The sequence below is a fragment of the Calypte anna genome, chromosome 2 (genome assembly GCF_003957555.1).
Source record: "Calypte anna isolate BGI_N300 chromosome 2, bCalAnn1_v1.p, whole genome shotgun sequence".
In the NCBI taxonomy this organism is placed as follows: domain Eukaryota; kingdom Metazoa; phylum Chordata; class Aves; order Apodiformes; family Trochilidae; genus Calypte; species Calypte anna.
Genome location: NC_044245.1, coordinates 121,842,044 through 121,905,430, shown reverse-complemented (window position 1 = coordinate 121,905,430; position 63,387 = coordinate 121,842,044). Strand labels below are relative to the sequence as shown.

At 38.4% G+C, this 63,387-nt stretch overlaps 1 protein-coding gene across 1 annotated transcript; it reads right to left on the bottom strand.

Moving 5' to 3' along the window:
* Window positions 1–3,896: 3,896 nt before the first annotated feature.
* On the bottom strand, window positions 3,897–47,578 carry PKIA (cAMP-dependent protein kinase inhibitor alpha). The gene is made up of 3 exons (XM_030445536.1): window positions 47,501–47,578; window positions 9,908–10,085; window positions 3,897–6,419 (listed from the first exon to the last, which is right to left on the bottom strand). Exons 2-3 carry the CDS (start codon window positions 10,056–10,058, stop codon window positions 6,340–6,342), a joined length of 231 nt encoding a protein of 76 aa, XP_030301396.1. The 5' UTR covers window positions 10,059–10,085; window positions 47,501–47,578; the 3' UTR covers window positions 3,897–6,339.
* Window positions 47,579–63,387: the final 15,809 nt, after the last annotated feature.

Sequence of the window (63,387 nt, the reverse complement as noted above, 5' to 3'; positions counted from 1 at the left end):
AACTGCAAGCTTAACCTCCTCACTTCCAGTTCCTCCCTCCCTGAATTTAACCGAAGTTTTGCTGAAACTCATCTGAAACTATGACATCTTTCCACAAAAAAGCTAGCATGGCCTCTGCAAAGAGTACTTACTGGATTCCCACCAGTGGAGGCAGACCCAGAATGTTTCTGAGTAGTTCTTGACCCCAGTGACTCACTGGGGGTCCCATTCTATTGATAAATATTAAAGCAGCAGATAGATATCATCAGTGTACATGAGTTTTTAACTTTCACCTTTGTGTGTTCTTACGTCAATAGCCAGCTATGTCACTGAACTGAAAAAAACATGAACAGAAGAAATCCTTTTACCAGTGAGTGAGTTGACTGAACTGGTAGGAAACTGGTAGTGAAATTCCACTGAAAATTAATGATAAAACCTTCCCACATCAGAGATGGCTAATGCATTGGTGAGATACTTGACATTCAGGGTCCCACAAATAAGAGAACTCAATGCAATGAGACAAATGTGTGGTTTTGTTGATGTGCACACTGCAATACTGAATTTCAGTATTTGCACAATCACACCTAATGTTTTTCTTTCTTTTTCGTGAAAAAGAGACACTCAAATGGAAGTATACTAGTAAAGAAACATACATCAGCATGCTACATGGTTAAAAAATCTTGGGTCCACCTTTGAAGGCTTGGAAGCCACCATTTATGTGCCTGTAACTAAAAACTGCTCCTGTGTATCTGTTTGTAAAATCCATGTTTGATGAACTCAGTGAGACTTAATTTACATGCTACTGAAAAAAAACCCATGCAGAATAGGATGACTCACCTGCTAACATATGCATTATTTAGGGCACAATAGTACTGACTGAATGACAGGTAGCTTTAATCCTAATAGTTCTTTCCAGAGCTGCTCAAGATTTGATCTCCCTAAAAGTATCTATCCATCTCTCATATGATGTCAGTATTTCCAATTAATTACAGCTGAGTTGCTTTTTAAAATTTCTTCTCTCATCTGTATGTATTTTAAACACTGATTCATTTTTTTAGGATCAGGTGGCTTTTTAATGAAAGCTGATTTTAGCATTACCTGATTAGCCATGGATGCAAAAGGTTTATTATTTAACAAAGACAAACCAGTTACCATCTCTCTCTCCAAGTGCAAGAAGATAGTGTAAATTTCTTGCAAACATTTTTATCTCAAGGCATTTTGGGAGCACTCAAGAGCATCTGCCTTGATCAAGCCTGTATCAGGTAATCACTTATTACACTACAGAGATGGATCAACACCAGAAAATATCTTAATAGCAAATAATATCACAAATGCATAATGCTGGCTGATTTGCTACAACACTAGTTAATAACTCATAAGCAATTCATCACTAGAATTGGTCAGTTTATGAACACTTGGTTTCAGGGTACTGCAGCACAATGTGTTGCCTGAAAATACCAAGATATAATTTGTACATACACATCATGAGTTGCTAAGTCTGTTCTACCCTCCATCCTAAAACATCAGCAGCTCCAAGCCACAATGTAGGAATTGATGCAAAAAATGTGAAATCCCACTGCTTTCAAAAAAATGGGGATGCTTCTGGTAGACTGTATTTGTGTTTAGCTTTACTCTCTCCTTTGAAGATTTGTTCATGTTTTGCCAACTCACAATTAGATTTATTAGTCACATACAATAATAGAAACTCAGTCAGTACCCTGATATCCTATTTGTCCAGACCATTGTGTTTGTCCATTATTTTCTCTGAGAGATATTGGCAGTCTATTATATAAATAAAATATTAGTGGAAATGTACCACGCATCCATACTGACCACCTCTGTCCTCCTCTTGCATTCAGTATACTATCCCAAATCATGACAACAAAAAGGATAGAAGGGAGTTCAGTCTGAGCCTGCAGAGAACAGTGAGAAGATTCCTGATACTGATTTCTTAGCTGTTTCTTTTTTTAATTATTATTATTTTCAGAAAAATTCCTGTAAGTTATCCAAGAAATTTCTTTTTCATTGGATCTTGGTCATTCTCATTTGCCTCAAGGGTAAGAGCAACAGATTTATGCATGCAGTTGCTCTAGAGCACTGTTTAAAACCTGCAGTTTATCCTGAAATCAAAAGATCACCTAGGCTGAACAATTTATCTTTTTTAACTATGACAAACACATCCCAATATACAACATGGAACAGAGGAAACTATTTTCTTCATTGGGCTCCACCTTTCTTAATAGTAAGAAAAAATACCTTCCTTATATTGCTACCTTATCTTCTTGAACTCACATTTCCTGGCTCTATTGCTTCTCTTGTACTGAGAATTCTGAAGCAGATTCCCCTTTGTGCAATGATCAAAAAGATGACAAGAAGCAACCTTTCCACTACATGGCTTCAGTCAGTTAACTATACAGAAAATCCAATAAAGCACAAAATACCTATGTATTTCTAGAGTATTATTTTACACAAGGGAAGCACAGAACAGAAAATAAATCAGCCAGGTAGAAAGACAGAGCAAAGCTAAGAAATTTCAGGGCAAAAACCCAGCAGTTTAACACAGGAATACTGCTGAGGTAAGGCAAACTTGATCAAATTTGTGGTTATATTACTGTGTTCAGTTTCAAGACCAGCTCTCTGTTCTTTCCTCTCAAAAAAATCATTGTCCATGTATAAACATTAAGCACACCAGGAATTCTTCAGCATTTAGCTAAGGTTACAGTTTAACCACTTGAGTGGTTCTTCCCTCCTGGACATCAGAGAGATTTCATGCAAATGGATAATGAAGTTAACTCCTCAGGACTTGTCACTTATACTGGAACTTAGTTTTTCCCATTTTAAAATTATGGGAAAAAACCCACTGCAAGAAATAGCAGGGATGAGTGGCACATATATTGACTTTTTTCATATTTATTTAATAACTGTTGCATGGAAGGTTGTGGTGAACTTTTTGTTTTAAAATGATAGTTTGATGTAACCTGTCCATCCTTGCTGCTATCTTTTAATAGAAGTTTTCTGAAGCACATGGGCAACATTAATGATAAGCAGAATAAAAAGCCAATAGCTGTCTAATTCTAATTCTATAGTCTCCATTTTCCAAGTAAATGGGAAAATGTAAATCCTGAAAATACAATGCCTACAAATACAGTCAGAGACTGTATTGTAGGAAATGAGAATGTGAGTAGAGACTATATTTTGAAGTTATGGGGCTAGCAAGGTGAAGGAATCACTGAAAACCTACAGCTAGACAGTAAAGCAAACAAAAATCCACACCACAAAACCCAACCAACACCAAATGATTAAGCAGTATTTTATCAAGATGATAGTCCAGGTCTAAATTTCTTGAGTCTACATAGCTTTTGGAGAGATTTTCTGACATAATCCCAGATTAAATATATGTGTAAACACTTTACCTAACATAAAGATATGTTAAAAGATAAGAAAAAAATAAAGATACTGGAACATATGCCAGAGTTGCTGGCTTACTGAAAAAGGTAACTAGAAAGGGGAAAAATAACTCGGTTAAAGTCCGATTCTGGCATCATTGTCCCTGTTATATGATGCAATTAAACAGAAATAAAGGTGTGACTCTACTTAACATAGCTCTTTAGTAATTGCTTGGGTAATAATAGTACCCAAGATAATAGGGATGTCATTTGGCACAGAGTGACCACATGTTTACATATTGAGGCCTGCTTATAGATGTTACAGAAAGAGACTCATCACAGTTCAAGTGAGAGAGCAAGTACTCACAGACTTCTAGGGGGATAAGGAACATAAACAGCCCTTTACTAAAATTAACAGTGCTATTTTTCATCACAAAAATATTTTTCATCAAAAACAAGCATAGGCCTCCATAAGTGTTTTAAAACCAAAGGAAAACAAGAGGATAAAGAAATAGGTACAAAATAAAGAAGAAAGGCTGAAATTATTTTTATTTCACAACACAGAAGAATTAAAAAGGAAGAGGTACTGAAATAAAGAAAAGCACTGATGCAAAATAAGGAAAGCCAAACACTTTAATGTACTGTAGTTACTTATTCCACTATTGCCTTTTTCCATGACATTCTATTGATGATTTTTCATTGATCATCAATAAAGTAACACTATAACACTATAAAAACCTTATTTCTTTCCAATGTTTGTGCTAGATTGACAGTAACTAGTACATGTCAAAGGGGCAACCAGTTCAACTTGAAGACTTGATGCAAGGGAAAAATAATTTAAAAAGATCAATAATTATGTATTAACTTTGAAAGGAACACCAAGTGAAACAAATGAATAAATAACTAGTTAAAGGTTATTTGTATTTTCAAATAGTATTTAAAAGCAAATGGACTACTGTTACCAAGAAGATTGGGCATCTGACAGCAAATAAGACAGCGAGGCATTCAGCTTCCAAACAGAAAGAGGTGAGAATTAATATTACACTAATGAGCCACAAGCATACTGCTGGCTTGTTTTTTATTAACACTAATAAATGAGCTCATAATACTGATCAGAAGTGTGTTTTTTTTCCTTCACACATCTCACAAAAGAGTTTCAGGTGACAAGTACTATGATACACATGGTAGAAACAAACAACTGTGGCCACAAAGATGTTTTCTTAACTGATGATTAATATATTCAGGAAGCAATCACACTATTCATTAGTAAAAGTTTACAAACATTAAAAAGTGCATAACATTTGAAACCAACAACAACACAAAAATATATATAATATATATACTATATATAAAGTGATATCACCTCCTGTTAATAAAAGAAAACAAATCTTCTGATTGTGATTGGTGCTTATGTGATTGCCACGGTTTACTACTCAGTCACTCTACTCACCTTATTCACACAGAGGTTGTGGCTGCCCCATTTTTCAGTATTAAGCCTCATGTGCAGCCTTCTCTATTGTGGTGGGATGGGGAAGGAATTCAGTCAGCATAGCTACTACAGAATAGGCCATTAATTTGATGATATTTTAAGTAATCCCTTGGATGGCCAACGTATCCTGGTATTTCAATGAATGTCTGGTTTGGGCTGTCATTATGGAATAGTTGAAATGGTAAAAATCTAGTCTTTTGAGTGCTAGGTGCCAAGTCTCTCACTTCACTCTCCACATCCCAGCCAACAGGCTGCTGTACTAGCTTCTAGCACTTGGCTGTACCTGGCACATCAGTAACAAGCTACTGCCTCTGCAAACACAACAGCCCAATCAACCTAGGCAAAGGAAAAGAAGTAATAGTCTCCCTAGATGGATCCAGCCCACAATCCACTAGTTGGACTACCCTGCAATCTAAAACTCATTCCAGAATACATAATTGGCAATAACCTATGCCAGTTATTATCCCGTGTGTAAACAAGGCCCATCTTTAACAATGTGAACCAGGAAAATCTCTAGCACCATGAAATTTTTGACTTTTAACCTATATAAGGTTATAAATGTATTCTTAAAACTACCATAACAATAAAATACTTGGACTAACATTTTTTAAAAAAAAGTATCTCCGAGAAGGATTAAGAAATTGAGAGTAAAATTAGAAAAATGGGGAAGAATAACATAAAGGTTCAGCTTGAGTCTCTGATATGCAACTAACTACAAGCAAGTGGCAAAACTGTACCAACAACACCAAACACACTGAAGTATTCACATTAACAAATCGTTTTGAAGGCTCATCTAGTAACAAATTAGAGTGTTGCTGAGTAATTTAGGTTTAGGCATAATCAATTTAGCAGTTGACGTTTTAAATCTATCATGTGCACATCACCACATTATGCAAAAACCCAGCCCTTTCAAAACGCGTGGTAGAAAAATTCACAGTAACAGAAATATTCTTCATAAGCAGTTGAGAAGGGGCAGTGTGGAGCATTTAAGTTGTACAATACAAAAAACATTGTAAATAACAGCTGTAAAACAGACGCAAGGTTCTAAAAACAGTGCTTTCTTTACAGTTCTTTTAACGGGTGAACACTTTGGCCAGAGAATTTTAAACACTGAGGATCACACAAGCCTTTGCTTAAGATATACAATGGGATCCTCTAACTTTTCAAAGGCCAATTGCTACAAGATTTACCTGTTCTACTTTCTAAAAGTGTTCCCAACAAGTAGTCATTTATGAAGGGATCCATCTGATGACACTATCCCAAAAAATCAATACATGTTCAACCATTGCTAATGACAGAGGTAGAGAATATTCTGTCTTCTGCCACAGCTTGCACCCCCATTTTTATTGTGTTGAGTGGGTTCCAGCAGTGAAGACACATGCACTTTCTTTTCCACCAGCTTGCTCATGGAAACAAATTTGTTCCAGCATGCTCTTGTAGACTAAAAATCATCCAGCAGCTGTTCCAGTCGGTCAAAGTCGAATGTCAGCTTTCTTGCTTTGCTGCCTCCCCTTGGGCCTCTCCGGTTTGCTCACTTGGATTTCGTTGTGCATCTCCTTCTCCTTCTATAACACACAAGAAAGGACAAGTGATCCACCTTATGGGATCTTGCTCCCAAAACCCCAGCTGTTCACCCATCAGTCTTATAAACAAAGTAAAAAGAAACTGAAACTGAACTTTGCATTAAATATGAAACTTTGTGCTGCTAAGACAGCACCTTGTGAAACACCCTCAAGCACAAATTACTAGCTGCAACTCCTACTATCATTTTAAGTATAGACTTAAAGTAGCTAGAAATTCAGAATTCAACAAAAATAGTAGGGCATTTTTGACAATTTCTTCACTATGATACTGTGATTATACGACAAAAAAAATCTCAATTATACCCAATTTGAACAGTTTACCATGCACGTTCAGACAGCTGAAAGTTAAGTGCAAGTAGGAGAGAAGTCCCCAAACACTGGGCTAATTAGCTATGCATACATGATAAGGAATAATGTTAAGACATAATTTGTCTCTTGTATCTTGCAAGGGTCCTGAATAATTAATATTCTGAATAATGAACTGTTTTCTATTTATCAGATGTACAGTGTTGCCTTTATTATATTTAGACAAAATGTATTGCCACAGAGTATGTGGAACCTGTATTTTGAACTTGGGTGTATACACCCATTCCATAGATAATAGCAGGTTGATAGCTTATTATGAACAAATACTGGAACAGTTGTTTTGAAGGGTGAGAATTATACACTAATTATATGTACTATACCTAATTATGCAGTAAAATTTTGATTATATGTCATTGACTGATCAATGAGGGAACTAACCAGCACTTGAGGTATCAATAATGTGGTCTTTCAACATGCCCTCACTGCCTAGTGCAGTCCAAAGCTGTTCCTGTTCTTTATAGGAAAGAAATCTTGATGGTTTTTCAAAGTAAATGTACTAAATAGGCTCAGGTAGCTTATTTTTTTTCAGTCTGCATTATCCTATTCTGCCATTACACCATACATTTGAAAGCCAATGCACTTGAACTTTTGCAAGGTAATGCATATTGCTGTTATAAGAATAAAAGAAGAATTAAAGAAAAGCAAATGTAAACTTGATATCTGTATTGGTCTGTATTAGACAGTACTCAGCATAAAGTGTTTGAAATTCACCCTGAAAGAAATAAGGCATAACCCCCAAATGTGTTTTTTCCTCTTAATCCTGCCAGGTGTGCTGCATCTGCTCTAGGAACATCTGAGCTGCAGGCAGCCTTCAGGAGCACAGGGTGGAAGTTCTGGGCACTTTTTCTGTGTTTGAGCAAACCCAGAGAAGGGCAACAAAGCTGGTGAAGTCTCTAGAGCACAAGTTTTAGAAGAAGCAGCTGAGGGATCTGGAATTGTTTAGATAGGAGAAAAAGAGGCTGAACAAGACATTATTGCTCTCTACAACTACCTGAAAGAAGGTGGTAGGGAGGTGGGTGTCAGCCTTTTCTCCCAAGTTACAAGCTATTGAACAAGAGGAAATGACCTCAAGTTGTGCCAGGGCAGGCTTAGATTGAATATTAGGAAAAATTTCTTCACCAAAAGGGTTGTCAGGCACCAGAACAGGCTGCCCAGGGAAGTGGTAGAGTCACCATCCCCAGAGGTATTTAAAGATATGCAGACGTGGTGCTTAGGGACATGGTTTAGTGGTGGACTTAGTACTGCTGGGTTAACAGCTGGATCCTATGATCTTAAAGGTCTTGGTCTTGTGATTCTATATATGTATCCCAAAACCACTAGTATATTCTAAACTGGAATTTGGGACACAAAAGATTTTCTAAGCTCACTTTTGTTTGGAAATACATGATGGAATAATACACTAATACTCATGTGAATGATAATACAGTGCATTTCCCAGCATTTGTGGTTTGGACGCTTTCATCTGGAACCTAAGTGTACCAATAATACAAAATTAAAATATGTTTTCATTGTATGTGATTCAAACTACACAGCCTCCTGAAAAACTATGCAGGGATTTTTGCGTATCTACTACATAGATAAATTTTATGACCAACTCTGTATGCTTTTCTGCAATGACTAAGTTACCCCAGGTATCCAAGAAAAATTTGACTCCTGAATTATGCATTAAAAATTTTGCTAACTGTTATCTAAACCATTCTCAGCATTATAGAGCTATCTGCATGTAGAAAATGCTTACCAACATGTATTAAAGGCAAAAAGTCACATCCTTTTTATAGCTCACAAAAGAACACAGTTTGGGCTTACGATCACTTACAGTCCAACACCTTACCTTAAAAATAGGGATTGGTTCTTTCTTCTAAATGAACCAGATCAAAGATAATTTTGATAAGTGTAAATTTGATACTGAAGAAAATTGAAGCAATAAGAAAGGTTGGCATTACACATTTTAAATGCCACCTACTTTATATTTTTCCAACATTTTCTACATATTCACACATTAAAATAAATAGATACACCTACACACACACACTAATAGAGCTTTCCTTTTTAAATTGAATAAAAAAAATAAAGGCCCTGCCCAGCTAGAATTGCATGCATCTAGAAGCTATAGACTCCAAACTGGTAACTGCCGAAGGACTAACTTAGGATGTACATTAGTCTGAAAGCTAAAAAAAAAAATAAGAACCCTCCTCTCAAAACAGCACTACAACCACTTCCCACCCATATTTCGTTGTCCAATGTTGAGACTGCCACATGCTGCTGTCTCTGAAAAAAGTATGTGCACAAACAGGGCAGCTACTTAACAACAATTTGTTCTTTGCTGCATTTGTTTTCTTCAGCTGTTACCAAAATAAGCTCAAGATCTCTTTTCTAAAATGAGAAAAGGGCTTTCAAGTATCTGTAAGATCTGTTTATCGACCTCCATCTTTGTAACATAAAAATAATTACACAGCCATAATACTATTTTTATTTAATGTAAGGCCCTTCACCATACACTGGCCCCCCTTTCTCTCAATTGAAGGTACACAACCAGCTAAAATTTTTGGTAATATTGGACGTGACGTACGATTTAGGATTGCATTAGTGCTTATCACCCTAAAAAAAGGATGAAGTGTGAGCAGAAGAAAGAGCATTTACTCAGAAAAAAGATCCAAGTAAAACAAACAACAATGAATTGCTATTGCCCTGTCCTCTGGCAGCTTAACACACAGTTAACCTCCACAATAACCTTTCAAGCAGACACATGGCTTCTCCTACAGGCTTCAAACCAAAAATCTTCCATTAAAGCATATTATGAAGAGTTGGGTTTTCATGAAATTTTCCATATTTTCTCCCTTATTTTTGATTTTCAATAAAATTTATCCTGACAGGGACTATGCCACTAGGCACTCACTTCAGAATGACCTTTCTTTTTTTCAGTAGCATGTTGTTGCTGCAAATAATCATACTTCCTATTTATGAAATCTGTGCTTCTTATTACAGGAAACAACCACTGATCTTCCATTACCAGAATACATGCACATAAACTATGTTTTGAGTACCAATTTTTATTTATTTATTTATTTTTAAATAAAGTTAATAAAAGACTAAAATGTACTTACCTGATTTGTTTATGTCAAGCTCTGATAACTTTAAGGCTAATTCACTAGAGTTCCCACCTGGAGAGGACACAAGTATGTCATGTAATGCATTTCTTCTACCTGTTCTTCCTGAAGCAATAAAGTCTGCATATGTAGATTCCACATCAGTCATTGCTAACAAATATCCACATAGCAGTACCTGGATGGGAGAAAGAAAAAGAACAACACTTAGAACAATAGAAAAACAGATTACATTATGGCATGGAAATAGAAGAACTGGAGAGTTCTCATTGTAGAGTAGATTTTCTATACAGTAAGCAGCAAAAGAATATGTCCCATTCTCAATATTTGGATAAATTAGGAAAAGAAGCAATACAATGCAAAAACAAAAAACAAAAAAACCCTAAACAAACTAAAAACCCCAACAACAAAGTGTGTGAGTTTTATGCAATCTGTATTCAACAGTATCTTAAACAACTTCATTTTTCATACTGCATAAAGTGCTAGTGAGTATTTTAAAAAACCAATGACCTCAGCAACATAATTTCTTTACAGAGCTGTCTCTGCTTTTAATATTAGCTGGGAAGTAGGAGGTAGGTAGGGGGTGGAAGAAAGTTCTTTTCTGCAAAAAATGCAGAGTGTAAGGAGCAAGAAAGTAGAAATCGATAACACTTTTGCATGCAGAACACAGGGCTCATCCATAGGCTCATCCATATGTTTTGGGTACTTTTCCTCTCTGTTAGTATGATAGTCTTGGGCATTGTATACAGACCTCTTCAGGCTCAATTTATTTTGGTGTGGTAGCTACACCAAAGTGAATGCACTACTTAAAGTCACTGAAATGAGTGGAGACATATGAATAGAGCAAGCTGAAGACCTAAACTATGATGCAGAGATTGGAAAGCTATGCTCTATAAGCTAGATATAAACTCAGAATCTTTATTTCAAACTCAATTATTTCTCGTGCTCTTATGGAACATTGTGATGATGTGAATTAAAATAAGATGTGTCAAAGATACAAGCAAACTTTTCTCTCAACTTTTAGTAAGAGAAAGATTTGCATCCCTGCTGGTGTTATCTGCTATAAACCTAACATGCTGGGATTTTTTTTTTTTTTTTTGGTCTCCACAAGTTATGGAATTGTAACCAGAGCTCAGGGAGAGGGGTGGGGAAGGCACTTTCTCTTGCTGATCACTCTGCTTTTACTGTAGTCCAGTTTGTACTCCAAGGTTTTCACAAAAATCTAGGCTACCATGCTTCAGCTGGAGCTTTCCTCACATTTCAAGTTTGGATGTAGTAGGGGACTCAGGGACTGCTAGAGCAGTACTCCAAAGGAAAGAACCACTACATAAAAACAGCACTCCCACAGCTGTACACTTCTTTCTCTTCTAAGCAGTATTTCTATGATTGCAGAGAGAGAACATAGTCATAAAAGCAACACTGCACAGCTGCATACAGTGAGAAACTTTAGCTACTGCAGTAGCTGAAACTACACAATTTCATAGGATTCTTACTACTCAGTTCCTACTGCTGTTTCTGGTCACTGAAGAAATCCTTGAAGTCATCACAAACACTAACAGCAGTAAAAGATTCAGCTTTCTTGCTTTAAATAAGAACCCCTCATTTTTAGATACATCTTTAATTTTAAAAATAGGTATGTAAAGACAACACTTCCTCACCCTCAACTCTGAATAACTTCACAAAACCTGGACATTCTTTATCATCATTCTATCCCTCACCTTCGAACCTTCAGTTCGTGGTGTGAGTTTGCTGTGTCTGTGAAGACAAGAAGGGTTCTACACCATATTTTATTTAGTCTAAATATAATTATATCAAATATCATTGCAAGTCTGACTGACTTAAAAAGCATTTCATTGCTACCAAGCTTTGGTGTCCCATGGCAAATGTTGAATGGCTGACAGGATAATTTTACTGGTAGGAAGAACCACTATGAAACAGGAAACTGTTTAAAAAAACCCAAACAAACAAAAAGGCCCCAAACGAAAGAAAAACCAAACTAAAACAAAAACCACAAAACCCCCAAAATGACACCACTGGAACTAAATCAAACCAAAAGAAAACCCAAACAAACCAACTCAAAAAAAACAAGCCCCAAAACAAACACCTAGGGAACGAGAGAGGTCAGCAAAGTCTGCCTAACACATAAAATACTGGAGTCCCTCTCAATTAAAAAATGTTTAACGAGCATGTGAATTTCTTCCCATTAAGTGCCCTCTTCTTGAAACACTGAAAAATACTGAGCCAAAAGAGAAGTCTACTATTTGTTCTTTGCCCATTGTAAAGACATCTCGATGCCAAATAGATCAGCTATGTAGTAATGAAGCATATAACTTGTAAAGGTGAAGGGGAACAGTTGAGGTCAGCTGTGATAAAGTAAGACAACAACACAAGTTTTACTTATCTGACCTGTTCACTGCAAGAATATCATCCAGAAAGGTTAAAAGATATTTGAAGTGAAACAACTTATTGCAACTGGTCTGTAGAAAAGGATGTGGAAAACCTGAAAAGTAATCAACCTACAGGCTTGGATTTTGTCAACAGTGTAGCACCAGCCCAAAGTCATAGTTATCACTCCCACCAAGACATTAATTTCATTTTAGCACAGAAAATAAAATCAAACAAAGAAAACCAAAAAGAAGAATATTAGTTTGCTACTTTGGAAGCTGCTGATCAGTGCATCAGGAGCAGTACAAGCAAATAAGACTGACTGAGGTGGAACAAGCTACAGGGCTGTAAGGCTGGCAAAATGGAGCAGTACCATACTCCATGAGCAATTCCCTAAATTGTACAAACTGCATTCCACAAAAGACTCTTCTGTAAGATTATAATCTTCACAAAACATTCCCTAAAACATTGAAAGCAATGAGGGAAATCTCAAGCTTATTTTATTTAGCAATGAAACTAGCTATCAAGTCATAGAAAAGCCTGCTTGTGGAGAACTTTATTTCAAAGTTCATTTTCAAGATGCTCATATTTCAATAGGCTCAATATGGCATTACTAACAACATTATGATCAAAAAAGAATGTTACCAAACATACATTTATTAACACTTCCAAGTTTTCCTGTCTGTGTCTTCTCCAAAATGTCAAACACCATTCTGTTTTGAATTGGCATTATCTTTAGACATTACTGCATAAATATGGAACTTCACTGACATCACCCAAGAGCTCTCCTTCCAATGAATGGCTCAACGCCCAGCAGTCTGTAACTATTCATTGTACCAGTGCTTAAGGAATTACCATTCACTCAAAAAAACCTTTTTTTCTTCATCTCTATGGAAAGTGGAATTTGCTACCACTTCTGTGAAATGTAACTTGAATTTCTTACTAATTGCATTTACAGATATTCCTGCATTCAATCCTGAGGTTGCAGTTCCACAAGTTCTACTAAATTAAGTGTTGGTTTTTTTTTAAGTAGTGAAAACAGTACTCTGTTAAGTACAACTGAACTGAAACAAGAAGGCTGCAAACCTCACTGCTTCTGCCAACTGAACCAGCAAATTAAAGAAAGCAGTTTTGTGAGCATAAAAACTGATGAAAATTGCTGTCACAGGACTGAATTCCTAGGTAAGTGATAAGATACTACCTTATTTCATGTCTCCCTCAGCTGTGCTTTGTCTTTCCTCCCACAAAGTGTTACTTTACTTGATAATGGGTTATAGCTTGCAATACAGCCCTGGGATGGCATCATTTCTTTCCTCAGGTTTTTGGTTCCATAAAATTTCTAGAACTGTGGGTACCCTAGACTTTTCTCTTTGTCCTCACAATTCCTTCCTCCCAAAGCTGTGTTTAAAATTAGCTGAAAGGACTTAAAGAATGGTGGAGGATGAAAAAGGTTGATAGGCCTAGTTGCTGTCTTGGATTTCAGCCAAGTAACAAGACATTTCTATATTATTAATCAATACCCTGGGTAACATACACTGCTACACCTCCAAAAGGCCTATGTCCTATACAAATGAAGAAGTTTCACTGGTAAGCATCATAAGAAGTAGAACTAGTATCCAAAGAATGCAGAAGGAGAAGGAAATCACAGAATTATGAGTTGGAAGGGGTCCCTAGAGATCACCTTGTCCAACTCTCCCAACTAGAGCAGGATCACTTAGAGCACATTACACAGGACTGCACCCAGGTGGGCTTCAAATATCTCAGAGAAGGGGACCCCACATCATCTCTGGGCACCCTGTTCCAGTGCCTTGTCACCCTCATAGTAAAAAAAGTTTTTTCTTATGTTTCAATGGAATTTCTGATGTTCCAGGTTATGCCCAGTGCCCTTCATCCTGTGACAGGGAATTCCTGAAAAAGGTCTGGCTCCATCTTCCTTACTTCCACTCCTTAGATACTTGTAGACATTAAGATGATCTCCCTTCAGCCTTCTCTTCTCCAGGTTAGAGTCCCAGTTCTCTAAGCCCTTAGTCATAAGAGAAATGCTATAATTTGCCAGTCATCTTTGTTGCCCTCCACTAGACCCTTCCCAGTAGTTCCCCATCTCTTTTAATCAGTATTCATGTTTTCAGAAAATTTTCAGAATATCCCTTGTTTTCCACAATCCATTTTCTGTGGTAAAATTTCCATTTTCATGCTCTATATAGAAAATCATATCTCTAAAGTTTCTGATGGTAACTGTCAAATTTCTATGATTGTTTTCCTTCTTCTATGTACTTTGATTTTATTGAAAGAAAAAAAACCTTATAAAAACCTAAACATCTGGCTTCACAAGTGAAATCCTTATTTTTTCTGCATCCTATAACCATTCAGGGAAACCAAGCAATACACAGTGCCATTGCTCTCAAGAGTTTGGAAGTGAAAGCACAGAAACTATGTGGCATACCAATGTGAATTAAAAAACTGTGTTTACAGTTTATGGTCTAGAAGTACCAAAGGTTGTTGAATTTAAGGGCCTAGCTATCTAAAAGAAGGCCAAACACACTTAAAATACCTTCACTAATTGGTATTTATTATCATTTTAAAGGAAGACAAAAAAAGAACAGGCATTCGACACATGACTTGTCTATGGGATTTAGCATCTTGCTGGCTCGCACAAGAGAGCTGCCATTTTCTTGGCAGACCTGCAGTGTAAGACTAAGAGATATGATCCTTCAATTTTTACTCCCCCTCTTTCTCCATGTATGCTTAATGATGGCATTGAATAAGAGATTTTCAAATAAAAATCTCCCAGGCTTTGGCTGCTAAATGTTGTATCACGATCAGCACATCATTTAAATATAATTATCTATATTCAGCTTTCATAAGGGAACAATAAAAAAAAGAGAACTTGTCATTTATTAGCATGTCTGTTTGAGAGAAGGTGTATAATTATGCTTTTAAAAGAAATTTTAGTTCCAAATCTAGCCTTAGCTTAGAGACAGGGCTCTTTCCAGTGAGGAGATAGCTCTATTCCACAGCAAACTGCATCTAGATTCCCACCTCATTCATGGTCTGATATGTTGGTAAGAGAAACAGAGGAATAATTTAAGAAAATTATACTTCTTCCACAAGAAATTATAACTGTTGTGCTATACAGTAGTATTACTTTTTCACAGACACAGATGAGCCAGAAAATATCATTAACTCTTGAAAGCCACTTAAAGGAAATATCAATGCCCATGCCAGCTAGCAAGCTGGACAGTATTTTAATCTGCACTTGGAAAATCTCTAGCATAGTTTTGTCTGTCTTGTCTGTTTCTGAAATGACTACCTCTATCAAACAGTAACATAGAACAGGTCACTTACCTTTTTGATAGTCTGCATATTTACTGTGGACATAGTATATGTTGTACTTCTAACAATAACAAGATCCTAGCGGAAGTCAGTGAGCAATTAACTGATTAAACAGTGAAACAGATGAAAAGGGCCACCTGAAATTTATTATTTTTTAAGTCAGAAAAAAAATTAGCAAGCCGTTTTTAATCTGTACAAAAAAAAAAAAAGCACTATGAAGTTGGATATCCTTCAGCTCACAAAGAGATCTATACTAAGAAAGTTAATAGATTTTCCTTCTGCTCTGTATTACCTAAGTTATGTTTTACCTAACAAGATATACAGCACTAAAAGCCAAATAGTTAAATTCTTATTTTGTTTTTGCTCAGGCAAATTTCATGATGCCTATATCCATAAGGATTTGTTCTCTCATCTACCACTTAATTTGAGCTCACAAGTTCAGTTTTATCTTCCACTATATGATAAAAATTTGCAATGAAATGACAGCAGCAGATAATAATTAAAAAAAAAAAAACCCAACCCAAAACAAACAAACAAAAAAACCCAACAAACAAAAAAACCCCCCAAATGCAAACATAAGCAATGAAGCAATACTACAGAGACCTTGGTTCTGTGGAAAGATAAAGTACAGAAGTTCTGACTCTCACAGACAACTATAGAGGTTTTTTGAAAATAATTATAAACAACAAATGTTTTGATATTTTGAAATTAACACCCCTTACAGGAAACAAATCACAACATTTAAGTATCAATATGAGGACTCCATTAGGGAATGGGAGAGGGTGAGCTGCCACCTACCATTGCCAGTCACAACTAAATATAAAGAAAATACTAAACATGTTTCAGAAGAGGAATCTATTGCTGTGTGACTTTTTTACTTGCAGTTGTTGAATGGACATCTTGGCTTCTGAAAGGAAGGAGGGGTTTAAAGCATCACTCTTCAGGATGCTCTGATACTCTCTACGTACAACTAAATCCATTGCTATAGCATCTCAAAACAAAGAAGATGGATGATGACCTCAAGCAAAATGGGAGCTGTGAAGCTCCTCACGTGACATGTACCTGACAGCCCTGCTGTGCATCCCCACATTCATCTGAAGTGTGAGAAGGCTGATGCTATAGGCTTGTGGAAGAATGAGGCCAGGTAATGCAGTGCTGCAGTTTATTTGCTTAGAGTGGTGTGGTGCAAGGAGCAGGGTTAACACAATCCTGAACAAATACAATGTCTTGTTCATAAGGACTGGTTTCAGCCTTTGGGGAAAAACCCTGTCACTGGGGGTTCTGCATGGCAACATAAAAGCAGCCTTGGTGACAGTGATCATGACATGGTAGAGTTTAGTATCAACGAAGGAAGAAGCAGAGGAATAAGTAGGATTTCAATCCTGGACTTCAGGAGGGCTAACTTTGTCCTCTTCAAAGATCTGGAGGAATCCCATGGGTTAAGACTCTAGAAGGCAGAGGGGCCCAAGAGAGCTAGTTAATATTAAAAAATCATTACCTCTAAGTTCAAGAGAGGCACATTCCACTGAGTAAAAATAGAGTAGAGCAGGGAAGAAGGCAAGAGACCTGCACAGCTGAGAAAGAAGCTGCGAAAAAAGTCACGTGGAAAAAAGAAGTTCGTATCATGTGGAAAAAGGGACTGGTCACTTGGGAGATCTATAGGAACATAGATCTCTTAGAAGTAAATTTAGCAAAGGATGTAAAAGAGAACAAGAAGGGCTACTGCAAATACATCAGCAGTAAAAGGAATGTGGAAAATGTGGTCCCACGGCTGGAGGAGGTGGGAGCTCTGGTAATGAAGGATGCAGAGAAGGCAGAGTTACTGAATGATTTCTTTGGTTCAGTCTTTACTGCTAAAGACCAGCTCTTGGGAATATCAGACTCTGGCAGGAAGAGAGAAAGCCTGGAAGAATATGGTAAATGAAGACTGGGTTAGGATCATTTGGGTAAACTGAACATACAAAAGTAAACAGGCCCAGTGGGTTGCACCCATGAGTGCCAAGAGAGCTGGCTGCTGTCGTTGCTCTACCACTCTTCATCATTTTCTAATTTTCGTAGAAAACAGGAGAGGTGTCCAAGGGGAAGAAAGCCAGTGTTGCTCCAGTCTTCAAAAAGGGTAAGAAGGAATATCCAGGAAAGTACAGACCACTCAGCCTCATATCCATCTCTGGAAAGGTGATGGAGCAGCTCATTCTGCAGGTAATCTCTGAGCACATGGAAGAAAAGAAGGCTATCAGAGTAGCCAGGATGGATCCATCAAGGGGAAACAATGTTTAACTAATCTGATAGCCTTCTAGGATGGTGTAGCTGAATGGGTAGATGCAGAAGAACAGTGGATGTTGTCTACCTTGACTTTAGCAAGGCTTTTGACACTGTCTTCCACAACATCCTTGTGAGCAAGTTCAGAAACTGTGGGCGTAGAACAGTGAGAAGGATTGAGAACTGTTGAAACAGTAGAGCTCAGAGGGTTGTGATCAATGGTGCAGAGTCCAGTTGGAGATCTGTGACTAGTGGTGTTCCCCAGGGGTCAGTTTTATTCACCATCTTCATCAATGACCTGTGTAGGGGGACAGAATGTATCCTCAGCATGTTTGCTGATGATAAAACACTGGGAGGATTGGCTGATGCAGCAGAAGTCTGTGCAGCAATTCAGCAAGATCTGACAAACTGGGCAACCTAATAAGATCCAACAAGAGTAAGTGTAGAGTCCTGCACCTGGGAAGGAATAACACCATGAACCTGTACAGATTAGGGATTGATCTGCTGGAAAGCAGCTCCATGGAGAAGGACTTTGGAGTACTGGTGGCCAATAAATTTTCCATAGGATAGCAATGTGCCCCTGTGGCTAAGAAGGCCAGTGGGCTGGGGCTATTAAAAAGAACATGTCCAGAAGGTCAAGGGACATTCTCCTCCCTCTCCACTCTTCTCTAGTGAGATCACATCTGGTGCACTGTGTCCAGTTCTGGACTCCCCAGTTCAAGAGGGGCAGGGATATACTACAGACAGTCCAACAGAGGGCTACTTGGATGATCAGGGGACTGGGACATTTGTCTTATGAGGAAAAGCTGAGATACCTAGGGCTGTTTAGTCTGGAGAAGACTGAGAGGGGATCTTACTAATGTTCAAAAATATCTTAAGGGTGGGTGTCATGAAGGGGCCAGTATCTTTTTAGTGGTGTCCTGTGATAGGGTAAGGGGATAAACTGGAACACCTCAATATAAAGTTCCACCTCAATATAAAGAAAAATTTTTTACTAGAAGGGTGACAGAGCACTGGAACAAGCACAGGTTGCCCAGAGAGGTTGTGGAGTCTCCCTTCTCTAGAGATTTTCAAGGCCCATTATGGACATGTTTGTGTGCCTGCCCTAGGTGATCCTGCTTTGGCAGGGAGTTAGACTGATCTCCAGAGGTCCCTTTCAAGCCCTTCCATTCTGTGATTCTATGATTCTTCTGGAAGAGATGACACGAAAGGCAAGACCACAGGGGAGTATGAAGACACAAAATACACTCTGCAACAGGAAAAAGGAGCTCTTTGTCAACTGCTAGTTTACTGGAAGAGCTCATTCTATTGAGGATTCACAGCAAATTGGCAGCTTGGAAATGCTCTGCACAAAGGAAAAAAAAAGACTTTTTGCAGAAATGTAGAGTAGATGTCTGCTTAGAACTAGGACATTCAGTGGAGCGGAGCAGGGAATTTGTGTGGGCTTTGTTAGTGAAGCATCTCTATCTCCCTTACCTTGCCCTTAATTCAGGATTCATACTATAAGCAACTTTTTTCTCTGAGACACTTCTGTCAAAAAGTGCCAGTGCTTTAAAGCTATTGATCAACACAATTCTCACTAGAAAACATAGCTGTGTCTCTGATGCCTGTTCTTTAGAAACTTGTTATTAGCACCATAGCAACTTTTTTTTGTAACAGCCGCAGCTCCTCTGTTCACTGCTACCTGCAACAGCATGGATATGGCTGGGGAAAAAGCACTGAAGAGTAAATGATCAATAGTCTGAAAACATTTTGGGCCAAACTGCTGTGAGTCCCTGTAATCAGAGTATAGAATTATTTGGGTTGGAAGGTACCTTAAAGATCATCGACTTCCAAAACCCCTACATGGGCAGGGACATCTTCTACTAGACCAGGTTGCTCCAAGCCCCCTCCAGCCCATCCTCAACCATTTCCAGGGAGGCAGCAACCACAAATTCCCTGAAAAAACCTGTTCCAGTGTCTCACCACTCTCCCAGAGAAGAATTTTGTCTTAATATCCCACCTAACTCTACTGTCTTTCAGCTTGAGACCATCCCCCACTTGTCATATCACGACATGCCCTTTTAAAATCAAAGGTTTAGCCAACTTTTAAATGAAAGTCTGATAGCAAAATAGTTCTGTTGATTACCTGCAGAGCACTATGAGCCTTATAGACAATCAGTAGGGCAAAAGAAAAAATATGGAATACAGTCAGATAAAGGGTTTTCTTATTACATTTCCAATTCTTTGGTAGAAGCTTAATGCTATGGAAGGGGCTAACAATGAGAATTGTTGGACTAAATTTAAATGCCCATATACACACATGTAGGTACCGGTATGAGGTGAATCATCTGATCCATATTAAGGATTTGGTTTACAATTAATGCAACTAGCAACTTCCATGTCCTTATCTCTTCCTACTGAATAGAAACAAAAGACTAGAAGGTAAGCAGAGATCTGTATTATACTGTATTATATCTGTATTCATTAAGTAATGCACTAGATGACCCAAAGGGACTTTAGTTTTAATTTTTAAATGCAGCATATATAAAATGTTTACCCACATAAGACCTGAATATCTGAATATCTTTTTTCCCCTGTGCAGATATCTTGCTAGATATTACTTTACCAGTACTAATGCTTTTGAGGTCAAAGCAAAACCAAACAACTTCCTTTCTGTTAAAAAATAAAAAAATTGAAAAAAAAAAATCAAACAAGGAATGGCACACAGGAGGCATGCAGCACTTTTGCTGTATAGTTTTCCAGTTAAATGGGAACCAGCTGTTTTGAAGAAATGGCTCCATGGTGCAAAGCAACCTCCATTCATTTGTAACAGCTGAAGTGCTCAGCTGAACTATAGCTCTGAATGACTAAACATCCCTAAGTAATTTATTAGTTGCTTCAGTTCCAAACAACCAACCATGAAACTAATGAGTCATGATCTTTACCTAGTTACAAACCAAGAAACATAGGCCAATTCTTCCATATTAATATACAACCAATCTGATAAAATCCATTGCTCTCTTATGCTAGGGTAAGAACTAATGTGAACTTGCTCTTCATTGTTTTAAACTGTCAGTAAAGGCAATGGTTAACAAGAAGGCATTAGCTAGTACTGCCAAGACTTATTTATGAATGTGCTGGGTTAGGGAATTATGATAGAATTACCAAACCACAATATGGACCTAAAGAATCAGATTTCTGGTGGGGAGAAATAGTCCAAAAGAGCACTCTGCCTGGAGGACAATACCTCAAAGGATAAAAGCAGATAGAGAGGAAGCAGTATTTACCCTAAAGCACCCAAAAGTTCAGTTAGAGAAACCAGTTAAGCCTGTATATCCAGAAAGAGAGCTTTGACTGTGATGGAACCCTCCAGCTGGTCTACCAAGTTGTACTCTGTTAAGCCAGAGGGGCTTATCCAGCTCAAGGACTTCAACAGGGATTCTGATATGAATAAAGGGTTTGGATCACTCACACTTTTTTTTGGGGGGGGGAGAAAGCATCAAAATCTTACAGTGGGCAGATATGCTAGTCAGATGTCTAACAATATTTTATACTTACTCTTTCTATGGCATTCATGGTATTTACTAGTCATCAGAAAGTCTGCTTTTAACATTGTGGAGCCTGCTTATTACAAAAGGACACTTTCATCTACCTGGAGTGTTCTATCTTAAATGCTTTAATTTTCCATTTTTGGAACACTGAGTATTTCCAATGCTTACTGCTGGATTACGATGTAACAGAATCATGTATTTCCAGGCAATACTCATATCTTTAAACCACCCATTTTTCCTCAGTAATTGCAAGGACTGAGGCTGTCTTAGGTGACCTTTCTTACCTCACTGCAAGAGATTTAGCTTAGAGTTGCCCTTCCTGTTAAACTGCTGCCATTCTCAAGATTACTGAAGTCTCCATTTTGTGATGTTCTGCATTCTGACAACTTGATTGATGTGTTTACAGCATCTGTAACAGCAGTTCATAGGTAAAAAAAGCATTTCAAAGGGAAAGTATGCAGTTAGAACATTAAAAAGAAAATATCTAAATAATAGTATCATGACAGCATTTAAAACTTAGGGGTATTTTATCCTGTGTGACAGAAGGATGCACCAGAATTTTCAAAATGTTTCTTCCAGACCTCTTTTGCTTCAATGTTTCAGTACATTGTGCAGTTTAGCTATCAGGTATTCAGGATAACTGAAATCTCCACAGTTTACCTATCCTTAAACTCTTCCTTAGTATTTAAAAATCAATTATCCCCTTCTAATATCCCCTCAAATCTTGAAGATAACATCAACTACAAGACAGATAAACATTTCTTGTATCACATATCTTTTCAGCAGGTTCTGGTGCAATAGCTCAACAGTCTGCATGTGACTGCCTTTTTTAAATCATGCAGTCGTGACTCATCATGAAAGTATGTGTTGCAGCATCCTGAACAGAGAAGCTTTAGCTTACTACTGTTTCATCTTCAACAGTGGTAAAAACCATACTGGAAGGAAGGGTTTTACCTTTTCTGATAGCAAGACTATGCACAACTTTCTTGTTACCAAATACTAAATATTAGTTCTACATTTATTTTGACCTGATACAAAACGAAAGTAGCTGTAGTATAAAATCTGCTTCTGCTAAAATCCCACATTTTACATGCAATCTTGGAGTTTGCCAAGAATACACTCAATAGCACCATACTTTCCAGTATTTGCAAAGATAAATATCACTGGGCCACCCTGAAGAGCTGAGCAAATGAGACAAACAGTTTTTAATAACAAAAGTATTTGAACCTTTGTGCTAAAATACATTAATCAATATTTCATTCATGATATATTTGGTCAACTTTTTGGTTCATCAATAATAAATTAACTTTTCCATGCAACTTTTTTTCCTGTGGCAGGCATTTAACATCTATTTTACATTTGAATTAGTTTTTCCAGCCAACGTTCTGCCTTTCTTTTAATTACTATCTAGAAGCTACAGAAGAGCACACAATTTGGCTGGCAGCATTTCAAGCTTCATAACTTAAAAGCAGTTCAATTTATTATATCTCACATGATAAATTCATATTCTATATTACATGTCATTTCACTTCAGTTTCCTCTTAGCATCAGCTTTGTATTTTCAAGGTTTCCATCATTTTTGCATTCTGTTCCCATGTGTACACTGACTACTTTAGAGTCTAAGGACTGCCTGGGTCTGTTGCTATGCAACAGCATAGCCTACTTAGGGCTTCCTGAAATAATCGTCTCAAATATGCTTTTTTTAGACTTGTTTCTAGCAGGAGTACTTCACTGGTTCTTTATAATGGACCACTGATGATATTACCACAGTAACTGACAATGGTCACCTGGAAAATTGTGGTACCTACCTAAGATGACAAAACCCAATGTTATTGCTTTACCTCCTGCACTAGCACAGGGAGTTACATAAACCTCTCACATACTGGTATGTTTGCCAGGTGTTCTCCAGATATATGAGGCATGTATTTACAGAAAAAAAAAGTCTAAATTCTTGTTTGTCTTATTCTATTTCATTTAAGGGGGGAATGAGTTCTCTGTTTAATCCAGAATAAGCCACCAGTCAGAAAAAAAATAAACCCTTGTTTTATCAAGGTCGATTATAATTTTATTAAGCGCAACAGAAAGAACATATATCCAAACATTTCATGTTGTAATTCATTATAAAATAAGTTGATTTTGAAACTCTTTAGGACAAGATTCCACATTTGTAAAACCACATTACAGATGCCATGAACTGGGACTGCATTTGCTTTTTGAGGTACCCTCAAGCAGCCCTCGAGAAACTGTTCAGTGAAACATTAAATCTTTCCAGCCTCTATCAGCATTTTTGTTACAGCCTTCTAGTGTGGCTGCTGCAGGGGTGGACTAAAGCATCTTTTTTTCTTATTACCGGCTTGTTGGGAATCTTAAATTAATTCATTGCTGTAACAGTATGTCGAGCAATATAAACACAAGGCTCTTGTTAAAGCATCAATCAACTCTAGAGACAAATACTGAGGGATCAGAGGTAGGAAGTACAAAGATTGTCGTGAAATGAAGAGTATTTATATTCTTTCCATTCTTGCCCACCTTAGCATGCTCAGCTCAGCAGCTCTCTTTATGGAGAGCTACCTGTCAGTCCAGAATTAAGATAGAGCGTGCAAGGATGTTTCCCAGATCCAGAGAAAATAAAAACAAGGTTTAAATGAAGGCCCTTGCAGAGCCAAGTCCACCTTCAGTTTTTAAAGGAGCAGGCAGAGCAGAGCAACTTCATATTGTTTGAACAATCCTAAGTCTTAAAGATTACTTTTTCTTAAAAAGAGTAGGCCGTGGAAGGCACAGAAATGGGCTTCTAAAGAAAAAAATAAAAATCTCTATGTGTATAGACATGCTCTCCAAGAATATGATTCAGCAAGGCTTAGTGAGTGTGACTCTCTAGTGTGGTGAATTTCAAGTCTCTGATCTTTAAAACCACATAAAAAGTGCAGCTCAGCTCAAATTGGTAACAACACTGTTTTGAAAGTGAAGAGGTCAAGACCCAAAGAGCAGTAATCTGAAAATGATGCATTATCAACTGGATGAGAGAAAAGTGTTAATAAGGAAAGTCTTTATAATGGGGAAATCATTTACTGTGTTCTGATTGTCCTTTACACTTTGCAATATCTGTGGGCATTTAAAAGAGAGGTCAAATAATTTCTAGTGTAGAAAGATAAAAAGAAAGCCCTTACATTTGCCATGAAAAGTTTGAAGATAGGAACCTTACTGACCTCTTTTTCATTCCCATGCTTAAAAAAATATAATCTTATTAACTAAAGATGAAAAAACCAAGCTAACCACCCACCCCTCTTCCTAAATAAACCTTTGCCACCTCTGATCATTTTGTACATGAGACTGAAAAATCTCCACTTTAGACAGGTGTCCTTTACAATACTTACAAGTTTTCATGCTCTGGTTCCTGATGGGAACTAAAAATGGCTTGCAAATACTAATATTTAATTAGCTATTGTGCTGCATTATAAAATCTGTCCATGGCTCTCAGACTTCAGGATGCATTTCTAGATGCAAAACCAGATACCCTGACAAATACAGCCAACATTAGTCAAGGAAGATTCAGACTCTGCATACCACAGCTACTTAAAATTCACAGCTTCAAATCTGAAGGACAAATATTGCTTTTTTTCAATATGTCAAGCCAAACTAAAGCTCAAATATTTCTTATCTGTCTAATGTCCCAATTCTTTATCTAAAAGAAGAAAGAGACAAATAGGGGAAAATAACAGGGTGGGCAACTTACAAGAGGGGGGTTAGAAATAGAGGAACAAAGTAGAACTTCCTTGACTCTCACAGAGCTCAATTTCAGCCAACTATAACAAAGTGCTCAATCACTTTAAGAGATGGCCTATTAAAAAAGCATACAGTATACATTTTATAACCATGCCAAAAAAGTTATACTACCAAACTAACACATCTTTTCTGCAGCCCAAGTTCTTTTTTTCTAGCTTGCAACTTTCACATCAGTTGCTGAGTACTAAGAGATGTTAAAAGAGACCAAGAATCTAAGCACGCAGTTCTTCCTCCATGCATAAAAACAACAAAATGCAAGCCATTCTGGATGTGAGCATAAATTCACAAGTATGAGCAGAAACAGAAGAATTTACATAAATCCTGACAAGTTTGAGAGGAATTCAGGTTCTTAGGCCACAAATACTTCCATCCTTGGCTTGAATAGCTTACCTGACCCTTCAGAAGCTACACAAGGCACAGAATCCCTCATTTTATCTACCTTCTCCTGTACTGAAGATAATGAAATAGTAGCTATCTAGTTACAATAAGAATGACCATGGAGCAGGATATTTCCTAAGACTTCCAATTCAGAAGCCTGGGCAAAGGGAACAACCTTCTCAAGACTAAGAACCACCAATAAATGTGAGTTCCTGAATACCATTTTTTCCACAAAAGGCAAGCTTCAGATAAAACCTGAAACAGAAAGCAAGATAGCTAAATACAAGATGCTGCTACAAATCTAAAGCAACTACACATACACATCTCACAGCCACAACAGAAGTGCCTTGTTCAAGTAAAAACTAACTTTTAGAAGTGGGTAAAATAAGTGAGAAGCAATGAAAAGACACAGGCAGACTGTAGTAAGAAAGTGAATAAATATAAACCCAAGTGGACTCTAAAGACACAGTAGGATAAACAATCATTACTCAATGCTTCATGGCAAAGAAGAGAAAGCAAGCTTCTTTATAACTGTTATTCCTCCTAACAAAGATCTTGGGAGCCTCTACCCCATCCCAGCTAAAACTGTCCATTTTTGCACCTAGACACACACAGGAAGGACCATAAAACCAGAAAATTAGTAGATACTAGGAAAGTTTCCTATACAACACTTGTTCATGGTCACGGAACTTTGAAAATGATGGTATCTTTCCATTTAAGTATACACAAATTTACTGTTAAATATTCATTCCATCTGCATAACTACTGGTATCTGGATATACTTATTAGTACAGTGTGAACTTGATAAATTTTCTACAAGCTATGTAAGAACTGCCTCATATTTCAAATGTTCAACCATTAAAATATATATATATATATCTTTTGGTAACTAAAATAATCAGCTTTAAAGGACCCTGTGTGGTGGCTTGACCTTGGCTGGCTGCCAGATGCCCACTCAGCTGCTCTCACTCCCCATCCTCAACAAGAGCAGAAAATAAGATGAAAGAGTCAGTGGGTCAAGATAAATACCCTTAGCAGTTACCAGCACTGGCAAAAGATTTAGGGAAAATTAATTTACTGCCAATTATAATAGATTTGATAGTGAGAAACAAAGACAAGTTCAAACAACACCTTACCTCCACCTCCCACTTTTTCCCAGGCTCAGCTTCACTCCTTCAGTTTCTGACTGCTCTATCTCCTCTCTGCCTCCACAGCAGCCCAGGGGGATGGGGAATGGGAGGATACAGTCAGGTCAGTCTGCAATAGTTCTTCTCTGCTGCTTTTTCTCCTCACACTCTTTCCTTGGTCCAGCATGGGTCTTTCTCCATGCTACAGCCCTTTCAGGAAATACCAGGCAGCTCTGCTGTGGGACATACTGGCAGACAAATACTTGTTTCACTGTGGTCACCCCCACAGGCTGCAGAGGAGTCTCTGCTCTGATGCCTGGAGAGTCACCTCCTCATCCTTCAACCTTTCTGTACACTGCTGTTTCTCACTCTTTTTGTCTCCTGCTCCGCTACCTGTATGTTTTGTCTAGGGTATTTTATTGCCTCTTCTTAAATACGTTTTCCCAGAGGTGAGAAAACCATCCTGACTTCTGCACTCAGCTGTGCCCTGCAGTGGATGTTGTGGAGCTGACTGGAACAACCTGTGTCAGTCACAGGGCAGCCCTGGCCTCTCCTCAGAGGCCACCATGCAGCCACCCCACTGCCAACACCTGGGCAGTGACACCCACAACAACCACTACAATTTCTATTCATCACAAGATACTAAGTACATAAAAGTTGCCATAAGAAGCACTTGCTGTGCTTTCTTGTGCCCTTCTTAAACTTCCCTGATTGCTGTCTGTCACTTGCTTTCACTTCAGACTAGGAAATCACTGGCACTTAATGATCTCATGCCTTTTATGTCCTTGATACTGAACAGCTGATATGAGGCGGTTTCTTTAAAGCAAAGGCTATGTGGCAAGTATGTTAATACCTTAAGAGTTAGATAGTGAGGCACTATTCTCTACTTGCCAGTCTTTACCTTGAAAGACCAAGAAATGCTCAATGCTCTCCAAGATCAGCTACAATGTCACAGCTACAATGATAACCAGAAGCTATGTGTTTTTCCTCAAGACTGTAACCCTTATTTTACATGAAAGCAGATGTGGAATCTTTTCTCTGTTGTTTAAAATAACTTAAACATGAGATTAGCTCTGACATTTTTGGGTTTCTGTACCAAGAAAGCATTCGCTATAGAAACAAAATCACAAGATTTTTCAAGATCACACTACATAACCGAGTTGAATTTATGTCTCTCAGAAGACCAAAAGTGTCAAGGATGCTTGTAGGGTGTTGCAAGAGGTAACATGTTTGCTTGTGGGTTAACTCTAAGCATTGATTAATTTGTTTAAAAAGCTAATACTGCAAAAGAACAACATCTAAAAAGTCAGGGCTTGCCTATATGTGAGTAACATGCCGAGTTTAGGTGAATGAACACATTATGTGTTCTGTTCTCATTTTCTGTTTCAGGTGACATGAGATACTGTGAAGGACCTCAAGTTTCAGAGATTAGTAAGAACCAACATTTTTCAAAAGTATCTTGGTATAAGTAGTGAAATAAACTAAGAAACCCAAGCCTCTTATCACTTCTGAAAATCCGACTTAATGTGATGTTGAAATGTTGGACACAGCCATGAAAGCTGAAGATGTAGTGCAAACTTCAGCACCTGAAGTTGATGAAAAAACCACTTTGATTTTATTAAGGTTAGAAATTCACCTACTGTAAAAAATATTATGAGAAGAAAGAGGTGGAGGGCAGAAGACAAAGATATTTTTCTTTCTACTACTAAACATTTGGTGCCCACATTTATAACATGACTATTTACACTGGATTAAAAGCTTCACTGAACATGTGCTTCATAGCCAACCTTTTGGTAAGTAAATTTTAACTTCTATTGCAGTATCTTTGAAATTTACTACCCAAAACACAAAAAAATGTTCTACCCTTCCCTTGAACAAAATTTTCCATCGCTACTACATCCCTTATGCCTGTAGCCTCCTCATGATCCAATAGAAACAGCACTATTATTTTCAAACAAATAATACTGATGTTTGCATAACAGATAATATTGCATATTTATTTTTATCATAGACTCCAGTGAAATCAGAGCTGAACTAAAAATGGAAAGACAAGATTTATCTTTACTTCAGAAAAGCTTTTCAGCAAAGTCTGAGTGAAATGACATCCAGACAAGAGAGATGTTAAATATACACAGTTCCTCTTTTAAATCTTACTTTCCAGAAGGCTCCTCCTTCCTAAGCAGTTTGCTTGGTAATACTTTTCCAGGAATATCTTTAAGTACAACTTTCAGGATCAAGCACAGTTTTTCCTCTTTCGTATATTGCCACTCTTTTTGCTCAATTCCCTACAGGGATTATTCAAATATTAATATACAAATGTTAAAATCAACAAAAATTTTAAATACCTAATTATATTAATTATTAAACTTAAATGTTTAAAGGAGTTTAAAAATGCAAAATGCTGAAAGGAACAAGATAAAATAGACGAGAATCTGAAAGGCTAATTGAAAGAGAAAACTATTTCTCCAGAGCTGACCTTTGGATAAGGACTTACACACTCTGGGCACTCCACTTCTGTGTGAAGCACTGCTGAATCCACATGTCTTGACCTGTGTTCTCTCCTTTCCATGGAGATATTTTGTACTATGTCATCACTGGAAGAAGGCATTTGGATGCAGACAACAATGATCTACACATGTCAAGATGTTATTTGGGAATCACTACAAATCTTTTAGCCATTTGACTTATACACCAAACGAGGCAAATTTATCTGTAAGGTTAAAGGAAAATTGGCTATTTGCCTAGAGCTCCATATACATCATGTTACATAATGTGATGAATCTTATGTCCATTAAAGCTATTTTAAAGTAAATTATTCTCCTGTTTGGAGTACCTAAGTGTATCTTTTAAGAAACTACCAAAGCCAATGTGTTCAACAGAAAGTAAAACCAAACAATCATATTTTCACCACAAAAAAGAAACGCAGAGCGATTTCTTTTTCTTTTCTTAAAAACTGGACTACAGAATGTGTGTAAAGGTGTGTAGACTTAGAGTCTGACAACTGAAGGAGATTATTATTTGAAGACAGGATTAAAGTAAAAAGCTATTCTATCCTTGGGACAAAAACAGTAGCACAGAGAGCACATTCACCTTTAGGAACTGAAGCAGAAAGAGAGGAGTTTGTTTTTTTTCTTTTTTTATAAAAAAGAAAAACCAAATCCCCACACTCCCAGGAGAAAAGTAACCGTACTCCCACAAAGTAAGCATCTCCCACTCATCATACACAACCCCAAATAAATGCTTCTAACCCAATGTAGCTTATCTGAAACATGTTCAGTCAACTTCCCAGTTAAATAACAACTTGAAGAGAGAAATAAAAAGACCACCACTCAGTAACAAAAAAAACCCAAACAAACCAGATAAGCTACCTGAAACAAACCACTACCTCTAACTTGATTAAATACATGTGGCTATTAGGTTGCCAATAAAGACAAACTGTCTTAGTCTGATTACTGAGCATGTAATCAAATACTCTAGCTAGGTCTAATGTTACAGCATAAAGCTTTTATGAAGCTGCATAGCATTATCTCTTTCAGATGCTACAACAGCAGCAGTCAGGTATTTCAAAGCTAAGCCTTATGATTCAGACAATTTTTGCTCTGTTCAGCTGCAGCTCCGTAATATGCTCACTCCTCTGCATTTTTCCAATTCTTGTCAATTGTGGACAAGCAGTGAAGAGCAGAGGAGCTCCAGAGATAGAATCATGCCTGGATGTTAAGCAAAGAGAATGTTCTTTCTTAGAAAAAGAAGGCTGATTAGGTACATCTGGCTTTATGTCAGATCACGTACTTCATTAAAAAGAATTAATCTCAGTATAGAGCTATAAAGCTGAATACTCTTTCTCTAAAACAGTCAGAGCCATACTGAGTTGGAAGACTATTTCTATTTGCTGTGAAGAAGTCTCAACAAGGTGTTGGTCATGGCTAATACCAGACAGATAAACAGAGTTAAGTAACTATAATCCTACGCTAGTTTTGTTATAAGAAAACATGAATTATAAATAAGTAAATCATGAACTGTAATTGTGCAGGATGAAGCCTGTGTTCCATACAAAGCGATTACTTCATGTTATGACACTAGGACCAATGCTGGCAAATACACCTCCTCTCTGATTCTAAGAAAAAAAAAAAAAGAAAAAGAAAAAGAAAAAACAGATGTTTTCTCTATTCAGACCAGGTATTTTTCATTAGTTGTCCTTAATAAGCCTATGCAGAAGACTTTGGCAGTTATTGGAAGTGAATACATTTCAGAGAGGAAGCTACAAGGTCTCCTAATACAGTGTTGGCAGCATTCAAAAAAAACCACCAACCAAAAAAACCCCCAAAAACCCCACAAAAGCCAGAAACTTTTACACCTTTTGCTTGATTTCTTATGTTTCCTGTTCCACACCAGTACAGTTTGAGTGATATACAATTATTTAAACTAATTTACTTACAGTGACTGCTCTTGATTTCACAGATTCTAGCATGTGAGGGAGCTTTTTTTGAGCATCTTCCATGTGGGTGGATTTGATAGAAGGGTAAGTTTAGTTTGCAATGCCTGTTGTCACGTATCTGTGTTTTTCTGCACCAGAGTAAGGTACATTAAACAATGACAAAGTCCTTAATATCGTAATATGGAATTGCTTATTTAGTTTGTGTTAGTGAGAATTTTACTTCATGTAGCATCATCAGGAAAAGAGAAGAAATTTCTTCACAAAGAACTCTGTGGTCATGTCCTACAGGTTCAGGAGAATATCACCTTGCCATAGTTCTGTTCCTCATGTAATTTGAGAGCCATATTACCTTGGCTTGGTTAAGTATTGTTCTGCTGCATTTGGACACTTTCTGTGGTCCAGGTCTAACTGAAGCTCTGTCTGTTGCATGATCTTGAATCAGCTTATTCCTATGAAATAAGCATTGAGTGACAGAAAAGTTTGTCTTGTGTATAACACCTAGAGCTAGAAGGACTGCTAGAATTGCTGATATATTTTACTCCAAAAATATATTTACTGATATATTTTGTTTGTTAAAAACAACAAAAATGACCTAGGGAGTGTGATCCAGAAATGGAGACTTCATGTTTTTCAGCATACAAACTGTAAGAATACAGAGTCAGGCATCCTCTTGTCTGCAAAAAGGCACAGGACCATGAGGAAAGCAATTGCTTGTAGACAACAAACCAGCTTCAACATACCTTTTATAAAGGTGGCTCTGTCCTCTGCTTGGACATAAGTTCAGGTTACCTGAGGTTGATGACAGTCTGAAGTTGAAGTCTTGACATTATGGTACTATATGCAAAATGAGATTCTTCCCTATCTCCACACAGATGGTATAATAAATTAACTCCTGACCCTGAGTCAGGATTTACAGGTCTGTATAGGGACACCTAATAAATGAACAGATCTCCAAGTCACAGAAAAAGGTTGGCTGGAAGGGACATAGAGAGGCCATCAAGTCGTACAAAGCAGGGCTCATTTCAAACTCCAGCCTGGTTGTTCAGGGGCTACAGACAAATTTTAAATATCTCCAAAGGATGTAGGTTCCTCAGTCACTTTGGACAACCTGTACTAATTCAAACCATTCTTGCAGTGAAATATTCCCCTTTCACATAGCTGGAATTTCTCTCATTGCAACTTGGGACACCTGCCACCTACCTCTTTGTTGTACACCTCCCACAGAATTCCATGTTGTCTCCATAACACCTTCTTGGGTAGTACAGTTACATTTCCTTGTATTATCTTACCCTTACTGAACACACACAGTTCCCTCAGCTTCTGCTTATACATGTTCCTCAGCTTCATAACAGTTTTGGTAGCCTCCACCAAACTTGACTTGGGTGTGTAAAAATCTCCTTTGTACTCAGTGGTCCAAATGACTGCAATGACATGCTACTACCTCATTCTTAGTGAGTTTAGGACCAGAGAGTCCTAGTTATGAGATCATAAGCAGTCTTATGTGAGTTACAGATGGTATGCACACAGAAAGAGTCTGGCCAGCTGTTCAAGATGCTTATAGTTTTCCAGTAAGATAAGAAAGATTACAGTCTTGGATTCAGTCTCCTAAAAGGTACATATAGTTGAGATTTTTTCTTGGCTCAATAGCCCAGTCTCATTAAAAAGCACTATCTTGTTGACAGAAACATTGTTTAATTCATAATTAGTGATAGTTGTCACTATCATCATATTTTGGATTAAATGCAGTCTTCAACTTTTGCACACAATTGAGTCTTGGCAAGATGATTCACTAAAATTAGTTTGGCTACTATAGATTTGCTTGTTCCTCATTTATAATACAAGTAACAGGATATTTTCCTTTTAATTGCACATCTGGACAAGTTGATAAAATCAGATTTTAGCTCTACTTGCTGGAGGATAGAAGTCCATGTTTAGACTAAAGTTGACACTCTTTGTATCCTGGTACAATTCAATACATTAATGTAACAAGCCAAAGACATTAACCTGCAAAGGATGAGAGTGCCAGCTCTTAAGAGAGCAACTTGTCCTCTCAGCTTTTGATCTCAGCAAAGACTACCTAAATATCTGCTCAGAGGCCTAAAACGCAAGCAGATTGCCTGGATGATCCAGGCACTGAATAATCCAAGTGCAAGATCAAGATAGCAGGTTTTAAATTACAGATTGTGTAATTAGGCACAATAAAAGCCACCTTTTCTCCAGGAGAAAGACCTCTTAATTACTTTGCTCTGCCTTCTGCTGCCATTTCTTGTCCTAGAGGACAAGCTGCCCTTTACCTTCTTCTCTTCCCCCTGCTCTGTATGCAGATTCTCTTTCCCTTTTGGAAAAAAGGATAATATCTACTGTACCCTCCCCAGATCCAAATATTCAATTAGGAACATGCCCCTTGATATTTTTTCAGCCCAAAACAGTGCTACAGATGGAGTAACCATTAAGATTTGATTAATTAAGGTTGCAGAAAGTAGAAGTATAATCTGATACAAAATTAATGCAAAGTGTTCTCAGGACACCAGCTTTAATTAACTTCACTGGTTGAATACTCATCAAATTTTACCCATGCAGTCAAAAATATTTAATTTCTCAAGAGAAGATGAAGATTTGCATATTTAACTCCTAAATTTGCAAGAATACATTCTTTGGCCTTGAGCTTGCCAATAGCTGAAAGAGAAATACTGATATGCTTTTCACTACTAGCATATATAAATATTCTATCTAATCAAGTCTTACATGAACATCTTATCTACAAGCTGGATAGCATACTGCAGGAGGCAAAACAATGATCTCCATCATAAACTGTCACAAAAGAGAAATCCTTAGGAATATGCAGGGCAAGAAGGCATTGAAATAGGATATTATTTTAAAATCAATTATTGAAGTAGCAAAATAGAAAAGCAGTAAGAAAGTCCATCTGTTAGCAGCATCTGGAAAACACAAAATCATAATGCATTTCTACAGTGAGGTTTCCTCATTAGTATATTGTAATTATGAACTTCAAAAGCCTTTGGGTTAGTCTGTTTTATACAATTAATTTGTAAGAGAAGCTAGGGTAAAAAAAGCAGTGGATATACAGTATGAATCAATCACTCAGATATGTGATCCAGAGCACAGAGCTGACCTTCACATCTGTCCTTTGAGACAAAACAAGAAGAAAAGAGAGAGCTAAAAGAACAGTCAGCTGGAACTGCTAAGACTGAAGACAAAGGATTCTGCAAAGGCAACTCTCATATGGAATTCTGGCCACACAACTGAAGAACAAGTATTTTATAAATTAGGGGCTTTTTTGTTGTTTTGTATTTTTAAAAGCTTCTCAAGGACTCCTCAAAAGATCTTACTTATTATAACTGGCGACCTTTTTTTTTTCTTAATTTGGTGGTTTTCACAGCATTTTAATAATTAATTTGAAAGATTTAGTCAGCATTCTATGACTGCAACTTACACAAAAGGTTATCTTCATAGTACTAGGTAGCATGTATATGGCACAGCTGGCAATCCTATTTTCACAGCAGTCAAGACTTCATTACATCTACTACAAGAGAAGCTGTGAAAATAATGGGATGTTACTCCTCCCTCTTGATTTTAGACATGCTGATGTCTGGAAGCATTTTCCCCTGTTGTAGATGGAACAAGGAGCTGTAATAGAGAACAGCCTGTACAAAAGTTCAGAATGCAAGAAGACAAATAAACTTCATGTTGCCCAGTACAGAATAGAAAGAACTAAGACACACGATGTAATCCTAAGGAATTAATGAGGCATAAAACATTTAAAAAGAGGTAAAGCAATGAGTCATATGGAAAGAAACAAAAATGATCAGTTTCAGTGTTTCAACAGTTTCATACTTTCAAAGCAAGAAAGAGATGATTATGGTGGATTTAATACATAAATTTGCAATAAGCATGAAAACAGATACATTACACATAAACAGCCAAAAAAGCACAAGTTGTACAGGTTTTTAAGATCGTCTGGAAGAACACCTAATCCTCTCGGTGATGTCTGCGTTCATCGAACAAACAAGCTTAAAGGGCCTTATGATGAGGCATTTGCTACATTTAAACAACATCCTGACTACCAACACTTGAACAAGTAAAACTTTAAAACCAAAGAAATGCAAATTAAGTTAAGAGAAAGTGTGAATGTTTATGTGTCAAGGTAAATTATCAATAGGAAACCAAGTATCACTAGTAAAATTTAGAAGCTGTATGAAATCATGTATCTCTCCAGATAATCACATATTCTGAATCCTTCTGATTTCTGTTTCTACGTTCTAATGTAGGAAAAACTTCCCTCTTGCTTTTGTTTCCCTTGCTTCCCTCTTGCAGTGTTGAGAGGTCAAAGAGGAGAGAGAGAAATGCAAGGGAACAGCCACGAATGTTGCCAACCATTGCAGAAACAGCAAAGGAAAGAGACAAAAAGGGAAAACCAGATACTTGTCAACTCCTAGATAGCTGTCATCCAATAGATACTGGATGATATTTCTGAACATGTAAGACTCTTGTAACTGCTCCATCTTTTAGAAATCTTTTCAAGTGAACACAGAAGCAGATGCTTACAGTCTGGGCCAGTACTGATCCACCATGAACTTGTTGGGAAGACATTCGTCATACCCATATGACAAGTACAATAAGATTCTAGTGGGTAAGAGATAGTTATGAACTTAATATGTCATATGTTCTGTTGTAATTATCCAGCACCACCTTGCCTGGCATCTAGAACTAATTAGGAAACCTGGCAGGTAACAAACAAGAGGTATTTGAGTTTGCAGACATGAAACAGCATTAACTTCAGTCTTCACAGAGTAAAATACACCATTAAGCCTATTTCCTTTAGCTAAACTTCTAACCTCCAAAATAAATAAAGCCAGCATGTCAGCATATCTTTAATAAGTTTTTTTTTTTCGTTAACCATCAGTGAATTTCATTAATTATAAATCTGCCCTTCAAAACTGTAAGTGAAAAGTATATTGCTTTTTCTACTATTTTACCTTTTATTCTTATCAGATCAATAGACCCTGGTAACTACATCATTATATTTATCCTTTTTTGATGGGAAACATTGGACTAACTTCCTTTTGACTCCTGTAATTTCCTTGCTATTATAAAATATTCAAGAAGAGTACAGGAGAATGGAAGAAAAAATAGTGAATAGAGTAATTTAAATTTTGGTGGCACTGTTGGATTTCTTTCTGAAGTTCCACAGAAATAAGTGGGCTTCAAAGCCTTGCAGAAAAGTCTCCCTTGGAGATAAAATACTTGTTTGTGTCCTCTCCCAAGAAGCTTGAGGAAGGAGTCAATTTTTTTACTTATTACATGAAGCATCTTGTCAAAAAGTTACTTCAAAATAGTGAAGACTACAAATTACAAGTTTGTAAACTGCTCTCCTTCTGAAAAGGGCTATTTGAAGCTAAGCCATTTTAGCTCCCTCAAAGCACCTGTCAGAACACTTTCATCTTGAGACAAACCTCACATGTAAATGTATGTCCCTTGCCTTCTGCTTCAGATAGATGAGGAAGCATCAAGCACATCCTTTTCCAAGCAATTGTGGAAATAGCAATTACTTGCCAAAACAGGTATTCTCATCAGAATGCTAGGGCTAAGCCATACTGTCTGATAGAGCCTGCTGGAGCTGGTCCAGCAAATAGAAAGGATGGAGCATTGCTCAGTCAGTTTGAGATGAGATGAAACGCTAAAAAAAATCTTGCCTGTAGAAAAAGCAGCAAAACATGCCAGTCACTGAGACCAAAAAAAGAGGTCCCACTTACATTAAAGTCGCATGTTTCATGAGTATTTTGCAGACTTGTCATGATTAAATGCAAGAATGAGACCTAGGCATTCCCATTCTCTGCATCACCATCCCAGTTTCCATGGAAAGGACATGTACAGTCCAAGTAGGTGTGCAGTGGATGATGCAGATGGTGAGGCACTCAGCTTGGCATTTTAGAGCTTATTACAGTGTTGGTTTATTCTTCTTGTGATCACAGACAACAGGATTTTCAGAGGAAAACAAAGGAACTTTCAGGAATAACTGGTTACTGTCACACACAGTTGTGTACAATTTTCTCAGGTGAAACCAAGCAAATGACTGTCAAAGCCAGAATGTGCTTCCCTTAAGTTCTGTGTGAAGCTCTCAGAATAGTCAGCAAACAGGGAAGGAGAAACACAAAGAGAAAATGAACTATGTTCTGCTTTGGTTAGGTTTTGAATAATAAAAACTTGAAGGCAGAGTTCTTGAGTTAAACTTCTGAATAGTTCATCCTTTCAGCTAACAGACAAGTCAGCATTCAGCAAGGCCTTGCATGCAATCCTCTATTTATAGAAACACATGGATACTTACTTCATCTGTGTCTCCCTCTCAGATGTCACCCATGCCACCTTAAATAACCAACAGTTCTGGTCAAATGTATCTAAAACCATGCTCAAGGGCAGGAGAGATCTTTTTCAAGACAGCTGATTATGGGGAGGTACATAACAGTCACTTCAATAATTTTTCTTTATCCCTTACAGACTGCTTTTCTGTCTCTCTTTACACTTGATCACTTGTAAACTGAAGACCTCCATTTCAATGCTTTCAGTAGCTAAAAGGATTTGAAGAATCTTCTCTTCTGATTCCCATTTTCCATGTTAACTTCACACAATTAATGCCTCTTTCTTTAGCTTGCTTTTAGCTTTCAAAGGCTGCTCCTGCATGGAATAAACCCTTATGGTTTTTTATTTAGTCCTACTCAATCTTTTCATGCTTCACTGAATACTTTTTCATTTAGTGATACATCAGCTGGGTGGAATACAAACAGCCTCTGAGCCAAGTGTGAGATTTTATCTCTAAAGGAGCTAGATAGTTGGAGAGAAAAATAGAAACCTGGGAAAAAAACAAAAAAGGAGACAAAAAAACCACAAAAACCAAACAAAAAAACAAAACAACCCCACACTAAACACACAAAACAAAACAAAAATGAAATACTAACCTAACACAGATGCCTTTGTTCCTTAGTTTGTAAGGAGTCTTTATTCCCAAATGATAAGATAGAAGTACCTGACTATGACACAAATACATACACATGCAGAAAAGAAAAAGGAGAGGGAAAGTTCAGAGTAGAGCTACCTTTACCTTTGGTTTCTCAAATTTTGCCATTAATCATCTTTATAAAAGGAACTACTTCCTCCCTCATATTGGTCTCACATTCATTAGCTCCACAGAAAAGGCACTTTGTGTGAAGGAGGAAGGAAAAACTCAGGCACTGGACAAACAACTGACAGCAAAATTAGTATGCATATACTAATAAGCCTCTAAGTCTTATATTTTGTTTATCCAGAAAGACCCTCACCAGATCCACCCTTTTAATTCTTCTGGTGACAGCTAAATCCTTTTTATGTTATCCTGTCCAACCTGTCCACATCTATGTCTTTACACAAGAATCTTAAGAAACACAATCCTTGGTAAAAATACAAATCTAGTATTTCAGCCATTGTTATCAGAATGTTAATTACTTTTAGAAATCAGCCCTAGTTTGGGAGAATCAACAAAACTGAGATGCTAAATTATGGCTTCTCTTGCATTTTCACATCACATCTTAACACAAAGCAACACATGTAAAGAGTAAAACATGTGAAGAGTAAAACTATTGAAAACCTCTACAACTGTTACTATGAAAGCCATGATACTCCAGATTTAATTATATCTGCCTTCCTTGACAAGGTCTTCAAATGTGGTCAGATAATACAGATAAATTAGAACACTTCACTGGAATTGCTCTCTGAGCAGAATGGGAATACTTCAGGAAGAGGGGTAAGTTGAAATCTATTCAAAAGAACATACAGCAGATATTATCAAGTAAGTGTTCAAGAAAAATGTCACAAAAGGAACATCAGTTCAAAGATGGATATCACAGGATGAGTAGAAAGCTTCCACTGTTTTCATCAGTTTGAACAGAGAAGCCAAACAAATTAGTTTAAAATCTGAAAATTTGGCCTGCCTCAACAGTAACCACATCAAGAGAAAGTCAGGTGAACTAAAGGGCTTCTAGTAGGAGGATTTATTTGCTAAACAACATTCAAATTACCAATTGGAAAATGGTACCTAACCCACCCCAATTCCCAGACCAAGTTTTGGACTTGCTTGGAAGAACAAGTTGAAATAAGCCAAAAATTTATTAAAAAATGAGAGAGTAATTAAGAGCACACAATTTTAAAATACCACATTACCAAGAGAGACCAATTATAAACTCAAACCCAAAATAATTACTTAATGATATAATTAAGTGAAAAAAAAAATTTAAAAAAATTCAGTTTTAAAACTTGCAAAAGGATTACCTAGTGCTTGTCTTGGCCAGACCGAGAAGGTTAGAAGGGGAACAGAAGCAGAAGCCAGATCAGCAGTACTAACAAAAAGAGTAGACTTGCAGGACCTAGTGAACTTAAACTATTTGCAGAGTGAGGTCCCACTAGAAAGACTCCTTAAGAAGCAGAGCTGCGGTGTGTACCAGATGAATGGCTTTAAAGATTGCTTCTATGAGGCACAAAAGTGTTAGGAAAGAGAATTTTCCTTGGAAGGAATTAGCATGGTTTAGCATGCAGCAGTTATCAGACATTGCTATCTTTTTCTGGAGATTAGCATAAATATCTCCTTGATCTGCAGTCTTATCAGCTCCAACTGTGGGAAAACAATGTTTAAATAACAGCTTTCATATCTGACTTTCAAACGTTGTCAATGAAAATAGAAGTGCTGTAAAGAGTTCTGAGGTCTTCCACGATGACAGGTATTACATAAATAATAGACTTCCCCAGTCTCTGAGAAAAAGAGCATAACTAAACTGCTTCTTCTTGCTCTTTGGTCAGCAATTGCATAAATGTGCAAACTGTACAACTGAAAAGTATCATCTTCTAGAGTGACAACTAGCTAATGCATCACACCATGCAAAATATCTTCATTCAACTCCTTCCTTTAGGGCTAATGAAAGTATTCCCCATTATTAGCTTTCTTTATATTAGAGGCCTACTATTACCTGAACATATAATGTACACTAAAGTAGCAGTGAAGAAGTATTGTTAAATGCCTAAATTTCTTATACAGTATCCATGTTCCACTAAGTGTATGGCTATCATATTCATCTTTTGTAAATACCCACTCACACTATTTTTTCTGGAGATGCTCTGTGCATGTGTTGGGATGTGAAGGCTTTACACCTGTTTTTCAGTGTTTATTAGTGGGTTTACTTTTGCAAAATTAAAGAGAATATTGCCATTGCTCCAGTTAGCCCCTTGCAGTACCACATTAGGTATAGAGATAAAAATTGCACTCTGAAAGGACAAGAAAGAAGTGGTGTTGTTGCACATGGCTATTCAGAGTGAATAACACTGGCAATATACACTTGTTTACTACACATATTATAGCTGCCATTCAACAGATCAAAACCTGAACCCCCTGCAGAGAATTAAACATACTTAAAACAAAGAAACAAAAAAAACCCCAAAACAAACAAACAAATACAAGGGCTCAACAAGGCCTCTAGCTAATCAAGATAACTTAGCATACTCCAGATTCTGCTTGGAGAAGGTTTTGGTATTTGTCTAAGAACTGACTGTAAACTGTAGTAGACTGTACAAAAACAAATTATGATAAAATGGGCTTACTACACTGACAAAAATCTGTAGTTTCCTTAGGCTTTTAGGGCATGCTGTAATATATTTTGATAAGCTATGTTTTTTTCAAATCTTACAACTTCTGTATTCATGCATACTCCATTCATATCTCTTATCATGCTTTGACTTGCATGAGACCTTAAAAAAATAGTTACTTAAAATGCATTAGTCTATTTTGAGTGGGTTTTGTGTTTGTTGTTTTTTTTTAATAAAGTGTTTCACATTATGTCTGCCTTTTAGAGTCAATTTTTTTTTCACATGCTCCAATTCTCACATGCATTAACAAATCCTATTCTCTTTTATTTTCAGCTTGCATGCTTGAACACAAACATTAGCCCAAATCAGTAAAGCTGCCATCAACCCGCTACTTCAATACACAGAGTAACACAAAACAAAGCAAGGTTTATGACTGAATCTCTCTTGCTCTACATGCTAAAGTTTGTTCTTTCTTACATTTAAAATATATTTTTGATATCCAGCTATCAACCTGTTATGTGTCCTGATAATCACAGCAGTTCTTTCCAGTCATAGACACATGTACTGATCCAACAATGAAAATTAACCTAACAGAGACACAGACACAAGAGATCAGCCTGAATGAAACATGTAATTAGCAACTGGAAAAAAAACATTCATAGGAAAAAAAAAACTATGAAAGGAATCAAACAGAAATAGGAACTCTGTTTAGTAGCATGATATTTTCTAAGTTCTGACCACTAGACATCAGAAATAAATATGCAGGAATTAGATAAAAAGTGGCAAAAAGTAACTCTGATATGGAACAGAGTCTATATATGCAGAAAGAGTAAATAGACCAAGATGTCTCTGCTCTTAAGGAAAAGGACAATCTGACAGATATGTGAAACCTTGTCTTGTGAGAAACTGAAAGCAAAACAACTGTTAACATTTCTTACATTATGACAATTGAAAGGACCCCCAATTAAATCATAAGGCAAAACAAAGACTTGCTTCCTTATGCTCCACATGCACTGAATCACAGCTGCCAGAGGATGCTGTGGAGGCTGGGAATGTAAGGCAGATCAATCAAACACACTCAGTGTTCAGAACAGAATGCCCCCTGCAAGTAGACAGAATGGTGCAAATGTTACTTCATGCTGACAGAACTCCTAATCAATGCTGAACACCAAACACTGGAAGACTGGATCAAAAGATGATTCCTCCATTTAATTTATGCATTAGTTCCCTAAGCATACTTTACTAGAATTTTTCCAATGATCTTATTTTAAAAGCAGATTTATATTCTTGCAGGCTACATCTATAATCATATGCCACAGAGCTGCTCTGAATAAGAAAAGGGTTTTGTTTATGGTACTCAGTTTGAACAGGCATCTGAAAGTCACCATTCTAGTGTGAACAATTTTATTCAAAATTTAAGAGCCATACTAATAAAAGAAACAAACCCACCACAAAGGGAAACAAACAAAACCCCCAAAACAAAAAACAAAAAAGGCACTCACCCTAATAGTTTCTAAGAGCTATAGCTAACTTGAGCAATTTCTTTTTTTACTTTATGTGCTTCAAGTAAGTTGGGAAGTCTGAAAGCAGCAGAGTCTGTTTATTCTGATTGCCCTTTTAAATTTGCATCTCAGAGCAGTGAGAGTGATAGTGGACAATTAACACAAATCATTTTTCTTGGCCCACTTGTGGATAGATTTTTAAAGTAGAAATACATTTTTTATTTCTATTTTGACCAGGGTAGACAAAAATATATATGTATATATATATATTCAAAGACAAATCTAGAGAGCTACAGACCAGAAATCAGGCAGAAATCTAGAAATTTTTTTTAATGCAAAATCACCCCTTAGATTGGCCAAAGAAAATGGGGAACTGATAGAATATTTGTTTTCTAGATTTAGTTTAGTCACTTTAGAACTGACTTTTCCATTAATAAAAAAATACAATATGAGAGTCTTTTGATAGAGGGTCAAATTCTGCTATTGTTTACTTGCCCTTGGTTTGAAGTGTGAAAACTCTTCTTTAGGCCTGAAGAAGAAGACACCACCTGAGCTCAAGACTTCCTACTGTAGAGTATCTGTGTATTAATACTTTTTGCAGCTTTTGGGGTTTATCAGCTGTCCAAACAGCAGTGGTCATCTTCACACCTTGTACAGGATTCACTGACAGCTTTCTTATTAAGCATCACAGCTTTGCCTCTCCTATGAAGTTTACCTTTCTGGTACCTACAAACAATCAACAAATTAAGTAGAGACACTGAACATGAACCAGTTTAAAGGCCGCTGCTGAAGTAATAATATCCTTTGCCAATATGATCCACAGTATTTTAAGTGAGGTTTAACATGTACTATAAACAGTATCAAGGAAGGACCATTAATAAGTATCTATGCTATTTTAAAACAACAGGTGGTGAGATTGTTTCACCAAAGTAATGTGCTCACCATATGTGTAAATGGAAATTCTGGAGGAGGCAAAGGCAAATGAGTGAATAGCTAGCAAATATATATTTTATATAATATCTATATAATTATATAGATACATTAAGATGTACATGATCCCACTAAAGCTGCAGCACATTTTACAGGCTAGCTAACAGCTGCCAAGATAATTTTGATACACCTTTGGGTCTTCCAGAATAGTTGCTATAACAAAGACATGACCAAAAAAGCAGTCAGAGAGAAACTAAAATTGTATGTTGAAGTTAGACCTATTTGCCTATCAAATTTGATGAATCTCCAAGGAATTAGTACAGAAATGGATGCATAACTGTGCAAAAACAGCCAGTTGTTTCAAAACACTTCAGAACACAGGCCAGGTTAAATTTCCCATAAGTCCTGCAGAGCCAAAAAACAGCAATGTAGCTAATTTTAAAATCCAGTTCTACCAGAGAGAAATACACTCTGGCTGACACAGAAATTCTTCACAGCAGCTCTTCTGCAGTTTTCATGTTTTACACTTGATTCACCTAGGGAAAAAAAGCAGAGAGACCCTGGAATCATTTTACCACTGCAGAAATGTCACCAGCTCACAAATGCAGCATGCAGCCTATCTTCAGTATGTTAGGAGGACAAAAGCCACTGCTTTATCTTACTGGTTCTACTGCAAGAATTAAAGGAAGAAAAATTAAATTAATTAATCTCACATTTGGCTGGAACATTTGCTCCAGCTCTCCTCTTTCTCCTTTGATTTTTTTATGTTTAAAGACAGGTATGTATACTGAATCATACAGTTCTTGTATAGTTAGCTCATCTCCTTCATAATGCTGTTTTAATAATTTTCTAAAAATATACAATACAAAAACTTTCTCAAAACTAGTCTCCTATTGCATCATGAAATTAATATATTTAAATAAATTCATGTTTGTGTTGCTGCTGCATGCATTCCTCTTCAATACAAAGGCTTAAATCAGCTTGCAAGAAGCGTACATGAACACTGCACTTCTCCATATTTCAGATATTACTCAGGGGCTTATTAACTGGATTGTGAAGTGTTGACTTTCTTGATTAGGTCAAATTGAAGATAACAAGATACTTCATGCCTGTCTTGTTTGTATCACTAATATATTATAAATGGCTAACACTCTTAGTTCTCTTTAACAGTCGGTACCTTTGCAGTTGACTGTCCACTCACATAAAGTTCTCCTATCAACAGTAATTAAAGAGTCCAACATGAAATCCATTAACATATTAGGGAAGGAAGCTTAAGTTTAGGCCCCACAGTTATTTCTCAGACAATTTTTTTTCTTCTCCTAGAAATTTTACCTACAGTACATAAAGGACATGGTATTTGGAAAACATCAATATATTTGTTCCACAGAAGAAAAATGGTATCACTACTGTTAAAATACTCTTAATTGTTTGCACGTGCCTAGTTTTAAGCTCACTGTAAAATTTCTGCCTACTCACACCCTGCTCAAGCCTTTCGTTAAGGAATTCTTAATTTGAGGAAAATAATCCAACTCAAAACTTAATAGCAAAATAACTGAAAAATTACACACTCACTCTGGAATGTGGTTATTTCAGTTAGTTCAAACAGCACTTAAAACCATCAGCTTTAAACTTTCTCATAATAATAGAAAATACATTAACTCAGATATTTCATTTCAGCCCTTGAAAAGGACCAGAAGCGAAATCAAACCTTTTGCAACTTCAAGTGCACCCAAGATCACTGGGTTTTCAAGTTTCTTCTCCTAAGGAAACAAGCCTTATGCAAACATACCCATCTGGGCCCCACTCATAAATTTGGTCAAATGAACCTGCTGGTTCAAAGACTGACTGCAGCCTAGAAAGCTCAAAAGTAATTAAGGTCTTGCAAATTTGAAGAACTAACCCAGATGAAGAGTTTCAAAATAGCAGACCCTCTGAGGAAAAGGCAGCTAAACCTCAGCTGCTATCCAGCCTGTCCAGCATCAGCCAGCTGGCCAACTAGACTGTTCTTCCAGTCAGCAGGGATGCTGCCCCATACTAACCACAATAACGATGTTTTTCTTTGCTTGGAAGAGGTATGGAAACTACTGTAATAGAAAGAGGGAGAGGGGTTCTGGAAGAGAACTGTGTAGGATGTGGATTTACATCAGCAACACCATTGAACTATATTCACAACGATAATTAGAGATACATTTTTTTCTACAGACACGTGCACATGCACTCTTGCATTTTACATGATTATACCATCTGTCTTTGAAGTACAGGTAAGATAAAAACAAAAGCAATGCAAGTTTTCAGTGTCAAACTAAACATTTACATCTGCAACAATGTATGGCTCCTGATCACTGATTTCCTCAACCCTGTCACCAAATAGTTTCTTAGAAATGTTAATGTGTCAACATTAGTAACCATAGTACCCTGTATTTACAACAGAATGGGAGACCACTTGATGCTCTCTTCAGTGAAGAAATTAACTTTTATACAACAGGTGGACTAATAGGAGAAGTAGCTGAACTGAGCACAGCATTACAAACACTGTGACAGCCATGCTCCTTCTAGAAAGGAAAAACCAGTAAGATGTCATAACTCAGACTCCCAAGTGTTGGTTTTGTTTGTCTTTCTGTTTTTTTGTTTTTTTAATATATACACGGGATGTGCCGTAGAGTATTTAAAAAAGCTCAAGCTTATATGGGGTCATAGTTAATGACTGTTCTTCGGAGCAAAGAGTTATCTGTTGAACTGATTCCTGACACTGCATTTCAACAGTCACTCTTTGTTGGAGCCTTGTGAAGCTTCAGTTGTCTTCTACACACATTTCCTGCCCCTGCAGCCATCATTTGTCTTCTGTGCATCCAGCAACAGTACTGATGAAAATACACATATTTAAACATCTTCCCAGAAACAATGGCAACAGACCAAACAACTGCCTGTTACCTCCCTTTTAGTTTTAACACGCTGACACCATGACAAGAGGCTTCAACCACAGCTGGGGATCCCGCAACCATGTGGCCTGCTCTGTGAACACATAGCATAACAGGATCCTTTAAGATGAACATCCAAGTAAATAGATGTTGGATAAAATAACCTTCAGTGTCCTAATAATAACCTTCCAGTATCCTATTTCCTTTTAAAATTAAGTACAAATTAATGTCATCTTGTTTTCTTCTCAGAACACAACCATTTTTTTTTTTTCTTCCAAACCTCACAGAGCCTTTAACCATCACTACATGCACACAGATGCTCATTCTAATGATCTGTCTCTGCATGGTAACCTAGTCTCCTGTATTGACATGCCTGCTTTAGAACAACCTTTTTATTAAAGCAGAACATAATAAAAACAAAAATCACCAACCTATCAGAGATATAGGCCTTTCCAATTCCAAGCGACCACTCATCTAATGTTAACACCTGTGTCTATACCACAAACAACATGCAATGTCAATGGCCAGGCGTGTCAATGACAGCACGCACTTGTTTCTCCACTTCTACAGGTGATATAACAGAAGAGCAACTCAATAATTCTTCCGCTTAGGAAACAAAAGCACTTGAGTTTTGCTGCTCTTTTATTTGTCCCAGATCTTGTACTGGATGACAAAAACACAACAAAAAGAACCAAGAAAAACCACCAAATCACAGACCCTGAAAAAGTCAATGGAATCCATTTTGGTATAGGGGCTGGTTCTCCAACTTCTACACTCCATTTCCTGTGAAGGGACTTCCAAATCCAAGAACGTAAAGGAGATGACATCCTTTTTCACTTCTGCTCCCCTGAAACCCTTCTTCCCTAAGATGTCTACCCTGTCACTTGAGGAACGCACATCGGTCTGCATAGAGCAAGAGGAAACCCTCAGGGCAGTCCTGCACCTGTCGCAGTGCTCCACAGCCCTTCCCGCTTCGCGCCCGTCCTGTGCCGCGCCACAGACAAAATGCCCCCTTATCCCTTCCGACGAGGGTACGGAAAGCAGCTGAGCAGAGAGCTGGCACGCAGCCACCGCACATCCTGGCAACAGAAGATAAAAAGCAACACTGTGGCGCTTCTGAGCGGGCAGCCCTTCTGCTTTTGGAGGGAACCACAGGAGAAGGAAGGAGAAGGGCGCTACGTGCGGGAGAACAGCTCCAGCCCCTGCCTACGCGCACGCAGTACGGCGGCTGTTCCCCGGGCCGCCAGCCCGGCCTTACCCGAGCTCTCAGCGGGCAGGCAGTGGCCCCGGCAGCCGGGCGAGCCGAGGTAAGCGGCATCGCGGCTCCCCAGCCGGGCAGCGACGCAGCACCCACCCCCGCACACTCCCGCGGCAGCTCCCGCTCACCTTTCCAGCGACCGACTCAACGCATCTTCCTCCCTGCCTGCCTCCCGCAGCGGCTGCCGGTGGCGGCCCAGAACCGCTGGGCTCGGCGGAGCAGTGTGCCCGGTGCTGCCTCTCCCTCAGCCGGCGGCAGCTCCCACTGTCGCTTCACCCCCACATCCCGCCGGCGGTGGCGGCGGCGGCAGCTGCTGCTCCTAAATTCACGGCGCTCCGGCGGCATGAAGTCATCCTCCCCGCCCCCTCCCCGGGCCGCCGCACTCCGTTCTCGCAGCGGAGGGGGAGACGGCCCCTCCACCTGGCAGCCTAAAGCCCCGCGGGGCCCTGACCTTCCCCTCCCCACCCGAGTGCCCGGCCCTCTTGGCGCTGCTACACCCACTCCGCTGTCCTGCAGCTTGCGAGGGGCTGCACGGTCCCTCTGGCGGCGTTGCTGGGGGCCGAGGGTCCCTCCCTGGTAGCGGTGGCAGGATGGGCCGCTCCGCCCCGCGCCAGCCTGCCCCTCCCGGGAGTCCCATCAGCCGCCCGTGGGGTGCGCGGCGTTAGTGCTCAACGGTAGCTGGCGCGCCCTCCCCCCCCCCCTCCACACCACCACCTCTGTGGCGGGCACCAGGGCCTCGCCGCCCCGCCCCGCACAGCTCCGGCCCGGTCGTACCGGGCTAAGCGGCGAGGAACGGGGAAGGACAGGGTCCCGCAGCGCTGCAAGGCCGGAGGCAAGGAGAGCCCTTTCCCTCTCACACACACACCCGGGAGAGCCCTGTGTATGCCTCTGGTTTGATGAAAAATCCGCTATAAACCCCAGTGCTTGTGTGCGGGCGCTCTGCTCTCCTCCTCTCCAGAACGCAGATGTTACCGGGCAGGCGGACGCCTCGCCAGTGGCTCTTGCTCTGCGCCTGGGAGGCGACAGCAGAGAAAAGAGGTTGTGTTCAAGGTGACCGGGACATGGTTCTCCCTTATCAAGGGCGTTCTGGTATTTTTAAGAGCCACCAGTAGGCAGCATATCTATTTTTGCTGCTTAGAGAGTTCTGTGCACGTAGTGGGTCACTGCCTTCATAAAGAAGGCTGCATTCCTGTCACACTTTCCAATCCCCACACGAACCCACTCTGTGTGTGGGACAGGCACGGCTGTGTGCCGGGGCAGCCCGGTTCAGATAGATACTGGTGTCACCAAATCATAATAGTCCAAGAGCTCTTCATATTTCAAGAGCTAGGCAGGGTTGGTTGTGTCTGGTCAAGAAAAGTCCTGGAGGAGCTCCCAGGATAACACAAACATGATGAGCACAGGTGTTAGTTTGGCACTGTGCCTGCTCTGTTGAGCCGGTAGCCAAGTGGTGCCTTAGCAAGGTTTTGGAGTAGACCCCAGCTGGAATTGTTATGTTTTCTGTGGTCTGAATACAGACCTTCCGTGGTGAGAAGAGCTGGGTAGGGTAAAGGAAAGCAGAAAAGGAGAGAGGAATCTCGAGAGGGTAAGGACCTGTCTCATGGTTGAAGTACAAAAAGTATAAACCTGAGTTCCCCTTTGGATAATCATCATGGGTTTTATTTTTTATAATGGTCATGGTAAGGCTTTTCACAACACCAGTGTCTTCAGTTTGATTCCCTGTGCCTGCCTGTGCAGTCCCACAGTTGCACTAATTTTGGACTGCTGCTGTTTACTCCCTGCCTCGAACCTCTTCTATTGATTGGCACTGCAGACCTGAATGTGCAGCATTGGCAGCATTTCAACAGCGATACTTAATCTCTGTTTACAGTGTGTTAGGTTAGCTGATTAAAGGCTCATCTCACAGAGAAGCCCAGAGGCACAGGCAAGGGAACCCCAATTACCAGGTTAGAGAAAGGGAGACCCTGCCCAGCCCTTTCCAGGGCTCTGCCAAGGGAAGCCTCAGCCCCCTGGAGCTGGGGGGGGATAGGGAGGGTGGGGAGGGGACAATGATACTCAGGCAGAAAAGCAAAAAGCTCTATGTGCTGCCTCACAAATTAGGTGTTACTGTCTAGGGATACAGGACACATCATGGGAGGCAGAATAGAAAAAGTGGTTTGGGATTGTATGAGGGTTATTGTGGGATGTTTAGGGCAAGAAGCAAAGGCAGGGAAAGGAAGGGATCAAGGTGATCTGGGAATGAGCAAGTGTGGGAAAGCAGTGGGATGAAAAGCTAACAGGGCTAGTCCTGTATAAACAGGCTGCTAGTCTATATGCTTGTCTGGCTATGCCCTGTACCTGATCAGCACAATCTCTCCTGTCTTCTCACTAAATTCTATTTCTAAGTCTTTCACTGGATGAGAGGATTCCCCATTCTATGTGTGTGTATGGAGTGTAAATGCCATGAAAAAGGGGAAGACCTCAGGTCAAAGGGATCCATGCCAGAGAGGAGGACAGGATTACACCATTCATGTCATCTGTGTTTCCTTGAATGTTTGTGTCTATGTTGATCTGTGTGGTTGGGCTTGTGCGTATTTGTATATATATATCTTTGCATATATGTGCCTTCTATGAATACATGATACCTAGTATCAACTTGTTTGCTTTTCTGAATTAATTCAAACTGTATTTAAATGAAAGCAAGACAATGAATAAACAGTTCTTGTGAAATTTTACCAGTTTTTAAAACAAATCTGTGCAAAACTTTTTACATAAGCATTCAAAAAAATGGCAGAAAAAGCAATTGCCATGTGTAGCCACCAGTGCAATACAGGATACTGAACATTATTTTAGAATTCCCATTGAGTGCATATAAAAACAATCACTGATGTTGAAATAGGAGGTAAGAATTTATTTTAAGAATCTTCGTTATCCCCCTTAATATGTTAATGTCCATCTGATCTCTCTGACACTGTTTGGATGAAATAATTTCAGGTCACACAAATAAAATTATGCACAAAAAAAAAAAAAATTGCTATAGGCTTTTTACTAAGAAGAAATGGTGCTTTAAAAATGTTGATGTGGGAAGTATTGTTTTACCAGAGATTTTATAAAAGCAAATAGACTAAGCTGTCTCTCCATGACTGCAGTTTCAATTCCTTACTCTTTCTTTCTTTCTTGTTTCACTGCCATTATAGCTTGTTATGTATAGCTGTGCCTCTAATTAAGTAAATGAATGCATTTTTTCAATCAATTGTATTTATCAGGTGTAATGTGTATGGCAGAAATAGTGACCCAGAGATAGTATGATGACTGCAAGAGGAACTTTAGTGCCAACTGTACCCAAGCAGACTTTCTTAAAACTAAAACCATAATCAAGAAAATCATATTTAAAGCAATGATATATATCTGCAATCATTTACAAACCATTTGGGAGGGATCAATTATTTAATTAAATTCCGATTGAGTACTTCATAATGCTATCAAAATAATATGAATTAAAAAATGAAATAGTCATGCTACATGCAGCACATTAGTTTCTAATCTTCGGCAACAGGAATTTTCAAGTAATATGATCTGTTTATAAACAGTTTAGTATAAACAAACTCTGGATGCAGAAGCCAATGTTTCTTAATATGCTTCTCTTAATGCTGGTTGCATAATTTCTTACACTAGCATATTCAAGGCATGGACTGTCAATGCTTCAGTTGGTACAGCATTAGGTGAATGCACTGATAATGATTTATGGCACCTTTGTCTCTCACACAATGTTTTGACTTCTACATACAAACTCAGTTTTACCTTAGGTTACCAGTTGTTTCAGCTGCAGGTAATTGGAGTTGTGCATGCACAGGGGTAGAGCCTGACCCTTAGCCTCCTGACATCAGTAGGAAAAGAGGTGTTATTTTTTTCACCCTAGGGCTTTCAGCCTTGTCTTAGTACAAAGAAGTCTGATTTTCTTAACTCTTGTTGAGAAAGAACCTACTTAGGCTTTGTTGTTTTCCACTGTCAAGATTCATTTGCTTGCTTATACGTTCTCTGATCTTTGTAGCAATAATTGTCCCTTAGTAACATTTCCTATGCTTAAAATACATTCCTAGCATTGTGATATAAAGTATCCTTCCATGTTGGAAAAAAAGCTTATAATAATATTATGCTGTTATGATGCACACACCATAAGGGAAGAATTAAAGGTTGTACCTAGCAGTGTCAATTCTGGCATTAGCCATAATGTTTTCTGAGTGCTTGACTTGTCAGCCTTAGGTTTTCCCATTTTTAGATACAGTATGTAGAACCTGTTATTTTAAAAGAAAAAAAAATACTGTCACATGACAATTTTAATGTCTAGGTAGTTCTATGGTACGTTTATCTATGTGAATGGATATCTTGTGATGTAGTGAAAGTTGTCTCTGCCCATGGTGGGAGGGTAGGGGGTGTTAGACTAGATGATCTATAAAGATCCATTTGAACCCAAATCATTACATCTCTCTGTGCTATTAGAGTAAGATGTTGTCACGGTTTAACACTGGCCGGGCAATTAAACTGAATAACAGATACTCTCTATTAAATCTCCCTCTCCTCCCTGATAAAGAAAGGGGAGAGAATAAGGGAGAGAGACTTATGGGTTGGAAACTAAACCACACAACTTTAATGAAACAATAATGATAAATAGGAAAAAATACTAAATATAGACACATATACGAATTGACAGGAAAATTGTTACTGTGATCCTCCTCCTTTCCCCCAATAACTCTCACTTCACCACCGAAGCTGCAGGGCATCCCTGCAAAAGTCCAGGCTGGACTCCTGGAGTCGGCAGCAGTCGGGAGCTGGAGGCAGGAACACACAGATATGGGCTGGCATGGATCAGGAGCACAGGCAGAGGAATGGATGGAATCCTCCCAGGATGCTGAAGCAAAACAGGGACAGGCACAGGAAGGGAAACAGGAAGGGCACAAAGGGCAGGAAGGGGTTTGACCCTTGTGATCCCTCAAATTTATACTGAGTATGACATGTATGGGATGGAATACTCTGTTTGGACAATTCTGGCATCTATCTTGTCCATTCCTCCCCAAAGGAGGGTTTCAGGTGGGACTTCTTTACTCCTTCTGGAGGGTAAAATGTTCATCAGAACTGAGCAATGTCCTTGACTCTGCACACCAGTCTCTGGCTTTAACTATAAACATTGAGTGTTATCAGTCCTAGAAGCAGGCACTGTCTGAGAAACTTGCTGTTAATTTCAGCAAGTGCAGCTACTTACAAGAGACTTAGCTGAAAGCAAAAGTACAAGACAGAAAATCACCTTTATCCTGGCCCAAACCAGGACATTCCACCCCTTATACCATACCATTCGTGTCGTGCTCCAATAATTACTATCTCTTATCCCTAAATACATCTATACACATATTATTTTCACCTCTCTGTACTAAAATTCACTAAGTAATTCAGTCTATGATTGCAGATGTTCATCTATTGTAGCAGATTCATAAAACAAGGAGCAATTGTCAGAGTTCATGTCCATGGTCCACAAGCTGCTGGATTCTGCAACTTTTAGACAACAGGGGAAAAGGTAAAATTGGAGAATCTTGACATGCAGGTCTGGAACTACAGAAACCCACCTGGGTTGCCACATTGTTCCAAAATGGAACCCTTCTTTTGTTGCCAGCAGTAAAGGTGGCTCTTGGATGTGGAATGGGGCAGTTCTCTGCAGCCTCTTCTTTGGGGACAGCTCTATATGGCTGGCAGGGGGGCCGCTGGTGGGATGGTTCCTGCCGTGTCTGCATTACCTGTTACATTAGGGGGAGGAGGATACACGAAGGTACTTGGGGTGGGTGGAGTGAAGGGGAGGCATGGAGGGAGGAGCATGGAAGGAGGAGCATCTTCTGGGCACAGCTGCTGCCTGTGTACCTCCCCCTTTCTCCTGCTGTAATTTACACTGCAGAAACAGCATCAGCAACCTCACTGGGGTTCCCCCCTCAGTGCCAGGAGCTTGGGGCTCCCTGTGGTGCTGTGCAGAGCCCCCACTGATATTCAGAGGCTTTGCAGAACTCCCCATGCACCAGGAGGCACCCGCCACATCTGCCAACCTATGTGGAGCTGTCCCATGAAGAGCTGGCTGCATATTTTTTGGCTGCAGAGAGTTGACCTTGGAGAGTTGTCTTAGACCATCTCCAAATTGTGGGGTTTTCCACTTGTTAATATTATGTGGTGTAACAAAGAAATTGGAGGATGTGTAGTTCAGTCTTACTTCCTTTTCTTCTCTTCAAACTAACCAGGGGTCATTTTGGCTTCTCACAACAGACCCTCATCTCTTTCCGAAAAGACTGAGCCATTGTACTCCTCATACCAGAACCTTTTCCTTTCTCATATCTCCTTTGCATTTTAATTTTGTGTCTTCCTCTTTCATGCAGTCTGATGCCAGATAGACAGAGTTGGTGGGCAGAAAACAATGGAGGTGAAAACTTCAGGTTTCTGGAGTTGGTAGTTAATGAAAAATCCTACTGAGTTTGCTCTGGAGCATGCTTTCTTAAAGTGGGAGCTTAAAAGTGGTTGTTGCTGAAACTCCCCAGTTCTCTCTGAGCATGTGTAGTTTTTAGACTCAGAATGACTTGGTTATGATTGAATCTAAATAGTTAGTTCAGCTCTTTATCCAAAGCATGTGGACTAAAGAGAACTCGTCATATTAATTTTTATTCTGGTTGGAGTTACCCTGACAACTTTGTGAAAAAAAGTATGTTTCTCATGACATTAAAGTACATTTTAAAACTTGCTCAGTTCTGAAATGTGTAGGTCAAATGGTTAAAACTGGTAAAGTTGCAATGAAAAGAGCCCAATCTGTCCAATCTGCAGCGGTGAGTAATTCCTAGAATAGACAGGGTAATTTCAGTATATATATCTGTGAGCAGTAGCCACATGTCAGTTTTAGTTTGCTGCCTTTCTATCTTGAAAATACACTCAGGAGTTCAACCTACAGTCATAGTTAGCATTTAATGTACAGCCTGCAATTCTTTGATACTCATTGATACAGATTTAATCCTGATTTTTTTTTTTCCTCTTTTTTCCGGATTTCTTCCATCTCCTCGAGGATAATCTGCTTTAGCAGGTGATGATCTCCAGAGGTCTCTTCCAACCCCTACCATTCTGTGATTCTGTGGCTCTTTTCAGACTCTGCCTAACCAGATCCTGATCCAGGATCAAAGGTTTTCCATGCTATTGTAATTCAGACAACATTTTAAACTGACATTTCTAGTAAAATACCAATTTCAAAAAAGAGATAGTTTGGATTAGGTTTTTTTATTATACTCTGTTCAAAGAGTTATGAAAACTGTACCTGCTTATGAAACTGCAGTAAATGAGATTGTAACTTTGGGCAGCAGGGTCAGATGTCTGAGTTAGGGAATCGAAAAAGAAGATACATTTGACCAACAAATACAAAGTTACAAATTTGTTTTATTCAGCTACTGATTCACTCAGTTATTCTTTCATTGCCTTGAGACAGATTGCATACAATGCCTAGTGACTACTCTGAGATGGAGGATGCTCTGCTGCTCCACCATCATGTAATTTAATGTTACCTCTGGAAGAAGCTGCTTGTGTGGATATTCAAAACTCATATAATTTTACCTATCTTGAGTGTTCATAATCTCTGTAAGTACAACGCAACTCCACACATCATACAACATGAATGCTCACCTGTTGTACAGTTTTTTTCCCCTGTTTATGGCAATATCTAAGATCATTCAAACAGCAACTAAATCTCTTCAAAGTTCTTCCATGGTAATCCTTCCTTTTTTGACTGGAGAAAAAAGTGCTCACAGAAGGACTTTTTTTCCAAAATTCATACTATTTTTATCTTTATTTTTATTCCCAACATACAAAACAAATATCCCTCTAGCCTATACTTGAGAAAGAAAAAAAAAAAAAGATTATTTTTCCTTCTGTTTCATGACTGGCACAGTTTGCTCTAGGAACATAAACAGACTTAAAGAAATCCACAGTCACAAAAAAAGATCTACTTAAAAGAGAGATTCCTTTGAAAGCATTGAGCTTTGAGTGGGCAGGTACAAGGAGTAGTTACAGAATTTTCCAATATAAACTAAGAAATGAAAAAGCAAAATTAAACAAAAAAACTTACAAGTCAATTGCTTTTTCTAGAAACTACATTTTTGAGGAAAATATTCACTGGCACTGATACAGAATCACCGAGGTGCATGGTTTGGGAAACAATTATTTTTAATCAGAAAGCTCCAACACTCCAGCTGCATTAATCAAAACCACTCACCAGATTTAGGTGCAGCACTTACCAGGAATTAATTTGTTTCTTTTATTCTGTTTGGAAAAAAACCAAACCATTAAATACCCACATCTCTTTGTTATGTGAAGAGAGTTCTCAGGAAACAGGCAAATGTCTTAATCCATGCAAAACTATTCCTTGAGATGTCTACCAACCAACTCAGACTTCCAATGTCCAACGTTGTCTTGACTATACTGAAGTCAGGAAGAATTACACTACTACAGGAGAAGGCAGGAGCAGGGACCTACACCAAGGTTTCAGTAGATAGTACCCACAGAAACAACTGAAAACGGCAAATGCCTTGAAAACTAGGAGATTTGCATATGTTTAACTGCCACCTACTCACCAGCATTTAAAAAACTACAAGCAACCCACAGGCTTCTGTTATTTAGGAAACTCAGATTAGCTATCATCCAAAACTGAATTATTATTATTTTTAATTCTGAACAGAAAATTTTTGCCCAACAATACTGAACAGAAAGGGATATAGAGAGGAAAACAAGAAGCAAAACTAATTATGCAGAATCAAACAAGCATTCTTCAGTTCTAGAAATTGCTTTAAACAATTTTTTAGAGGTGCTGGCATGTTACTGAGAAATTTTCCTAGCACCTGACTCGTGGGTTTTTATACATTTGGGTTTAGGAAAAGATTTATTTTCTCTGGTCAGACAGAGAGCATTTTCATGTTTCTTGTTTGGTTTCCTTAGTTTTGGCAGTGAATGATAACCTAAAGTATACAGGATCACGATGGAATGATTTTGCTGTCAAATTCCCTGCATCTGCAAAGGCACCAGATTTTGGCAGCTCTGACAGGCTTTGCTTCTTTTTCCCCTCTTGTTAACTGCAACTTTTGGCACTCTTTTTGTTTTATACAATTTTTTTAAAAATAAATATCTGTGTTGTAAGATACTCCCTGCTGCACTGCAAAATGAAGAGTAAGGATAATCTTTGGACAAATCTCTTTTTAAAGGCTCGTAGAAAGCAATCAGCCTCTGGACTCACTGACTCCAGTCTTAAAAGTGTTCCTCTACTTAAACAAAGAGTTGTTTAGGGCACAGGATCATATCCAGGAGGGGATAGGGATATCTCCAGAGAAGACTACAGCCTCTCTAGGCAGATTATTTCAGTGCTCTGTCACCTTCAAAGTAGCAGTTTTACCCCATGTTTAATCAGAGCTTCCTGTCTTCCAGTTTATGCCTGTTCCCTCTTGTCCTGTCACTGGGCACTACTGAAAAGATTCTGGCCCCATCCTCCTGCCTCCAGCCCTGTAGCCATTTATGAGCATTAATGAGATCCCCTCTGAGTCTTCTCCAGGCTAAACAGACTGGACTCATGTCTCTCAGCCTTTTCTCAGAGTAGAGATGCTCCACTCCCTCAGTAGTCTTTACAGGCTTCCTCTGGACTCTTTCAAGTCTCTCCTTGTCTTTCTTGAACCCAACCCAGAACTGGATACAGGACTTCAGAGGTGCCCTCATTTGGGCAGAGAGAGGGGGAGGATGACTTTCCTCAACTTGCTTGCCACACTCTTCTTAATGCACCCCAGGATACCACAAAACAAGATGGTCCTCAGTGTAGCTTATATTCAAAGGATCAAGACACTGGGTAGTAGGATAACTCACTCCTGATCTTCCCCAGTAGGCAAGAATTCATAACACAGGAGCAGCCTAAGTACTCATTTTTAAAAGACATAGTAAAAAGAAAGGGAATAAGGGTAGTCATGAGATAACTTATGAAGATGTCCCATCTCAGGTTTAGAAGCTTTGCGAGTGAAACCACAAATATACTGAAAATATAATAAGCATCCTGCAATATCGTCCAAGCAGGAGTGAGAGTGGACCTCATGATGCTGACTATGTCTAAGAAGCAGTATTTGATGAAGATTGTTCTAAAAGTGGGTAAAGAAAGGTGTTATAGGAATGTACAGAAATGAATACTTTGATCATACTAAAATCAAAGTTCATTCTTGTAACAATGGGCATGGTGGGGTTGTGTTGACAGCTGGATTTGATCTCTGAAGTCTTTCTGAATCTTAATGATTCTATGACTCTAACAATACTCTGACTTTATGCAAGCAGGTCGTGTGCCAAAGCAAACTGGTGATGTCATGGTCTTTCATAAGACCTTAAATGAGATTTTTGGTTGCATGGCTAGATAGGAAAAACAAAACACCAGAAACCACTAAAAAATGCATATTCTAGAAATGTTTGAAGAAGATCCATGGTTGAAGTAAGATGTAAAAGGACAATAGAAGGTAAGGACAGAATTTCAGGAAACTACAGACAGGAGTAGGAAACCTACTTTCAAGGCCACCATAAGAAAGTGGGAAGAGACCAAGAATACTGTTTCTCGAGATAAAAGGATGAGATTGCACAGTCAGCAGGTTAAAAGTCATGGGGAGTAGGAAGTACTGCCTCGTTCTGAGATTTTGGTGAGTGGTGGGAGGACACAGCAGAAGCTTTATATTTCCTAGGTTTTTGTTTGGTTTGGTTTTGTTGGTTGTTGTTTTTTTTCCACCTTAACATTACTTCCTTTTGATTTCTTAGACAGTTTACTGCATACAGTGATAATATCATTCATTATTTAGCTTTCTCTAGAATCTGGAGTTTCCAAGGATTTAGCAGATGTATTGCCACTAAATTGCAGGAGTTTTTCAGCTGAAAGCTGTCCTTAGGTGCTGAAATTCTTAGTTTTTATACTTATTTATTTCAAGTGTCTCTAAGAGACTTTAGGTTACGATCTTCCATTTAATTATTGTAGAAAACATTTTTCTAAAATAAAACTACATCCAAAATGGATCCAATCTTTGTAGTATGGGATCTACAATTGCTTAATTATGAGATGTCTAATAAATTAAATGTCTTATAAATTTATCAGAAAATGAGACATTTAAGAAAATCCTTCCCAAACAGCTATACCAACCAGTCCTACAGCTGGATGCCCTATATATGTTTTGCACACATAATGTTCTTTTCTTAATTTTGCAGCTACAACTATTCATTAATCTAATTGTTAATTGTACTTTTGATCCTAAAGGAAAAATCCTCATAGACCCAGAGATTTGTCATTATTGTTGCAATTTTCATTCAGAGAGAGAACTTGGGTACTTGTAGGCAATGTCTCTATTGAATCTCTAGAATGAAATCTATAAATTTCATTGTCTAGTGTGCAATAAACCACCCTGCCCCCCACCCCCAGCCCTGTTATTCATGATGTGTGGTATATATACACCAGAAAATAAAATACATCGATGATCTTTGGTAGGGAGACCTGATTAAGTTCCTGAAGCATGAGGAGTTCTTGAGTCTGAACCCCAGAAGTCTGAACCCCACAATGTCCTAGATGTTGTATGTAAACAGAGTAACAGCCAAGATCCATGTCACTTAGATTTTGCCTTATCTTGACCCTCACTAGCTAAATTTTACTCAAGTCCAAACTGTAGTAGATTTCCAAACACTACTTATCCTCCTTGACTGGCCTTGGAATTCCTGGTATACCTAAAATCAGGGCCAGTTTGTACTTAGGGAAAACCCTGAATGAGCATGAAGATCTTTGGCTTCTGCCTAAGCTCTACTCAGCCTAGAGTAGAGTAGTTGTGTCTGCTTCTTTAAGCCCTTGTCCTGGTTTGGACCAGGATAAAGGTGATTTTCTGTCTTGTACTTTTGCTTTTAGCTAAGTTTCTCAGACAGTGTGTGTTTCTAGGATTGATAACACTTGATGTTTATAGTTACTGCTAGAGACTGGTATGCAGAGCCAAGGACACTGCTCAGCTTGAGGAAAACATTTTACCGTCCAGAAGGAGTAAAGAGGTCCCACCTGAACCCTCCTTTGGGGAGGAACAGACAAGATAGATGCCAGAATTGACCAAACAGAGTATTCCATCCCATATACGTCACACTCAGTATAAATTTGAGGCATCACAAGGGCCGAGCCTGACCTTTTCCAGATCTTTTCCCTTCCTCCCTTCCTTCACCCGGTATCCTGGAAGGATCCTGTCCGTTCGTCTGCCTGTGGTCGTGATCCGTGCCAGCCCATATCTGTGTGTTCCTGCCTCCGGTCCCGACTGCTGCCGACTCCAGGAGTCCAGCCTGGACTTTCCCAGGGCTTCCCTGCAGCCTCGGGGTGACGTGAGAGTTATTGGGGGAGAGGGGGGAGGAATGTGGTATCCATTTCCTGTATATTGTATATATTTAGTAATTTTACCTATTTATCATTACTGTTTCATTAAAGTTGTGTAGTTTAGTTTCCAACCCATAAGTCTCTCTCCCTTATTCTCTCTCCTTTCTCTATCAAGGAGAGAGAGATTAATAGAGAGCGTCTGTTATTTCGGTTTAATTGCCGGGTCAGTGTTAAAACCGTGACAGCCCTAAAGCAATTCTGTTTTACAGCTGGAACAGCACCAGAACAGCTAACTGGTGCTGACAGCCCTGTGTCACTAAAAAGCTTATGTAGTACTCACCTCATGCAGCTATGCAAAATTAATTAGTGTATAAATAGGTGTATACCTCACAGGTCTTATAGTCTGACCCTTAATACACAGAGGAATAAGAGAAAGAAAAGAGGATCTTTCTATGTCTATTTACAAATGGAGGACTGGAGCACATGAAATTTGTGTAAGCTCATAAAAGGTCTGTGACAAAGATGGAAATGGAACCGAGAACTTTGTGTGCCTTAACAACTCTATTTTCTGTTAAAAGTGTGGTGGTTTTCCCTACTCTAATACTTATAAAATACTTCTTGTTTTGGTTTGGGTTTTTTACCCTAAATACTATTTGCATTACTGTTTAAATTTGAATTTTCAACAATTTCTATATTTTCAGCAATGAAGGCAACAATGTGAAGATTATCTTCATTCCAGATGGAGAGCAGTTATCCAAGATTTTTAATCTTTGTTCCTTGTGGCATACACAGATTTGAAACAGTGTTCTGGAGGGAGATGTAAGGCTTTGCGAGGAGGTTCTCATAGAGGAAATTTTAAATATATGTAACCAACCTCATCTCAAATTTCTAACAATTCCACCAAAAGAAGGAAGAATTACAAAATCTTCTACTAAAAACTAAATTTGTGACTCCTGTAATAACTTTTTTCTTTTTTTTTTTTTTCTTTTTTTTTGAGAGCTTTTCTTGAATGAGATGCCTTCTTGTAGTATATGATTAAGTATATGAATAAGTTTATATCTACTTTAGCTAGAATGGAATGCTCATGGAGGTGGTGGAGTCACCATCCTGGAGGTATTTAAGGAAAGGCTGAATGTAACACCTTGTGTCATGGTCTAGCCAATGTGGTTAGTGGTAGGTCATAGACTGGACTTGATGATCTCAGAGGTCTTTTCCGATACTCAGTAATTCTGTGATTCTCTGATTCTATAATTCAAGGAAAAAAACCCCAACAAAACCCGAACCTGAGTAAGTGGCAAGTTCTTTCATTTCAATATGCCTTATGTCATCCAGTTATGTATGAAGAGTTTAAATTTAATTGGTAAATATTAAATAATAAATAATATATATAAATAATAATAAATAAATAATATTACGTTTTCTCATTTTATTTAGTATAATGAACTTCCAATAAAAATATTATATGACTTTTATTTCAAGGCACAGCAAATCAGAAGGAAGACTCACTTTCTGTCTCCAAAGCGTTGCTTTTGCTAATGAATTATCTTCCATAATTCAAAGATTTTTTGCAACAAATGCATCACTTCAGCATTGGCATAGATATTTAGGCCCAGATAGATATTTGTTGCAGAAAGCAGAGACAAAGCCTGATTCAATCTTTATTTTTGTAAAAGGTACTCACATTGCTTCCAGTCACTAAAGGTGGAAAAGTCTGCTTCATGTTGCCATTTCAGGTAGATACAATGGCTTGGTGTGCATTTAAAGCACATTTAGTGTCCCTCAACGGTTCTCAAGGGTTCACCAAAAAGAAAATAATGACATTGCAAAAATTTATCTGAGTGTGTTCTGTCCCTGTTAGGCCTCTATTGACTCTTCATTATTCCAGTTCTAAATTGAGTGCACCCTCAGGGAGGGAAACACTTATATAAGAGGTTTACAGTGAAAGGATCTCCATATCAACTCTACACATGAAAAACAGACCCTAACATGTTCTAGGGTACTTCAGTTGCCATTCTTCCTGTTGAAGACAATATGTTTCTCCCTGCAAGTTATCTAGGACCTTGTGGTGCAGAACTCTTGCCCCTGGGCCACATTGCAAAGTCAACATTGTTCTTTGCTTTAATTCCAAGTTCAGTGGGGAAACATTTTTCTTGTTTTAACTGCAAGTGCAGCAGGCTGGGGCCATCTAGAATTTTCTGATTTAGCCTTCTGGGCCAGTGAGTTGAAACAATCTGGCACCTTCTCTGTCCAGATACAACTACAGTGGATGTGGAGGGTTAGGCACTCCTTAACTATACCTAGCAATGCTCCTGTCTGGGAAACATACCTGAGACCTCTTCTACACAGGACCACAGCCCACTCTAAAAATTGCCAGCATCACCTGACCAAGAATTGTGGCCATAATGGAAAATTACTGACCAAAATCAGTCATCATGTGACTGTGAATATGAATCCTAAAGCAAAACCCTTAAGAACTTTCTGGGATTGTAGCACGCTGCTCCTTTGTATTTCAAGATCCATTACATCAAAGGAGAAGGATTAATCACTCCTTTTTGCATTTCATGATGGAAGGTCAAAAGAGTGATTAATTCACATTGATTTTTTTTTAAGTGATGTTCTAAAAGAAAAATTAGTAATTCACTTTAATTAAATTTTGTGATGTCCAAAGATTGGGCACCAAAGTTCTCTGACAACTTAACTGTGGGTTAACCTCTAGACCTATGTGTATATGTGATTTAATTTAGAAATTTTATTGAATCTGTAGCTAAACTGCTGTGGTTGGATGATAACAATTTGTTGATTATTGACTGATTGTTTCCAGAAATCATATAATCTAATTTTTGATTTTTATAGCAGTGTAAATGAACCTCAAATTACTACAGTTCCAGACAATACGAGACCCATAATCACATGTTGAAGTACTACACTGAATCCTAAGACCTAACCCCTTTTTACATTAACCAGTTGACCAAGGCTGTGGCTAGGAGTGGATTCAGTCACCACCTAAGGCTCCTCTCTGAGAAGTTTAGGAGGCAGGGGAATCCACTCTGAACCCAATGATACAACTCATGCTCTTTGCCTGAACCCTGGCTTGATTTCCCCTGGACCTCTATATAAATAACTTCTGATCCTGTGTAAATCACTTCAACTCACTTCCAACCTTATGTGTTCCTTCCACATAGAAACAGGGTGAACCTTAACATCAACTCTTCAGTCACACTTTTACAAATCTGTATTAAAAACCTGTTCCTTGATAGGTTTTGACTGTGATTCCTGAAATTACTTTAAATCTTTGCACTCATATTCATGACACCTTAATAGTGTTCTTTCTTTCCTTTGCCAGAAGATACATTCAGCTGAAGAGAAGTGAGCAAGTTAGAAAATTGTCTTGATAAAATAATTAATATTTTGCAATATTTGCATGCATGAATATGTGAATAATTTGTAATCCCTATGTGTTTAGGGAACATTCCTTGACAATGTTATTTCTCTTCTGTCGGTGGGTCTGTCTTTTTACATTTTGCTGTTTACTGTTCAGAGAAACATTCCTTTTGGAAGGGCTGTTTCTCTTGATTTTATAGTAAAGTTGTAGCATTTTTACAATGCCAGTAGCATGTAATAAAGAGA

Coding starts and splice junctions, on each gene's coding strand:
- PKIA (XM_030445536.1), bottom strand. CDS start 10,058: ATGACTGATGTGGAATCTACATATGCAGACTTTATTGCTTCAGGAAGA. Junction 6,420..9,907: donor GCTTGACATAAACAAATCAG/GTAAGTACATTT, acceptor TGTGTGTTATAG/AAGGAGAAGGAGATGCACAA.